Source organism: Camarhynchus parvulus, chromosome 18 (assembly GCF_901933205.1).
Source record: "Camarhynchus parvulus chromosome 18, STF_HiC, whole genome shotgun sequence".
NCBI lineage: Eukaryota > Metazoa > Chordata > Aves > Passeriformes > Thraupidae > Camarhynchus > Camarhynchus parvulus.
In genome coordinates, this window is record NC_044588.1 from 4,626,843 (window position 1) to 4,687,790 (window position 60,948).

At 53.9% G+C, this 60,948-nt stretch overlaps 1 long non-coding RNA gene across 1 annotated transcript; it reads right to left on the bottom strand.

The window, feature by feature from the left end:
• Positions 1 to 17,919: 17,919 nt before the first annotated feature.
• LOC115911401 lies at positions 17,920 to 56,121 on the bottom strand. Its single transcript, XR_004061258.1, has 3 exons — positions 55,974 to 56,121; positions 48,473 to 48,881; positions 17,920 to 18,927 (listed from the first exon to the last, which is right to left on the bottom strand). It is a non-coding gene; the product is annotated as an uncharacterized LOC115911401 (long non-coding RNA).
• Between the last annotated feature and the right edge of the window lie 4,827 nt (positions 56,122 to 60,948).

Here is a 60,948-nt window from a genome sequence, read left to right on the forward strand (position 1 = left end):
CAGAGCAGCAGCCAAAGCTCCAGGCAGGAACTGGGAGCTGGGACAAAGGCACTGGTGCTGCTGGTGCAGCCCCACATTTTGTGTGTGCAGCCCTGCCTGGCTTTTTCCAGCTCTCCCCAGCCCAGAAAACCCCTGAGCTTCAGAAACCAAAGGGAAAACCTTGGGAATACATCCAGGATCCAGCATTGGGAATATATCCAGGATCCAGCATTTGGGAAAACCTCCCTGTAAAACTCCCAGACAGAATCCAGGGCCCTCAAGGGCAGGAACAAGGCTGCTCAAATTTGGGGGTTTTTTAATCCCTCCAAGTGGCTATGGGGAAAATTTCCCTTATTTTAGAAGGCCTAAGGCTTCTCCATCCAGGATCCAGCATTTGGGAAAACCCCCCTGTAAAAACTCCCAGACAGAATCCAGAGGCCTCAAGGCCAGGCACCAAGCTGCTTAAATTTGGGGGTTTTTTTTATCCCTCCAAGTTTGTATCCCTCCAAGAGAAAATATCCCTTATTTTAGAAGGCCACTAGGATCCAGCATTTGGGAATACATCCAGGATCCAGCATTTAGGAAAATCTCCTTGTAAAACTCCCAGACAGAATCCAGATGCCTCAAGGGCGGGCACTGGGATGCTCAATTTTGGGGGTTTTTATCCCTCCAAGTGTTGGCTTTTGGGGAAAATTTCCCTTATTTTAGAAGGCCCGAAGCTCCAGGCATGGTGTGGGCAGCTCTGAGTGGATGTACACAAGCAATGAAGGAGAGGAGTTCCCAAAAGTGCACCAAAACCAGCTCCAAGCTGGAGCCAGGCCCGGGCAGGAGGCCTCAGGGCACAGGCCTGGTTATTTATTCCAGAATTTGCCTTTTCCCAGGTGACATTTTGCAGGTTGGGCAGGCCCAGCTCCCTGGGAAGATACACAGGGATGGGATGGGATGAAACAAGAAGAAAGGAAATCATCTTTTTTTCCCCCATGGGAGACTCCTCCCAGGAAGATGGGATGGGATGGGATGGGATGGGATGGGATGGGATGGGATGGGATGGGATGGGACGGGATGGGATGGGACGGGATGAAACAAGGAGAAAGGAAATAATAATTTTCTCCATGAGAGACTGCTCCACTCAGCAAAAATGACCCCAACCTCCCTCTTTTTGTGCAGCCACAGCCTGGGGGATGTTGCTCCTTTTGTCCTGTGTCACATCCCCCATGAGCAGGGACACCTTCCACCACCCCAGCTCGCTCCAAGCCTCATCTTGAAAAGCCCCTTTAAAAACGGGTCTTTCGAGGGGATTTTTAAAACCTACTCTTGATGGGGCTTTGCTCTTTCAAAGCCTCGCTGAACATCCAGAAATCCTCCTCAAAAATGAGGATCCGAGCAGAGAAATAAGCCAGGGAGTGTCACAGCTGCCTGGGAGGGAAATGTCACCTCCTGCAGCTCCTGCTGCTCCCTCGGGAGCCCGAGGAGAGCTGGCAGCTCTCAAATCAAGGAAACGTGGAGATGGGACAAAGCAGTGCTGCCAGGAAGGTGCAGGACACCTGCAGCTGGCACTGGGGACACTGTGTCCAGGGTGTCCCCAGGGTGTCCCCCCAGGCAGGACACGGCTCCTGAAAACCCCCGGAGCTGGAAGGAGTTAAACTCCTCATTTCTGAGGGATTTCTCCCTAATCTGCGCACATGGCCCGAGGGATCAGGGCTGTGGGTGGTGGTGCAAGCCTGTGGCAGCGCTCAGGCCCTGGGCCCAGCACCTGACTGCTCTGCAAACCCTCTTAGCCCAGCACTTTTCAAATTTAATTAAGAGGCTCCTCTGAAGGGCTTAAAGCTGCTGCTGTGCCAGCCCCAAAGCGCTCCCAGGAGCCTGACAAGGGCAGCAGGGAGCAGGGACACTCAATTTGCAGAGTTTGACCCAAATCACAAAGCCAAAAGCGCTCCCAGGAGCCTGACAAGGGCAGGAGGGAGCAGGGACACTCAATTTGCAGAGTTTGACCCAAATCACAAAGCCAAAAGCGCTCCCAGGAGCCTGACAAGGGCAGGAGGGAGCAGGGACACTCAATTTGCAGAGTTTCACCCAAATCACAAAGCCACAGCAGGAAGAGGAGGTGGGGGAAATAAAATTTAAAAAAAATTAAAAACCAAACCCTGAAGGTGATGCTGAGAGCCCGGGGTCAGATTCTTTTCTGCAGAGGTAATGGGGGAAGAGGGAGGAAATTCAGGTTAATAAAAAACGGGCTCTGGTGGTTAAAGTTTGCCAGCCCCGAGGATGTGCTCAGCCTGAGCCGTGGGGCTCCCAGGGCAGGGCTGGCACTGCCAGGGCACAGGGCAGCCCTGCAGGAGGCAAATCTGCTGGAAATCCCCGTCCCTCCTCACCTCCTCAGCCATCCTGGGAAAAATCACAGCAGCAGCATGCCCTGGGTTAACTGTGTAATACTTAATACAAGAATTATACAGTTATAAATCAAGTATTATGCAGTTATACATATGTGTATATATATAAAAATACAAGTATAATATATAAAAATACTATTCTATAGTTATGTATATATATATATATATAAAAATACAAGTATAATACATAAAAATACAAATATTATATAGTTATGCATATATATATAAAAAATACAACTATAGTACTTATATACATATATATAAATACATATATATACATAGAGAAATACAAATATAATCGATAGAAATACAAGTATTATATCTTTATAGATATAGTTACAAATATAAATATATAAAAATACGATTATAATATATAGAAATATAAGTATTACATGGTTATAAATCAAGTATTATATAGCTATATATATATATACACAAGTATAATACATATATATACATATAGAAATACAAGTATAATATATAAAAAGACAAGTATTATATAGTTATAAATATATATAAAAATCCAAGTATAATATACAAAATATAAGTATTATAAATATATATATTTAAAAATAGAAGTATAATACATATATATATAAATATATATATAAAAACATATATATACATACATAAATACAAATATATAGAAATTTAAGTATTATATCTTTATAGTTATAAATATATAAAAATACAAGTATAATATATAGAAATATAGGTATTGTATGGTTATAAATCAAGTATTATATAGTTATATATATATTTATACACAAGTATAATATACAAGTATAATACATATATATACATATAGAAATACAAGTATAATATATAAAAAGACAAGTATTATATAGTTATAAATATACATAAAAATCCAAGTATAATATACAAAATATAAGTATTATAAATATATATATTTAAAAATAGAAGTATAATACATATATATATAAATATATATATAAAACATATATATACATACATAAATACAAATATATAGAAATTTAAGTATTATATCTTTATAGTTATAAATATATAAAAATACAAGTATAATATATAGAAATATAGGTATTGTATGGTTATAAATCAAGTATTATATAGTTATATATATATTTATACACAAGTATAATATACAAGTATAATACATATATATACATATAAAATACAAATATAATATATAAAAAGACAAGTATTATATAGTTATAAATATATATAAAAACAAGTATAATATACAAAATATAATATTATAAATATATATATTTAAAAATAGAAGTATAATACATATATATAAATATATATATAAAAACATATATATACATACATAAATACAAATATATAGAAATTTAAGTATTATATCTTTATAGTTATAAATATATAAAAATACAAGTATAATATATAGAAATATAAGTATTACATGGTTATAAATCAAGTATTACATAGTTATATATATACACACACAAATATAATACATATATATACATATAGAAATACAAGTATAATATATAGAAATACAAGTGTAATATATAGAAATACAAGTATTATTAATCCAGGGAAGTTTTGCATCACTTCCCCAGATTTCTCCCCATTCCAAACCACGACCCAGCACTATTCTCCTATTTCTCCAGGAGAATTTCTCCCAGGAAAACCAGCTCGATGCGGGCAGGGAGCCCGGTTTGGCAGTGTAAAGGTGAGAAGCTCCAAGCACCACCCAGGAGGAAGATCCCAGCTAGCCCAAACAGCCTCTCCCTTCCCAAAATTAGCTCCAGACCAAGCTCCCACCTGGAAGTTCTGCCAGGAGCTGCAAACTCAATTACCTGCATGACAGCACCTCCATGCCCTGACTTGAAATTTGAAGTTTGGGGTTGAGGAGTTTGGGTTCCCGCCCCCCCATTTTTGGCTTCTTGGCAAAGTTCCCCCAAGCAGGAAATTCGGAAGAGAAACAGTCTCAGTGTCAATAGTGCCCCGAGCTTATTTACCCAGGGCTATTTGCACGAGATAATCGCTCACAAGTGTCTCACCTCCTCCACTCCAAGTGATGTCATGGAAGTGGCATCCAGGGCAGGAGCCAAAGTGAACCAACGTAACCCAGGCCCAGCAGGAAACGGCTCAGGAGCCTCTCCACGTGCAGGGAATGGAGCTCCCCTTCTCCCCAGGGCTGGCCAGGACATGGAACCTGCTCCCCTTCACGTGGAATAGAATTTCCTTTCCCCAGAACTCCCCTTCACAAGGAATCTGCTCCCCTTTTCCTTTGGGACTGTCCAGGAATGGAATCTGCTCCCCTGGGACTGTCCAGGACATGGAATCTGCTCCAGCTTTCCTTTAGGACTGTCCAAGACATAGAACCTGCTCCCCTTTTCCTTTAGGACTGTCCAGGACATGAAATCTGTTCCCCTTTTCCCCAGGGCTGTCCAGGACATGGAATCTGCTCCAGCTTTCCTTTAGGACTGTCCAGGACATGAAATCTGTTCCCCTTTTCCCCAGGGCTGTCCAGGACTTGGAATCAGCTCCCCTTCACGTGGAATAGAATTTCCTTTCCCCAGAACTCCCCTTCACAAGGAATCTGCTCCCCTTTTCCTTTGGACTGTCCAGGAATGGAATCTGCTCCCCTGGGACTGTCCAGGACATGGAATCTGCTCCAGCTTTCCTTTAGGACTGTCCAAGACATAGAACCTGCTCCCCTTTTCCTTTGGGACTGTCCAGGACATGAAATCTGTTCCCCTTTTCCCCAGGGCTGTCCAGGACATGGAGTCAGATCCCCAGGGCTGTCCAGGACTTGGAATCAGCTCCCCTTCACCTGGAATAGAATTTCCTTTCCCTAGAACTCCCCTTCACAAGGAATCTGCTCCCCTTTTTCCCCAGGGCTGTCCAGGACTTGGAATCTGCTCCCCTTCACCTGGCATAGAAGTTCCTTACCCCCAGAACTCCCCTCCACATGGAATCTTCTCCCCTTTTCCTTTGGGACTGTCCAAGACATGGAATCAACTCCCCTTTTCTTTTAGGACTGCCCAGGACGTGGAACCTGCTCCCCTTTTCCCCTGGGACTGTCCAGGACATGGAATCTTCTCCCCTTTTCCCATGGACTGTTCAGGATGTGGAATCTGCTCCCCTACACCTGGAATAGAAATTCCTTTCCCCCAGAACTCCCCTCCACATGGAATCAGCTTCCTTTTTCCTTTGGGACTGTCCAGGACATGTAATCTGCTCCCCTTCACCTGGAATAGAAATTCCTTTCCCACAGAACTCCCCTCCACATGGAATCAGCTCCCCTTTTCCTTTGGGACTGTCCAGTACATGGAATCTGCTCCCCTACACCTGGAATAGAAATTCCTTTCCCACAGAACTCCCCTTCACAAGGAATCTGCTCCCCTTTTCCTTTGGGATTGCCCAGGACACAGAATCTGCTCCCCTTTTCCTTTGGGATTGCCCAGGACATGGAATCTGCTCCCCCTTTCCCCTGGCACCCACAGCAGCAGAGCACTGCTTTGTACATAGCTGAACACAGCTTTTGTAGGAGAAAAAAAAAAAAAACAAATTTATAAAAAAAAAACATTAAAACTTTGTATCATTTCCAACAAGCACAGCCAGCAGGGTCCTGCTTGGAGGGGACTCCTGCACCTGGGTGGATTTCCAGAGCTCATTAGAACAAGAACGAGTGGGAAGCTGACGTTCCCTGCAGCTCCTTTCAGCTCTCCGTGTTCCCAAAAGCTCAGGGACCACAGGGACAGCCCTGCTTGGCAGCCCTCAAAAAGAACCCTCTTGCCATTTTATCCCATTCTTTAAACAACTAAAAGCCAAGAGGGAGGTGGAGCCCGGGGGGGTATCAGACGATTAAATATCCCCAGCAGCCCAGAGAGAGAAGAGCACAGGAACAAAGGGGTGGAGAGGGGAAAAAAAAAATCTGCTTTTTATTATTAAACTATTCTCTCAAATTTCTAATAAGCAGGTTGAAGTTTAAATTACCAGATCTCTGACAAAGTCAGGATCCAAACAGCTCAGGAGCCCGCAGATAACAATCGCCTTTCCCCAGATCGCTTTCAAGGCCCTGTCTGCCGAGACAAAGCTCCCATTCAGAGGGGCACAGGCACCTCGGGGCTTCGGTTTCCCGCAGCCCTGGAGCCCCAAAGGCTCGGCCAGGGACAGAGGCAGGTCCTGCACCTGCAGCAGGACGGCACAGAAAGCACCAGGAATGCTGGAAAACCCAGGAGCCACGGCAGCTTCAAATCTGCCCGATTTGGGGGGAAAAACGAGGGAATGAGGAGCCCCGGGTGCTCACAGAGCTGCCGCGCACTTTGGGTGCTGGGGAGGGTAAGGCAGAGCCAGAGGATGTGCTGCAGCTTGTCCCGGGTGGGATTAAAGCTGGAAACGTTCCTGGCCTGGGAATGTGGCAGGAAGGATGTACCGAATCCCTGAGCATCCAAGTTCTGAGGGAATGGGAGGAAAAGAGACATTTGATAGTGGATCAGGAAGGTGAGACCGGCCTGGGAGAAGGGGCAGGTGATAAGCACAGAGCACCTGGGCAAAGAGCAGTGAAATCTCCACTCCCAGCACCACAAACACGTCCAGATCCCAAATGCATGGAAGGATCTGCAGCTCCCACAGCTTCCAACTCCCGCGCCACACTTCCTCTGGTGTGGTACAAGAATGTGCGGCACAAGCTACAAGAACGTAACATTTGGCTGATGATTTATGATCATGGTTTGGATTTTTGGTTGGTTTTTTTTTTTTTTTTTTGGGGGGTTAATTCTATGTTTGTTTGGGGGTGGTTATGGAGGGATGATGACAGTTGGCACGGGGTGACACAGACACAGACACCCAGCCCCACTTCCAGCTGGGGCTTTGCATGTGCCAAACCCATCTGCAGCTCAAACCCACGGGTTGTGTCACCCCCGAGGTGCCACCAGCTGCTGGGCAGGGCTGTGCCCCAGCTCCCCTCACCCTGCGCCCCCTGAAGCACCAGCAGCGGCGCTAATTGGGGTTAATTAAGCAGGAGCCAGCTGGGGGACCCTGGCTCATGCCTCGGGATCAGCTGGCAAACAGCATCCCCATTCCTCAGCACGGGAATTGAGCATTCTCCAGGAAATGCCGTCCCTTGCACCTCCCCTCGCCCCCGGGCTGCTCCTTCCTGAGTGCTGAGGATAATCTGCTTCCCCTGGCTGCTCCCCCTGCTCGGCTTTGGGGCCGATAATTCCGATAATTCCGGCTGGAAAGGCTCCACATTCCCGTGCTGCCCTCCCTTCGCTCTGCCCCTGAAGCAGGAGGAACCTGGGGCAGGTGAGTTCCCCAGGGACAGCCAAAACCTGCAGGAATTCCCCTCATCCTTCCCGGGAATGTTTAGTCCCACCTGCCCGGCAGCTCAGAAAGGTGCCAGAGAGGTGAAGGACAAGAACAAACCAACATCCCCTAAACCCTCTTCTCCTCTGGGGCCTGGAATTGAGGCTGAATTCCCTCCCCCACGTAGAGCCCAGCACTGCTCAGCCTCAGGGTGCTGTGCCCCACCTCCTCTGCTTCAGTATGCACCAAAACTCCCAAAAAAGAGGGGAAATGCTCTGAAGCAGCATTTGGGATTTGGGACAGCTTCCCCAGGTTCAAGCAGTGCCCGGCACCTTTCCCCCTGCCCACCCCAGTCGTGGCTGAGAGCGGCTCCAGAACCAGCCTGGGAAGGCAGAGGAAGGAGATTTAATTCCTGCTCTGCCAACAACCCATAGATCACCCTGGAAAAACTCCCCCCACACCTTCCCAGCCCGGCCCGCCGTCACAATTCCTCTAATTAATTCAGGAGAAAATTAATTACGGCGGGATTTGCGGCAGCACAGCATCTAATGACCGACTCCTGCGCTCCAAAGCAGATCATCCCAGCTCCCGTCTGCGCTGCCAAACCCAGCCCTGCCTCCTCCCCCTTCCCAGCCCAGCACAAAGCCCTGCTCTAAATTAGGCAGGGAAAGAGTGGCTTGGCAAAAACGAGGCCGAGCACCGAGGTCAGGCCCTGAAAAACAACGGCGGTGCCTAAAGAAACGCCGGCCTTAATCCCGTCATGCTTCCGCCAAAGATTCCCCTTTTCAAGGGTTTTCTTCCTGGTAAACAAAGTCCTCTCCACTGGGCTGTGAATTTTAGGACATGGTTGCTTGGTAATGCCAGGCTGCGAAGCAGGAGGTTCGTGCTGCAGAGGATGGCTCGGGGTTCAGGGAGGAAATTCAAAAGGAGTTGGAATCTCAGGGGTGGCAGAGCTGATCTGCACCACAGTTACTCCAAACTGAACCCAAGTTCTGCTCCTGGTAATTTGGATTTTTGTGAAGACGCTCTCCCCATCCCTGCCCTGCAGCTGGCTCTGCCCATCTCCCCTTTGCTCCTGAGGAAATTCCCAAAACTTTGTGATGCTGAGTGCCCAAAATCCAAGATTCATCTCTCCCACCAAAGCCCTGGCACTGCCCCAGGGCCCTGCCCTGCATCTGCTCCCCCTCACCCAGGGGCTGGAGGTGTCACCGCCCTGTCCCTGGGGTCACTGCACCATGTCAGCTCCCTCCACACCCACACGGGCACCCGCATCCCCCAGTGCCATCCCCGTGTCCCTGAGCACCCCCCCAGTGCCATCCCAGTGTCCCTGGGCACCCCCAGTGCCACCCCAGTGTCCCTGAGCACCCCCAGTGCCATCCCCGTGTCCCTGAGCACCCCCAGTGCCACCCCAATGTCCCTGAACACCCCCCAGTGCCACCCCAGTGTCCCTGAGCATCCCCCAGTGCCACCCCAGTGTCCCTGAGCACCCCCCAGTGCCATCCCAGTGGGATGAAGGGGTCACTGAGGGCACTGCACCAACAGGAACAGAACTTTGGGAATACTGAAGCCATCCCAGTGTCCCTGAGCATCTCTCAGTGCCACCCCAGTGTCCCTGAGCATCCCCCAATGCCATCCCCAGCAGGGTGAGGGAGTCACTGAGGGCACTGCACCCACTAGAGCAGAACTTTGGGAATGCTAGAGCAATCCCAGTGTCCCTGAGCACCCCCAGTGCCATCCCTGTGTCCCTGAGCATCCCCCAGCTCCTGTCCTGGCAGGAGCAGCCCAGCCCGGGCACAGGGCTGGCACAGCCTCCACTCCCAAACCCCAATCCCCCATTGATTCAAAGGCAGCTCCGTGCCCAAATCCAGCTGGCCCCAACTCCAGAGCATCCCCCGGGTCTGAGCGGCTCCTGGAGCCCCCAGCCCCGCAAACAGCACCCTGAGCACCCTGAGCACCCTGGCAGGAGCAGCCCAGCCCGGGCACAGGGCTGGCACAGCCTCCACTCCCAAACCCCAATCCCCCACTGATTCAAAGGCAGCTCCGTGCCCAAATCCAGCTGGCCCCAACTCCAGAGCATCCCCCGGGTCTGAGCGGCTCCTGGAGCTGCCACATCTGCTCCCAGCACCCTGGGCACCCTGAGCACCCAGCTCCTGTCCTGGCAGGAGCAGCCCAGCCCGGGCACAGGGCTGGCACAGCCTGCAGCTGCCCCGGGGAGCCTTTTGGGGTTTGTTGAGCTCCCGGCTGGCCCTGGCAGCCCCGCTCGCTGTTATATAACGGGTGAGCAGCGCCAGCGCCCGAGCGGCACTGCCAGCAGCCAGCCTGGGGAGGGCACAGAGCTCAGCTCCAGGGCAGCCCCCGCAGCAGCAAAATTACATTTTCAGCCCTAATTTATCCCCTGCTCGTGGCACGGGTGAAATCTGAGGAGATCAAAGCGGGCTCGCGCTTCTTGCAGCCTCTGAAAGCTCCAGTAAATTTCTGATGGAGTGACTTTGCCCACGGTGGGGAGACACCCAGCTGGGGCAGAGGGGTTCAGGGCATCCTGCTCCCACCTCCCCTCCTCCCTCAAATCCATTTTTCCCAGATTTCTGCCGGAGGGAGCAGAACCAGGAGTGGGAGCCCCGAGCAGAGCTCAGGAAATTTGCATTTTATCGATATTCCCACTCCAGGGAAACCGGCCAAGGAAACTGCACAAAGTTCCAGAAAGGGCCAGGGGATGTTACAAAGTTACCTTTAAAGTTGCTTGGAATTTTGGGCGGTGGGGGTGTTTTTCATTAAAAACAAAAAGAAAAAAACCAAACCCAAAGCAAACTTAACTTGTGCACAACTCAGCTCTTCACCCAAACAATTTCTAAGCCTGGATTTGAATAAAAGCCTGATAAGATTTATAGGGAAAACAGAAGGGATTATAGCAGGACAAGCCTCTCTCCCCTGAGAAAACGAGGGCTGAGGGTGCTCCCACAGCCTCCAGGCAGCCCTGTCCTGCTCCAAAAGCAGGGAGTGAACCCCAACACGGCAGTGGGGAGCCCCGAACGCGGCAGGGAGAAGATCAAACCCCAGCTGTGCCTCCTGCAGCCCCTCCAGCACCCCCCAGCTCCCCTGGCTGTTTGTTTTCCCAATTTCTCCGCAGCAAACCAGGCCAGTTGGAAAGAAAAGGAGCGAAAAAAACAGAGAGGAGGGGCAGGGGGGGAGGGAAGGAGGGCGAATTAACTCTTTGCCACCGCGCTGTCCATCTCCAGCAGGTTTTAATCCTGCCACAGCAAGGTCAGAGTTGAAGCCTGGGCTAAAGGGCTTTGTTTTGTCCTTGGGAATCGCGTGTGACCAGCGGCAGGCCGGGGCCGCGGGCTGGAGGAGGCAGAGCCGCAGCCCCTGCTCCGAGCACCAGCTGCTTGCACCTCCCACATCTCCAGCACCTCCTCACCCTTGAAAAACTGCGGCGTTTTCGCTAAACTGTTTCTTTTGTTGCGTTTGAAAGTTTCTTTTCAGCTTTCTCCTTCGGCGGCCGGGGATTTCAGAAGCGTTATTTGGGGGCTGGGGAGAGATTAAACCGCGCTGGAGGAGCTGAACGCGGCTCGTTTGACTCCCAAAGGAGGCTGAGCTGGAAAAGGCTCCCCCCGAGCTGCTGGGGGCCTCAGGAGGAGGCCAGAGGAGGAGGAGGAGGCCAGAGGAGCCTCTCCCACCCCGAATTCCATCAGGATAAGCCCGAATTCCAGCAGGATCAGCCCCGAGTGCCGTCACCGATGGCACAGCAGCGGATCCCCGCCGGTCCCACGCTCCCCGCGGGCACAGCGCGCATCCCGTTCCCATGGCAACGCTGCATCCCGCCGGGATGGGAGGGATGGCGTCATCGGCCCGGCAGCCAATGGGAAGCCGCCGAGGTGATGTCATGGCCGCGCCCCGCCCGGCGGGAGCGACCCCCGGGCCCCGCTGGGGTGGCACCGACCGGGGACAGCGACACCGGCGACACCCCAGGGACAAATCCACCCGGCCCGCCGCGACTCTGCACCCGCAGCGCTTCGGCCCTTCCAGATTTTTTGGCCAAATTTTTGTTTTTTCCTTTTCCCCCGAGCTCGGCCAGAGGTTGCGAGCGCCCCAGGCTGGGCCCTGCCCGAGGCGATGCTCAGGGACAGGCCGGGAGCTGGAGCTGAACAGGAGCAGGGAGAGGCTCGGTGGCACCAGGAGGGACATGAAGGTCCCCTCGGGGCCCCGCAGGGAGGAGAGAACGGGAAAACGAGCAGGGACACTGCCAGGGAGCGATGGGAGCACACTGGGGAGGGGCTCAGCAGGGCCAGGAGGGTTTGGGATGGCACAGTGGGTGACAGCAATGTCCCCTCTCTGCTCCAGTGTCCCCTCTTTGCTCCAGCGTCTCCTCTCTGCTCCAGTGCACAGCTGGATGACAGCAGTGTCCCCTCTCCGCTCCCCTGCCTGCCGAGGACACGGGTGACTCCAAGGCTCCACCGGGCTCCCCATTAACTCTGCCTCCTAAACGCCTCTCCGGGGAGGGCCCCGTGCCCCTCTGCAGCCCCCGGGTGGCCGTGGCGCGGTGCCAGCAGCGCTGTCACCGCTGTCCTTGCCCGGCTCACCTGCCCCAACGCCCCGCGCCGCTCCCGCCCCGCGCTGTTGCCAAAACTGCGGCTCGGCCGCTCCCAAAGGAGAGAGCAGCAAAACCCGGCCGGGCACACGGTGGGGATGGTGGCACCCGGCCCCTTCAGCCACCCCGGGGCACAGAAAGGTGGCACTGCCGTGTTGGGGGTCACTGCCTGCCCTCGGAGCTGCCTGGAGGCTGTGGGAGCACCCTCAGCCCTCGTTTTGTCAGGGGAGAGAGGCTTGTCCTGCTATAATCCCTTCTGTTTTCCCTATAAATCTTATCAGGCTTTTATTCAAATCCGGGTTTAGGAACGGTTTGGGTGAAGAGGAAGGGGCTCAGAGCCCAGCTCAGCCCCAGGAAGCGCCGCTAATCAGAGAATCGGCAGCGCAGGAATTTTATCACCTGGGGACAGCTCCGGGCACGTTTCTCCTCGTCGGCCCCGGTTTGATAAACACCGGCCCGGGCGGCACGGCACCGGCACGGCACGGCACGGGCGGCTCCGCTCGGCTCCGGGGCACCGAGGGGGGGACTGGATGCTGGGCTGTGTCCACCTGGCTGAGCCTGAGCAGAGCCTGAGCCGAGCCAGAGCTTGAGACTGAACCTGAGCAGAGCCTGAGCCAAGCCAGAGCTTGAGACTGAGCCTGAGCCTGAGCCAAGCCAGAGCTTGAGACTGAACCTGAGCAGAGCCTGAGCCTGAGCCAAGCCAGAGCTTGAGACTGAGCCTGAGCCAAGCCAGAGCTTGAGACTGAGCCTGAGCCTGAGCCAAGCCAGAGCTTGAGACTGAACCTGAGCCTGAGCCAAGCCAGAGCTTGAGACTGAGCCTGAGCCTGAGCCAAGCCAGAGCTTGAGACTGAGCCTGAGCCTGAGCACAGCCTGAGCCAAGCCAGAGCTTGAGACTGAGCCTGAGCCTGAGGGGAACCCCAGCACCCCGGGCCCTGGAGCTCAGCCGTGGTTCCCCAACCCTCGGGGAGGAGAGGCAGCTCCTCTCCCAGCCATGAGTCACCTCCTGCCGGCATCGATGATCAGGAATTCCTAAAAATAACCCCAGATAAGGATCTCGGGCTCAGGTGCTGGCTCTGGGAGGCAGAGCCAGGGCTGAGCTCCAGAACATCACCCCACGTTTGACTCAGGGCTTGGGCATGGCATGGCAGCCCCAGACACCCCCGGCACGGGGATTTCCTGCACGGGAGCTGGGGGAAGAACAAAATAATCCCAAAAAATGAATAATCCCAAAAAGAAGAACAAAATAATCCCAAAAACCAAATAATCCCAAGAGGAAGAACAAAATAATCCAAAAAAAATATAATCCCCAAAACCAAATAATCCCAAAAAGAAGAAAATAATCCCAAAAACCAAATAATCCCAAGAAGAAGAAAATAATCCCAAAAAACCAAATAATCCCAAGAAGAACAAAATAATCCAAAAACCAAAATAATCCTAAAAAGAAGAAGGAAATAATCCAAAGAAGAACAAAATAATCCCAAGTAGAAGAACAAAAAATAAGAGGAAGAACAAAATAATCCCAGTAAAAGAAGCAAAATATTCCCAAGAAGAAGAACAAAAAATAAGAGGAAGAACAAAATAATCCCCAGAAGAAGAACATAATAATTCCAAAACCAAAATAATCCCAAGAAGAAGAACAAAATAATCCAAAAAACAAAATAATCCCAAAAAAGAAGAACAAAAAAAGAAGAGAAAGAACAAAATAATCCCAAAAACAAAATAATCCCAAAAGAAGAACACAAAATAAAAGGAGGAACAAAATAATCCCAAGAAAAATAACAAAATAATCCAAAGAACAAAATAATCCCAAAAGAGAAGAGGAAGGACAAAATAATCCCAAGAAGAAGAACAGGACGCAACCAGGGAGGCACCAGAGCCTCACCCGAGGGCAAACAGGAGCTGGGGGAGCTGGGATTGGCCCAGGAGCTCCCTGGCTGTGCCATCCTCAGCTTCACCCACGGGCAAATAAATCCCTGCTGCTCATCTGGGGCTCCCCTTCCACCTCTCTGTGGTGCCAGGGGCCGTTCCCCACCAAGTGAAAACAATTCCACGTGCTGGCAAAACAGTTCTCCAAATCACATTCCAAAGCAGCAAAACACGGAGAAGCTGAAGGAGAAAAGATCCTGGCAAAAGGATTTTTCATAAAATGTGTCTGTGACAGAGCAGGAAGAGGTTTCTCCACCAGGATCCACACGAGAGGCACGAGGTCCTGCGATGGGTTGGGTTGAGTTGGGTGAGCCTCAAGCTCAGCTGCTCCCACAGTCAGGGACATTTCCACTTCTCCCAGGCTGCTCCAAGCCCATCCAACCCCAAACACGCCAGGGATCCCAAACACATCCAACCCCCAAACACTCCAGGGATCCCAACCCCAAACACGCCAGGGATCCAACCCCAAACACTCCAGTGGTCCAACCCCATCCAACCCCAAACACTCCAGGGATCCAAACCCATCCAACCCCAAACACTCCAGGGATCCCAAGCCCATCCAACCCCAAACACTCCAGGGATCCCAAGCCCATCCAACCCCAAACACTCCCAGGGGCAGGGACATTTCCACTTCTCCCCGGCTGCTCCAAGCCCATCCAGGCATGGCCATTCCCACCAAACCCTCCCTTTGTCCAGATCCCAGCACCTCCAGTGGGAAAAGCAGAGCCTTCCCAAAAACTCGGGGGTGTTTTTTTTAGAGCTGAGGACCCCCAGGCCTCTCCTTTTCCCTTTCCCTGGCTGGGGAGTGCCCGCGCCTGGCACTGCCCTAAACCCAGGGCAGATTAATCCCCCCAGGCCGTGTCACCGTGATTAAATCAGATTCACTGCCCCCCTCCCCTGCTCCCTGCCCTGTCCCGACAGGAATTCTACCGGCTGGGCAAGGGGAAGGGCTCTTCTGGTCACCGAGAGGAGGAAAATCAGGAAATGTTTCATTCTCCATTTGGAATAATCCTCCCCATGAGCCAAAAACCCTCGGCTGGGTTTTGGATACCCCCTGAGCATCCCTGGGGCTCCTTTGGGTGATCTCTGATCCAAACCCCTGGGAATCACCACCCTCGCCTGGGGCTCTGCTTAATTAGCAGGCACTAATTACCATTTGAATCCCCGCTGGCATGTATTTTTAGCCCAAACCGAGGAGATCCGTTTGGGTTTCTCGGGCCGTTCTTTCAGCACCTGAGCCCAAAGCCACAACCCCATCCCCGCCGCAATAACCACGGCAGAACATTCCTGCACTTCCCACGCCCACATCATCCCCGGCAGGGGCAGCCAGCGCCTCCCAATTACAGCAATTAACATCACGGGTGTTAATAAACCAGCCCGGGTTTCCTAACAGGAAAACCTGCAGGGGCTTGTCGGAGGAACGAGGCGATTTCGGGAATAATTGGAATTACGGGATGACACCGTGGGGTCTCTCCAGAGGTTTTGGAAGCACGTCCTGCTGTGGGGAGAGCACGAGTGTCCTGCCCATCCCTAAAGCTCCTGCAGAGCCTGGAACCAGGAAGGTGAAGCTGCATTTCCACGCAGGAAGGTGAAGCTGCATTTCCATGCAGGAAGGTGAAGCTGCATTTCCATGCAGGAAGGTGAAGCTGCATTTCCATGCAGGAAGGTGATAGCTGCATTTCCATGCAGGAAGGTGATAGCTGCATTTCCATGGAATGATCCAAGGAGATTTCTGTGTCTGCACCCCCCAGGATTTACGGGCCACCCATTCCCTGCAGGAATGCACTCCAGGAGGAGCGCAGGGAGACAGGAAAATTGAATATTTCCTCCTCCTGGGCCCAAGAGCAGCTCCTCACCCTCTCCTTCCAGCCTGGGAAGGTTTATCCCACTTTATGGGGTTTTTTTTTTAAGGCTCCAAGCCCTGCCCTGCCTCCCCTCTTTCCCAACACCTCGGTGCCTGTTTTCCTTTTCCAAGCACCGGAGAAAACGCTCGGGAGCAAGACCAGACACAGAGAGAGGAAGCAGCAGCTTCCTTCCCCATCCAAACCAATTATCCCAGAGTTACACAAGGCACCATCCCCACCCCAAACTTTGGGATTGGGATCCTCCACCTTCCCCGGGGCAGCCTGGAAATGCCCATCCCAAAGGAGTTTTCCTGCAGCCACCACTGCAAATTCCCCAGGTGGGATTCCCTGTAAATCCCCCGGAGCCCAGGCATTTACATCCCATTTTATATGGAAAACACTAAAAACGGGATCACACCTTTTAAAACAGATATTTCCACCTCGCTGAAGCCCAGGCCCTGCCTCTGCCATCGGGCCTCGGATTTTAATTGAAAAAACGTGATTTAGGTTAATTGGCTGCAGATGAGTTACAGGGGAACATTTGATGCAGATTTGCAGATTTATGGCAGCAGGGACTCGACCATCCCAGGTTTTGCATTCCCCTCACAGCCCCAGTGCCAGAACAGCTCAGCTGGCCAAAAAAAAAGAAAAAAAAAAGTAATTAGTGTTTAATTTCTTAACAATTTTTTTTTACCTTCCTTTTAATTGCTCCACATAAAACTGTCCTAGAATTTTACAGCCTGGCCCAGTCCCCATTGCTGGTTTTAATTAGGCTGAGGCAGGGCTGGCACTTCATTTGGAGAGGGGGAGGACATCAGACCAGGCCTGGGGAAGGTTTGGCCTTCCAAGCACCCAGAAAACATCAGCAGGGAGCAGGAGCAGGGCTCCCAGAGCCGGGGTGTCCCTCTGTCCTTCTGTCCCATCCTGCTCATGGTTCCATGGAATCTCTGGTGGAAGGGAGCAGAGCTCTCTGCCAGCAGAATTTCCTCTCCTTGAGGGCGACCAAAGCACATTTTAGAGGGAAAATGAGCTTAGCTCAGAGCAGCTTCGGGGTAATTCCCATTCCTGGGGGATTGGGGCTCCCAGCACTTCCTCAGAGAGGAGCTCTGGCATCCTACAGAGATCCCAAACCTCTCCCAGCCCGGAGGAGCAGCCAAGGAATTCCCTGCAGGACACCAGAATTCCAGCCCAGCAAGGGTTAATGTTTGCATTTGGGAAAGCAAACCCATAAATCCACAGATTCCCCCTGCAGGACACCAGAATTCCTGCCCAGCAAGGGTTAATGTTTGCATTTGGGGAAGCAAACCCATAAATCCACGGATTCCCCCTGCAGGACACCAGAATTCCAGCCCAGCAAGGGTTAATGTTTGCATTTGGGAAAGCAAACCCATAAATCCACGGATTCCCCCTGCAGGACACCAGAATTCCAGCCCAGCAAGGGTTAATGTTTGCATTTGGGGAAGCAAACCCATAAATCCACGGATTCCCCCTGCAGCCAGGCCGGGTTTCCTTCCCGCTGCTCACCCAGGAAGGTCCCACCCTTCCCAGGCCGTGTTTGCTGGGGGATCCAAAGGGGAATATTCCTTAGGAACGCCAAAAATGCCAAATCCCACATCCCTGGGTCTGTCCCTGTGCCCACCCGTGGATCCATGCAGGATTCTGTGTAGGGAAAGGATGGCACAGGGGGAGCAGGACCTTGGTTTAAAGGACAAGGTGGGGATCAGCCAGAGCTTGGACTCAACCTTGGAAACTTTTCCCAACCTAAATAATCCTGGAAGAAGCTTCCAGTCACCGTGGCTGCTCCCAAATCATCATTCTGAACCCATCCTCATCAGGCCACTGCGCTTTTCTTATGACAGGACCTCTTTTTTTGGTTAAACAATGTTCAAAATCCTAAAAAAATAATGATCATAAATGGATATTTCCGCTACCTAAACATCCCTCTCACGTTCTGTTCCCCCAGGGCACCTTCTGGTGCTCACAGGGTGGGAGGGAACAGGATCCAGGCACAATTAACAACGGGATTTTAGGGGAAATAATTTGCATTTCAGTGGCTTTTGGAGCAGGAGGGATGGCAGTGGTGGTTAAAGGCTGGAAAGGGCAGAGGGAAAGGACAGGGGAGAACTTTCCTGCAAAATGAAGGTGCTTGTTCATTTGAGTTTGTCATTCTCAAGGTTTCCTGGAGAACCCAAAGCATCCCCAAAACCCCCTGGAAACGTGGGAAAACAGCATCCAGCACTCACAGAGCCCATGGGGTTTATTAAATGCAGTTTAATTGTCTCTGAGGGTGACACTCCTTCCCCTCACTGTGACATTCCCCATGCTGGGTTTGGCTTCCCCCAATTCCTGCCCTGGGATCCTCTGGGATGCTCCAGCTGTGGCACCAGGACCCTCCTGAGCCCCCCCAGCCCAGGATGAGCTCTGCCAGCCTGGAACCCCAGCACCAGCTCAGCTCCCAAAGGCTCCAGTCCCCACCAGGGGATCCACTGCAGCTCCAGCATCCTCAGGAAACACCCAAACCCCCCAAAACCAGCAAAAACAAAGACCAAAAATATCCACTGGAAAGCAGGCGAGTGCTTGGTCCTTGCCAGAGCAAAGCACTGAGCTCTTCACCATCCGTCCACGGCCAGGATCCACAGGGAAATTCCCAAATTCCCAAAGCCCGGCAGAAATTGCTCCTGAGCGCTGTCAGTCCCACGGGGAGGAGCTCAGCTCCTGCAGGGATGTGCAGCCCAGCACTGTCTGTCCTGGCTGTCCCTCTGTCCTTCTGCTCCAGCTGCAGTGTCCATGCTGGCCTCAGGAGCTGCTCCTGGCTGTCCTGGCTGTCCCTCTGTCCTTCTGCTCCAGCTGCAGTCTGTCCTGGCCTCAGGAGCTGCTCCTGGCTGTCCTTCTGTCCTTCTGTCCCTCTGTCCCTCACCCCGAGCCTCCAGCAGGGACCCTGCGAAGGAAAAGCAGCGTTAATGGAAGGGCCGGGCTGGGCTGGAGCAGGGGCCGATCCTCCCCCAGCACCAGTTCCGGGGTTAGCAGCGATGTGGGAAGGAGCAGCAGCCCCAAACCTTCTCCTCCTTTCCCCCGACCTCTCCTGTGCACTCCCAGAGCTGCTGGGGAGCTGAGAGTGCAAATCCTCCTGCCTGCCCCGAGCTCCTCCTGCCTGCCCTGAGCCTCTCCTGGCAGCCCTGAGCTTCTCCTGCCAGCCCTGAGCATCCCTGAGCTTCTCCTGCCTGCCCCGAGCTCCTCCTGCCTGCCCTGAGCTTCTCCTGCCTGCCCTGAGCATCCCTGAGCTTCTCCTGCCTGCCCTGAGCTTCCCTGAGCTCCTCCTGCCAGCCCTGAGCTTCTCCTGCCAGCCCTGAGCATCCCTGAGCTTCTCCTGCCTGCCCCGAGCTCCTCCTGCCCCCTGGGCACCCTGGAGCTCTGCAGGGCACTGACCCCAAACTCCCAGGGGATGGGCATCACTGCCCAGTGGGATCTGGGATGGGCAGGGAGCTCAAACATGGGTGGTGACACCCCAGAGGCACCCAGTGCCCCCTAAGAAGGTCCAGAGGCACCCAGTGAGCATCAACCCTGAACCCCCAGGCTCTGGGGACCTGAGCACAGCGGGATGTGGGACAGGCAGAGACACTGGTGACACCCCAGGGGCACCTCGTGAGCATCATTGGGTTTGCAGGGCACCAACCCCAAACCCCCAGGCTCTGTGCACAGCGGGATGTGGGACAGGCGGGGGCACCCCAGAGGCATCCAGTGCCCCCTAAGAAGGTCCAGAGGGACCTCATGAGCATCACTGGGGTTTGAAGGATACCAACCCCAATCTTCCAGGCTCTGGGGACCTGTGCACAGCGGGATGTGGGACAGGCAGGGACACTGGTGACACCCCAGGGGCACCCAGTGCCCGAGGAGAACATGCAGAGGGTCCAACCCCTGGGCTGGAAGCTCACACGGCCTCAGGGGGTTCAGGGTGGGTGCAGGGTGGGTGCAGGTTTGTGCCCCCAGCCCAGCCCAGCCCAGCGCAGGGAGTGCCCGGGCACAGCCGCGTTTGAAGGCGCCGCGGCCGGGAGCGATCAGAGGCCGCGGGGCGATAGCGCAGCCCCGGGGCTGCTCTGATCTCCTGATCTCTTATCTCGGGCTCCAGCGCGGGCAACACCCGCACTTCAAAGCGCTTCCTGCCCAGCCCAGCCCGGAGGGGCCCTCGGGCAGCTCGGGATGCGGCCGGGGCTCGGGGAGAGAGGCACGGGAGCGATGTCCCCTGTCTGTCCTGTCCGTCCTGCGGACATCACAGCACTGGACACACCAGGAGCAATGTCCCCTGTCTGTCCTGGGGACACCACAGTCTGTCCTGGGGACACACCAGGAGCAATGTCCCCTCCCTGTCCCCTGCCCGTCCTGGGGACATCACAGCCCTGGACACACCAGCCGTGATGTCCCCTGCCCATCCTGGGGACACCAGCACATCCTGAGTGTGTGAATGCAGTTCAGTGCCCAGTTGAACCCACAGGACAGAGCCCTCTGCTCTCCCCCAGGGAAAACCCACCCAGCCCCCCCTGCCCTACAAACCCCCCCAAACCAGGCAGATTCCAGGCGCAGTTTTCTCCATTTTCCTCCCCCATTCCCCAGGAGGGCCCATCTGCTCCGCTGAGCCCCAGCAGCACAGCCAGGCCACACTGAGAGCCACCAGCAGCTCCTGGCCACCAGCCCCGGGGTTTTGGTCCTTTCCAGGAGCCCCCAAACTCCCAGGAGAGCAGGGATGGAACAAGAGCTCAGCAGCATCCCACAGGGGAGAGGATCCACCCCGAGCCAACAGAGCAGGTGCTGGGTCTGCAGCAGATGGGATTTGCCTCCTGCCCATTTTGGGATGGGATTTGGGATGGGATCTGCCTCCTGCCCTCCCCTGTTCTCCGGGGGCAGAGCAAAGAGCAGGAATAAAACGGGAATTTTGGCTGTGGAGGGTGGGAGCATCCACAGAGAGAGTATGAACTGTGTGGGCAGCAAAGCCAAACAGGAAAAGGATCCAAGAGGCAGGAACAGGATTCTGGCAGCTCCCAGCTCCCTGCTGCTCCCTCAGACCCCTGGCCCTGCTCAGACATGTCCCAATTCCGCTTTCACTGCTGCAATTCTTCCATCCAAAGGGCTGGATTGACAAAAATGCAGCTGGAGAGCCACAGCCCCACTGCAGGAGCTGCTCCCAGCAGAGCTGCCTCAGCACCCCGGCCCTGCACCCACACCCAGGCTGGGCTCAGCCTGGCCCCCAAAAATGGGAGAAGGGAACTCCTGGCATGGCTGTGTCCAACCCTCTCTCCCTGTTTCCATCCCTATTTTCACCCCCTTCTCCCTGTTTCCATCTTTCTCTTCCTGTGTCCGCCCCTCTCTCTCTATTTCCATCTCTCTCTCCCTATTTCCATCTTTCTCTCCCTGCATCCATTCCTCTCTCCCTGTGTCCGCCCCTCTCTCTCTATTTCCATCTCTCTCTCTATTTCCATCTCTCTCCCTATTTCCATCCCTCTCTCCCTACTTCCATCCACCTTTCCCTATTTCCATCCCCCTCTCTCCCTATTTCCACCCCTCTCTCCCCATTTCCACCCCTCTCTCCCCATTTCCATCCCTCTCTCCCTGTTTCCACCTCTCTCTCCCTACTTCCATCCACCTTTCCCTATTTCCACCCCTCTCTCCCCATTCCCACCCCTCTCCCCGTATTCCCACCCCTCTCTCCCTCTGTCCATCCCTCCCTCAGCGTCCCACATGTCCCATCTCACAAGGGGACCCTCGCAGCTCCTTCCTCCCTGCTCCCCCACGGGCAGAGCCCCCCAGGCTGGGTCACCTCACACCCCCAACCCGCCCAGGAGGTGACCTGGGCTGGGAATTTGGGATCCTGGGGAAGAAATCCTCTCCAAGCTGCCTCCTCCACCACCAGCACTGCGGGATGCGGAGTCATGGAATGGTTTGGGGGGGGAAAAGGGACTTTAAAATTCCCCCAGTGGCACCTCCTGCCACATCCCACTGTCCCAGGCTGCTCCAAGCTCCCTTGAGACCCCCAGGGATGGATGGAGCAGCTTCTCTGTGGGTTCCTCAGGGCTGTGCCAGGCCTGCAGCAGCGCAGGAGGATCTGAAGCAGCCCAGAAGGAGCAGCCAGGCTCGGGGAGCTCCTCAGCACAGCCAGAGCAGCGCCAGCCCCATTCGCAGAGGGATTAAACCCAAAGGCAGAGGTGCGGTCACAGCTCGGGGCGGGAGCAGAGCTCGGCTCCCGGGTGGGAAGGTGTCAATGAGTAACCCTGACCCAGACAGCGCCTGAGTCACCCGGAGCCGCCTCTGACTCACGGACACGGGAGCGCGGGAGGATGCTCAGTGCTGGGGGGCAGGATGGATGAGAACTCCCAAACTCTGCCTCTCGAACCCCAAAATATCCCTCCCAAACGCTGCCTCTTTAACCCCAAAATATCCCTCCTAACCCCAAAATATCCCTCCCAAACTCTGCCTCTTTAACCCCAAAATATCCCTCCTAACCCCAAAATATCCCCCCCAAACTCTGCCTCTTGAACCCCAAAATATCCCTCCCAAACGCTGCCTCTTGAACCCCAAAATATCCCTCCTAACCCCAAAATATCCCTCCCAAACGCTGCCTCTTGAACCCCAAAATATCCCTCCTAACCCCAAAATATCCTCCCCAAACTCTGCCTCTTGAACCCCAAAATATCCCTCCCAAACGCTGCCTCTTGAACCCCAAAATATCCCCCCCAAACTCCGCTTCTTTAACCCCAAAATATCCCTCCCAAACTCCGCTTCTTTAACCCCAAAATATCCCCCCAAACCCTGCCTCTTTGACCCCAAAATATCCCTCCTAACCCCAAAATATCCCCCCCAAACTCTGCCTCTAACCCCAAAATATCTTTGGAATGTGGCTGGAGATTGTTTATCCAACATGTGAATTGTTTTAACTTAATGACCAATCAGGGCCAAGCTGTGTCAGGACTCTGGAAGGAGTCACGAATTTTTCATTATTATCTTTTTAGCCTTCTGTCTGTATCCTTTCTGTATTCTTCAGTGCAGTTTAGTACAGCATTCTTTAATATAATGTAAATATTAAATTATAATAAATAAATACCAAATTATAATAAATACTAAATTATAATAAATACTAAATTATAATAAATAATTAATAAATAACAATAAAATATTATTTATTATATAAAACAAATAATTATAATAAATAATTCTATTAATAAATGAATATATTAATAAATCAATATAGTAATATATATTATATCAATAATAAACTCTACTATTTAGTAATAATTATTAATAATAATTAATCAATATATTATAAATGAATATATTAATAAATGATTATAACAATTATAATAAATAAAAATATTAGTTAATTATTATTTATTATTTTATATAACAAAAAAATACATAATAAATTATATTATAATGTAATATATAATATATAATATAGTATAATAAAATAATAAATTATTATTTATTACTTATTATGTCCTTCTAAGAGCATGGAGTCAGATTCATCATTTCTCCCTCCTGCCATGGGGGACCCCAAAAATACGACAGAGAAAACACCCCGTGGGTGAGTCCTGGCTCATTCCCAGAGGATGCACCCAGAGCATGGCAGCGCCCGCTCCCAGCTCCATCCGCAGCTCCCTCCCCAAATTCCAGCCCTGGCCAAGCCCCCAAACCCGAGCACAGGTGGAAGGCTAAAAATGGAACCCCTCACCTTCCCCCCAGGCACAGCCTGAGGACTTTCTCACTGACACACGGCAACCTGTTCTGCCTCCTGCTCTTTGCAGCAATCTCCCCTCCCTCCCTCGCCTCAGGAGGGGCCACCCTGGCCCTGCAGAGCCCCAGAGCTGTCACAGGGCCAGCAATGAGCAAAGTCCCATTCCCCTTCATTTCTGACAAGGGTGACAAGCACAGCTGACATCAGCCCAGGCCAGCCCGCGCTGCCCCAGGTCTCAGGAAGGTTCTGGCACCTGCAGACAGTTCTGGGTCATTTATTCAAATGTCCCCACAGTGACAAAGCCCTGCCAGGCTGAGGGATGGGCCTGACCCTGCAGGGACATTCCCTGAGCAGCAGTTTTGCTGATTTCCCAGCATTTTCCTGCTGGAGCCCCTGGGCAGGCTGGAGCTGGGCAGCTCCCCTTGGTTTCTGCCAGCAGCTCCTGTGGATCCCTGGATGTTCCAAAGGAGCTGGAGGGCTCTGCTCCTCCTCACCAACAGGAGATCTCCATGGGCTGCAGGGGATGGCTCAGGTTGGAGCTTTTCTATTTTTCAGGTTCTGTGCTGCTTCAGTGTGTGGCTCTGGGCTCACATCAGGGGATGCTGAGCTCTGTGCACAGAGCAGGGAGACAAAACAATTCCTGCTCCAGCTGGGCACCAAGGACAAATGATCCAAATCTCAGCCCAGGAGCACAAACACCGTGGGCTGGAGAGAGAAAAACAAGCAGGGTGGGACTGGATGGGCTAAAGCTGGAATGGGACAATGAACTGCAAGGTGCAAATGGAGCAGAGCTGATCCCAGGGAGAGACCCCGTGCCCGGCCCTGCATTTTGGGGCCATTTTGGTTCATCTTGGGTGCAGCCCTGGCTGGGCTCTGGTGCTGCCCAAGGTGGATCCATGGAGGAGATGCTTTGGATAAATCCCTGCTTTATTCTGTAACTCTGCCCAGCCTCTGCTCCAGCTCAGCCTTCCCATTTCATCCCAGGGATGCTCTGAGGTACCTCCCGCACCCACAGAGGTGAGCAGGGGCTGGATCCCCAGGATAAAAGGGATTTCAGGGGGTCCCCTCCTCATTCCCACTCCTGTCTCCCATTCCAGGGCACAATGAACTCCTCCCAGGGTGGGCAGAGCTGCAAACCCCCCGTGTTTGCCCCCATGGGTTTGGCTGTGCCTCCCACAGGATCCCACCCCAGGCACCAGCCCTGCTCCCCACGGCCTGGGGGTGCCCCAGATCCACACACCTGGGGCCAGGTGATCCCTGGAAAGCTTTGGGTCAGCGAGTGACACCAAACAAGGGTGTCCTGGCCCATCCCCACCCCTGTCCTTGGAGCTGGGAGGGAGGGAAGGAGGAAAACCCATCCGGTGATTTCGCAGCTCTGAGCTGATTTCCAGCCCGGGGATTACCCATTTAAGCAGAGGTTTTTCCTGTGCTGACCCTAAGCTGATTAATCCTCTGTGCCCTCCTCTTCTCCGTTCCTCCTTTCCATGGAAAACGAAGGAATGCAATCCCTGGAATGAGGCGAGGCAGAGCTGGATGCAGCGTGAGCAGGGGATCCTGCCTCCCTGCAGAGCTCCCAAGCACCCCAATCTTCATCTCCTTATCACAAAGGATCTGATATCCCCGAGGGAAGGGAGAAATCCCCCTGCCCACCACCCCAGCAGGTCATGGTGGGGCCCAGCAGCGCCAATTCCCTCCCAGTGCAATGGGAATTATTGGTCATGGAGGTGCTGCTGGCACGGTGAGCAGGGGGATTAATTAATTAATTAATTAATTAATTATTAACAACTCGACAATTAATTAATAAATAATTGGCTAATTATTAATAATTAAATAATTGTTAATAATTATTAATTATTATTAATAAACAATAATAATTAATCACCAATTAACTAATAATAATTCACCAATAAATAGATTAATTAATTAATCAGCTGCTGCAGCCACTCCCTGCTCCTGCTGCTCCCCCGGCACTTTGTTCTCCCCCTTTATTTTTGTTCTGGGCGGGACAAAAATAAATTGAAATAAATAAAATAGATTTAAATAATTATTCACAAATTAATAATTAATTAATAAAATTAATTAATAATAATTCACAGTTTAATTAATTATCAATAATTCACCGATTAATTAACAAGTCACAAATTAATTAATTAATAATAATTCACCAATTAATTAATTAATCAGCTGCTGCAGCCACTCCCTGCTCCTGCTGCTCCCCTGGCACATTGTTCTCCCCCTTTATTTTTGTTGTGGGCGGGACAAAAATAAATTGAAATAAATAAAATACAATTGAAATCAATTGAAATCAATTGAGATCGATTGCCCTGGCACGGAGCAGGAGCAGGGTGGTTATCCCAGATCCAAGGAACAACACCCCCCTGTCCCAAACTGCTCTGGGAGCCAGGGAATTCTGCATTCCGGGATAACAGGAGCCCCAAAGCCAAGCTGCTTCTTGCAGCTGGAGCCTCGGGAGCCCCAAATCCAGGCAGGAAGCTGGAGAGGACGGAGGGGACGTTTGTGGTGCTGGAACATCTGCTCTGCAACACCCAGGAGCCCCTTCTGGCCTAAAGCCTCGGGGCTGGAGCACGGCGCGTCTGAGAGATGCTGCAGCTGCTGGAAGGGCCTGGCTGAGCTCCTGGCATCCCACAGATCCCGAAAATGCCAGGAATCGCAAGAAATCAGCCCAGGGTGCCATCCCAGGCACAGCCAGGTCCTGTTTGCCGGGAAGAGCAGGGAGAGCCGCAATCCTGCCTGGGAATTGCCCAGAGCCGGCTGTGCGCCCGGGGGGCAGCAGGAACACGGGGCTCACACCCAGCCCCGCGTCCAGGGAGCCTCACCGCGGCAAAAACACCTGCCAGCCCTGCCGGAGCCCCTGAGCTGCTGCTGCCAGCAGGAGCTGCCGCCCTGCAGGCAGGGCAAGGGCAGGAACCTCGCTGCCACGAGGCACAAATCACCCAGAGGTGTCACTGGCCCTGTCCCTCAGGCTGAGGGAGTTCACCAGGGATGGATCTGCAGATCCAGGCCCTTTCCCTCCCCTCCTCACACGGATTTTAACATTTCCTGCCAAGCAGTTGTGCAGATGTTGGGTTCCTGGCAGGGACCTTGTGTGCGCTCCCTGAGGAGCTCAGGAAAAGCCTTGGGAGTGCAGGGACACGTCCCTGTGCCCACACCCATGGGGACAATTCCCTGTGCCCACTGACCCACGGGGACACGTCCCTGTGCCCACAGTGACCCATAGGGACACTTCCCTGTGCCCACAGTGACCCATGGGGACACTTCCCTGTGCCCACAGTGATCCATGGGGACAATTCCCTGTGCCCACTGACCCATAGGGACACTTCCCTGTGCCCACAGTGACCCATAGGGACACTTCCCTGTGCCCACAGTGACCCATGGGACAATTCCCTGTGCCCACAGATCCATGGGGACACTCCCTGGCCCCCAATGACCCATGGGGACATTCCGTCCACAGTACCCATGGGGACACGTTGTCCCACAGATCCATGGGGACACTTCCCTGTGCCCACAGTGACCCATGGGGACAATTCCCCGTGCCCACAGATCCATGGGGACACTTCCCTGTGCCCACACTGATCATGGGGACAATTCCCTGTGCCCACAGTGACCCATGGGGACACGTCCCTGTGCCCACTGACCCATGGGGACACTGTGAGCACAGTGACTGAGGAGACACTGGGGGGACATTGAGAGGACCCTGAGGGGACACTGGGGGACACTGGAGGGACATTGGGAGGACATTGAGAGGACACTGAGAGGAAACTTGAGGGGACACTGGGAGGACACTGAGGGGACCCTGAGAGGACACTGGGGGGACACTGGGGGGACACTGGGGGGACACTGAGGGGACACTGGGGGGACACTTTTCCTGCTGGGCCTCCCCCCCTGAGCCCAGCGTACCCAGGGGGAGTTCCTGTGCCTACAAGGGTTAAATCCCTGCCCTGTGTTCGCTCTCCTGGCTGCCTGGGTGCTTGAGGAGCTGTCAGCACCTCAGCTTTGGATTTATTTGGGCATTAAAAAGGGCCCGGGGCGGGCGGATGCAAACACTCGCTGGAAAATGTGCCTGCAGCACAACCCCAGCCCCTGCACACAGGCCAGCCTTTAATAAGGGCATTTAATTAAAGTCATATAACTTGGTTTTTAGTATTATTATTATTATTATTATTGAAAAAGGAGGGGAGGGATAATAAAATAAATAAAGAAGTGGGGCCTGCTGAGCTGCAAGCAAAGGTTGGGACACAAAGAGGGGGTTTGGAGTGGGGGCTTAATGGAAAAGTCATCAACAGTGTGTTGTGTTGCTCCTTATTTCCCAGCCTTGCGTGGGCTTGGGCAGAGAATTTGAAGGGATTCCTCAATTTCCAGGCTGCCTTTTCCCCCCTCTCCCCATCCTCTTCCCCGCTGCTGAAATTTTGCAGAATGATGAATTTTTCCAAACCCCGTTGCCAAAGGCCGCTGCTGTTGGATGGGGCTGCTGTCGCTCTCTGTGCTTGTTTAACCTTTCCCTCCTTTCCCTTCCTTGGATCTGGGGCATGCTGGAGCCCCCAGGTTTGGTGTGAGCCCCTCGAGGGCTGCACTGTGGGGCCGAGAGGGGAGCAGGACGAGCTTTGGGAAGGGGCTGTGGGGTGGGTGAGGTTTTGGGATCCTTTATCCGTGTGCTGAGCCCTGCTGGGCCCGGGGGAGCAGCCACGAGGTCCTGGTGGCCACCTTGAGGTGCTGCTCATCCCTGGGGCCCTGCCTTGCCCTCGATCAAGCGTTTAAACCAGGTTTAATTCTCCTGAGCCCTTTCCCGAGGGGTTTTTTCTTGGATTACCCACAGTGCTGAACATGGGATGGATTTCACCCCTGCAGGTGATGCTGCGGCTCTGGCTCATCCCTGCTCCTGTGGGCCAGGAGCAAATTCACTGGAAAGCAAAAGTGCAGGAATTGGGGACGCCATGGATGGGAGGATTTGTTCTGCCTCACGCCAGGGTATCGTTCCCGTGCTCCCATTCCTTGCTGGGATCACTGTGGGCACAGGGAGGGCAGGACAGCCCTGGAATGGAATCCCAAGAGCAGCTGTGGCTGTCCCCAGATCCCTGGAAGTGTCCCAGGCAGGGACAGGCGGGATCTTGGGGAGCAATTCCCACCTGGGAGGGTGAAACAGAATCCCAAGAGCAGCTCGGGCTGTCCCTGAAGTGTCCCAGGCCAGGCTGGGGCAGTGGGAGGGTCCCTGCCCATGGCAGGGGGATGGATCCACGGCCTGGATGGGATTTCAGGTCCTTTCCAAGCCAAGCCATCCCATACCTCTGTGATAGCAGGAGAGCTCTGCCCGTCCCAGCTGGAGTGCCAGGCTGGAGAGGTGCCAAGGGATGGGAAACATGCTCTCCTCCCCAAGGGCTGGGGTTCTGGGGTGCCAGGCTGGGCCTGACTCCACAACACCCCCACATCCCCGGGATTTGCATCCCTGTTTCCAAAACCCAGCCTGGGGTTTGCAAATTGGCACTGGGGGAGCAAAGACGGAGCAGATAATGAACCCCAAACTCCCAACAGACCCAGGAGGGAAGCAGAGGAAGCAAAGCTGCGAAGTGCGGCTTTTTCCCTGGGCAAATCGTGGCGCTCCCCTTCTCCAGCGCTGGACAGGAGTTTCACCCCAGCTGCCACACTTGGAAACAGCAACTCTGAATTCCAAACGTGTCCAATTCCCAGCTCCCAGCGCAATTAACAGCCGCTAATTAACTCCGTGTGCTCAGGGCCTGCCAAAGCCAGGCTGGGCTCCTCGGAGCTGCCAAGAGCAGCAGCTCCCAAAGCCTGGACGCAGGAAACTCCTCCCGGGGATCCCAGGGTGCTGCAGCCCCTCCCTGGCCAAAAAGCAGGAGATTCCAGCAGCCCCAGCTCCTGGGTGAGGGATTGTCTGGGAAAAGAGGAAGGAGGGATGGGATGGGATGGGATGGGATGGGATGGGATGGGATGGGATGGGATGGGATTGGGATGGGATTGGGATGGGATGGGATGGGATTGGGATGGGATTGGGATGATGGGGATAGGATTGGGATGGGATGGGATGATTGGGATTGGGATGATGGGGATGGGATCCATGGGATGGGATGATGGGATTGGGATCCATGAGATGAGATCCATGGGATGGGATCCATGGATGATGGGATGGGATTATGGGATTGGGATGATGGGATTGGGATGATGGGATTGGGATGATTGGGATGGGATTAGGATGATGGGATTGGGATCCATGAGATGAGATCCATGGGATGGGATCCATGGGATGGGATCCGTGAGATCCATGGGATGGGATCGTGGGATCCATTGGATGATGAGGGATGGGATCCATGGGATTGGGATGATTGGGATTGGGATGATGGGATGTAGGATGGGAAGGGATGGGATGGCACTGCTTCCCCTCCTGCAGCACACACAGATCCCTGGGAGCCAGGGAGCCTCAGCCCCTGCTCCAAAGGGAAAAGCTGGGATCCTTTGGGATGTCCTGCAGAGCACCAAGAGCTGGGTGCACCTCGTGAGCCCCTTCCAACCGCCATCCAAATATTCTGGGATGCTCTGGCACCTCCCGTCCCAGCCACAAGTGGAAACCAGCGGGATCCTCCATCCTGCCAGCAACAACGCTCCGCACTGCCACTTTTAAGGACTCTTTTGGGAATTTGCAGCAGCCCAGCCCTCAGTGGGTCACTGGGGCAGCGCGTGGCAGGGCTGGGCTCCAGCAGGAACCTCCTCCCTTGTCTGGAAAAATTACAGCCCCGGCCGCTGCTCCCACATCTGACAAGACGCCGCATGCTCGGCTAATCCTGCTGGAGATTAACTCTGCCCTTGGAATTCCTGCCTCTGCAGCAGGCAACCCGCAGAGCTGCTGCTGGGGGGGCTCCTCCCTGCTCGAGAGCACTTTCTGCAGGCTGGCTGGGAAGGGCTGGCCCAGGGTGGATCTGGGGTCACTTCTCCTCCGGGAGCCCTCAGGGTGTCCCTTGTCCCGTCTGCCACCCCAAAGGTGCGGCCTGATTGTGGGGAGAGGAAAGGAGAAGATTTGGGATGGATTTGCTGCCAACAGATCCTCACCCAAATCTGCTCCTCCTCCTCTTCTGGCTCAGGAGCCCCCAAAGTGCCACATTTCACCCCAAAACAGCTGAGATCCAACAGGGGATCCAACAGGGGCAGGAAAGGGATCAGCTGCTCCAAGGAATCCCAAAAGCTCGAGGCCTTCAGGAACAATCCAACCTCAACCAAGACTTAAGAGAGGAAATCATTCCAAAAACATGAGGACAGGATTTTTTTATGGAAGCCCCAGCCTGGTGCCGTGCAGATCCCAATCCCACGCCCACCCCACAGGCAATGAGTGACTCCAGCAGCACTGGGGCAGCTTGTGGGAAACTCAGGAAAGGATTCCCTGAACAGAGCCAACACAACTCCTACTGTACGCTGAGAAAAAGGCAAAAAAATGGGAAAAAAAAGAAGAAAAAAAAAATGTATCAAGTGCCTGGAGCTGTCAGAAAGATTTCTGCAGCTCTGGCAAGACAGACACAACTAATTTAGCACAGCCTGGCTGAGGAATATTAAGGAATATTAAGCTGTCAGTCTGGATGATAGGAATTTAATCACTGGGAGCAGATCAAAGCTCAGCAGCACCATCAGTGTGGGCTGGACACGCAGGGATCAGAGTGGGATGGGCAGGAAAAGCCTGTCCTGCAGGGACAGCCCCCTCTGGGATGTCACCACCACAGGGACTGTCACCTTGGGGTGCTGCATCCCTTAGGGAATGCCATGGAGAGGGAGGATGAGGCCCTGGATCCCACAGAAATCCCTCCCTGAGCGTGGCGAGGCTGGCACAGCTGGGACTGGGCTGATCCCAACTTCCATCCCCCTCTGCAGGAGGAGCAGCTCAGCCTCCCCCTGGGATCCCCCAGATCCAACAACGGCACCACAGAGCCAACAATGTCCCTGTGTGCCACCTCCCTGCCTGTCCCTGTGTGCCACCTCCCTGCCTGTCCCCCTGTGCCACCTCCCTCTCTGTCCCTCTGTGCCACCTCCCTCTGTGTCCCTGCGTGCCACCTCCCTCGCAGGCAGAGGAAGGGGAACAGCAGCTGGGGAGGGAAAATCCCCAAAATTCCCAACCAGACCCCAAACCTGGGATGTTCCAGCCTACAGCTGCCCCAGTCATTTTTCCTGGGGGCAGGAAACAGAATTCCCAAAATTCTCAACCAGACCCCAAACCTTTGGCTGCCCCCCTCATTTTTCCTGGGTTTTTTTGGGGGGGCAGGAAACAGAATTCCCATAAATTTTTCCCACATCTGCACCTGGGAAAACCCAGAGGTCACTCGTGGGGGGACAAACCCCTCTGGCTGGCACTGGGTCAGCCCAACCCATCCTGGTGCAGACAATTCCTGGGAGCCTCAGCCCCTGCTCCAGAGGGAAAAGCTGTGATCCTGCTACAGGATTTGTGAATGCTGTAGGATTTGTGAATGCTGTAGGATTTGTGAATGCTGTAGGATTTGTGAATGCTGTAGGATTTGTGAATGTTGTAGGATTTGTGAATGCTGTAGGATTTGTGAATGTTGTAGGATTTGTGAATGCTGTAGGATTTGTGAATGCTGTAGGATTTGTGAATGTTGTAGGATTTGTGAATGCTGTAGGATTTGTGAATGCTGTAGGATTTGTGAATGCTGTAGGATTTGTGAATGCTGTAGGATTTGTGAATGCTGTAGGATTTGTATCTTGGACTAGACTGGTTAGAGACAATTGGAATATTCAACACAGAGGAAAATTTATGGTATTGTAACAGGAACCTTGCTCCTTACCCTCTTATCCTCTCATCCTCTTTCCCACTCTCTTTACTGCCCTGAGCTGTGTTTGGCAGCTCCCAGCAGGTCCCTGCACTTGGCCCTTTGCAACAAATCCCAAATTTCACAGCCTGGCTTCAGAGATCTATCTCCAACCATCCCGACCATCCTACCCCCGCCAATCCTACCCCAGCCCAGCCTCCAGCAGCTCAGAGCCCCCATCCTGCTCCCCAATTAAGCCCTGCCTGGTTACATAACCCTAATTAGCAGGGCTCCACTTGCAGCAGGGCCACTGGCTCTGCTAATCCAGGATTTGTCCCCCAGGAGGTGACGGGAGCTGGCAGTGCCAGCCAGGCTGCTCACGTGGGCCAGCACAGCACGGGGAGCTGGGCAGAAAAACTCCCAAAAGCTGGGGAGGAAGGTGAGGATTAGGGGAGGAAGGTCAGCCCCAGACAGGTTGGACTGCTGCAAAAAAACTCCCAAAAATTGGGGAGGAAGGTGAGGATTAGAGGAGGAAGGTCAGCCCCAGACAGGCTGGACTGCTGAATAAAAAAACCAAAAAAAAAACAAAAAACAAAATCTGGGGAGGAAGGTGAAGATTAGGGGAGGATGGAATGCTGCAAAAAAATCTCCCAAAAACTGGGGAGGAAGGTGAGGGTTAGGGGAGGAAGGTCAGCCCCAGACAGGTTGAACTGATGAAAAACCAAAAGAAAAAAAAAGAGGGCTAGGGAAGGATGGAAGCGTAAAAAAACAAAATCTGGGGGGAAGGAAGGGAGGAAGATTAGCCCCAGGCAGGATAGACTGCTGCAAAAAAACTCCCAAAAAATTGGGGAGGAAGGTGAGGATTGAGGAGGAAGGTCAGCCCCAGACAGGTTGAAATGCTGCAAAAATCTTCCCAAAAAAGCTGGGGAGGAACGTGAGGGAGGATGGATTGCTGCAAAAACCTCCCAAAAATTGGGGAGGAAGGTGAGGATTGGAGGAGGAAGGTCAGCTCCAGACAGGTTGAACTGATGCAAAAAAAAACCCAAAATCTGGGGAGGAAGGTGAGGGTCAGGGGAGGAAGGTCAGCCCCAGACAGGTTGAACTGATGCAAAAAGCCTCCCAAAACTGGGGAGGAAGGTGAGGGCTAGGGGAGGATGGAATGCTGTAAAAAAAACTCCCCAAAATTGGGGAGGAAGGTGAGGATTAGGGGAGGAAGGTCAGCCCCAGACAGGTTAGACTGCTGCAAAAAAACTCCCAAAAAATTGGGGAGGAAGGTGAGGATTGGAGGAGGAAGGTCAGCCCCAGACAGGTTGGACTGCTGCAAAAATCTTCCCAAAAATTGGGGAGGAACGTGAGGATTAGAGGAGGATGGATTGCTGCAAAAAACCTCCCAAAAATTGGGGAGGAAGGTGAGGATCAGGGGAGGAAGGTCAGCCCCAGACAGGTTGAACTGATGCAAAAAACCTCCCAAAAACTGGGGAGGAAGGTCAGGATTGGGCTGGAGCAAAGCTGGATCATTCCAAGCTGACCCAGCTCCAACTTTTGGAGTTTTTTGGGGCGGGGGAGAGGCTGCAGGCGCCCTGCTGGAGCCCAGAATGTGCATCCCCAGAAGTTCCTTCCCGAGGAGTCTGGAGCCAGGGAGGCTCCTGTGCTGCCAAGCTGAGCAGAAGCAGCTCTGGGTTAAGCTCATCTTAATTAGGGATCTCCAGGCTAACCCCACAGCAACTGCAGGATGGCACCAGCTCGTGGTAATTGGATCACTCCAGCTTTGAAAATCAGGATTATTCCAAGTGAAATGAATCCCCAGATCTGACCACAGAGAAAATTCAGATTATATTCCTTTTTTTTTTTTGGTTTTTTCTTTCCTTCCTGCCTTTCCAGACTTCGGGGCCGTGTTATCTAACTCCATTTACAAACAGAAAAGCTGCAAAAGTTGCTCAATAAAACAGAAAAACGAGGTTGCAGAGCCCTCGGCCGACAGCAGATCTCAAATTTTAAGCAAAACCATCACTCCAGAGCCAGGGGAGCTCCCAGCTCCGGCTGTTTTCACCAAGGGAGCAGAGCAGGGCCCAGCTGGGATGGATTTCATGGGTTTTCCTGCTCGCACTCCAAGTTTATTCCCTGCATTGTGGGGAGGTGAGGCCAGGACAGCCCCCAGAGCTCCGGCAGCAGCGTTTCCCTGCAGCAATCTGGATTTATAACACGTTGGTGGCAGCTCGGAGAAAGGCAGGCACTGGGTTCCTCATCCCTGAAATTAAAGGGGACCCAGAAAAACCAAAATTTGGGAGTTTCGTCCCTCCTGAGCTTCGCACAGACCACGTGGCTGCTGCCTTGCCAAAGGCAGATTTCACACACAGCGTGGGATTGAGTCGTTATTTAAGGCTGACACATCCCAGAGCATCCCAAAAATCCTCTGGGATGATGGAATTTCCCCTCCTGGAGCTCAGAACTGCAGGAATTCCAGGACAATTCCGGCCCTCACTCAGAGCTGGGTCCTTAGGGCTGCTCCAGCCTCCAGGGCGATGCTCCCTGGAGCAGCTCTGGGGCACAGGGAAGGGACCCACCCCAGCCTCCACCTTCCCTCAGGTGAGTCCTTATCAAACAGCCCCACCCCCGCTCCAGGTGAGCCCTTATCAGCCCCGCGGCACCACAAAGGGCCATAAAGGGCCGGGAGGTGACAGCTGTGCTCCAGGTGTGCCCCAGGTGGGGCAGGGCCCTTTCATCTCACCCCGAACCAGGAAAAACCCAGCAGGATGGGCTGGGGGAGAGCTTGGGAATTTGTTATTGCCAGGAAAAACCCAGCAGGATGGGCCTGGGGCTTGGGGAGAGCTTGGGAATTTGTTATTCCCAAAAACCCAGCTGGATGGGCTTGGGGAGAACTTGGGAATTTGTTATTCCCAAAAACCCAGCAGGATGGGTTTGGGGAGAGCTTGGGAATTTGTTATTCCCAGGAAAATCCAGCAGGATGGGCTTGGGGCTTGGGAATTTGTTATTCCCTGAAAAAAGCCAGCTGGATGGGCTTGGGGAGAACTTGGCAATTTGTTATTCCCAAAAAAACCCAGCAGGATGGGCTTGGGAATTTGTTATTCCCTGAAAAAAGCCCAGCTGGATGGGTTTGGGGAGAGCTTGGGAATTTGTTATTCCCAGAAAAAGCCCAGCAGGATGGGCCTGGGCCTTGGGAATTTGTTATTCCCAAAAACCCAGCAGGATGGGCCTGGGGCGAGCTCGGGAATTTGTTATTGCCTGGCATGCACGCATTGGGAGCAGCAGCAGGAGCTGGGCTGTGCTGGCACCGCCCCAGCCTGAGGGATTTAGGGGGGACATTCAGCAAGGAGAGGGAAGGGTGGGGCTGTGGGGACAGCAAAATCCGGGGAAAACAGCAAGTGGGAACTGCATTTGGGACCAGAGCTCTCCTGTGGCCAAACTGCCTGAGGGCACAGCACAGCGGGACTCTAACCACAGTGGGGTTTTAACAACAGTGGGATCCCAACCACACTGGGATCCCAACCACACTGGGATCCCAACCACACTGGGATCCTAACCACACTGGGATTTCAGCACCAGCAGGGTTTTAATTTTAACCCCAGTGGGATTCTAACCACAGTGGGAATTTCTATTTTTTCTATTTCTAATTTAACCCCAGTGGGATTTCTATTTCAATCCCAATGGGATTTTAACCCCAGTGGGATTTCAATTTTAACCCCAGTGGGATTTTGATTTTAACCTCAGTGGGATTCTAACACTGGGATTTTAACCACACTGGGATTTTAACCCCAGCAGGATTTTAATTTTAACCCTGGGGGATTTTAACCACACTGGGATTTTAACAACAGTGAGATTTTAATTTTAACCCCAGTGGGATTTTAATTTTAACCCCAGTGGGATTTCTATTTCAATCCAAATGGGATTTTAACCCCAGTGGGATTTTGATTTTAACCCCAGGGGGATTCTAACAGTGGGATTTTAACCACACTGGGAATTTAACCCCAGTGGGATTTTAATTTTAACCCCACTGGGATTTTACCCACACTGGGATTTTAACAACAGTGGGGATTTAACCACACTGGGATTTCTATTTCAACCCCAGTGGGATTTTAACCCTAGTGGGATTTCAACACCAGTGGGATTTTAGTTTTAACCCCAGTGGGATTTTAACCACACTGGGATTTCAACCACACTGGGATTTTAACTTCAACCCCAGTGGGATTTTGATTTTAACCCCAGTGGGATTTTGATTTTAACCCCAGTGGGATTCTAACACTGGGATTTTAACCACACTGGGAATTTAACCCCAGTGGGATTTTAACAACAGTGGGACTTAAACCACAGCGGGATTTTAATTTTAACCCTAGGGGGATTTTAACCACACCGGGATTTTAACCCCAGCAGGATTTTAACAGTGGGATTTTAATTGTAACCCTACTGGGATTTTAACCACACTAGGTACTGGGATTTTAACCCCATTACACAGGATTAAAAAAGGGAACCTTTCAACCCCAGTGGGAATTTTAACCCCAGTGGAATTCTAACCCCAGCCAGGCACATGCCAAGGGCAGAGGTGGCTCCTCCTTTCTCCCTTTCCAGCTCCAGGTGCCAGCCGTGCCCATGGGAAGAGCAGTGCCAGCCCTGCCAGATGTCACCCCAGGGCTGGGGACCTGTCCTGCCCGGGCAGGGGCTGGCCCTGGCCTTGGGCTGGCAGCAAACACCTCCTTATCTGCCGTCCCTTATCTCCTGGGCAAACAGCGGGGTCGCTCCGTGCCCTGCCCGGACAATGTTTCATTACCCCGGTGTTTAATTACCCCGGTGTTTAATTACCCCGATCCTCCTCGTGGGAAGGGGCACCGGGGGGCGGGGTGGGAACTGCAGGGGAATTCCACAACGGGAGATGAAACGGAGCTGGAAAAGCAACGGGTAAACAGCCAGGGAATGTCCCTGCTCAGCCTGCAGGATGGGCTCACAACCATTCCCAAATCCCAGCCAGGGAATGTCCCACTGCGATCTCCTCATTCCCAAATTCCAGCCAGGAAATGTCCCTGCTCATCCTGATAGAAGGGCTCACACCATTCCCAAATTCCAGCCAGGAATGTCCCACTGGGATCTGCTCAGCTCCCTGCAGGACAGGCTCACACCATTCCCAAATTCCAGCCTGGAAATGTCCCAGTGGGATCTGTTCAGTTCCCTGCAGGAAGGGCTCACACAGATCCCAAATTCCAGCCAGGGAATGTCCCACTGGGATCTGCTCATTCCCAAATTCCAGCCAGGGAATGTCCCAGGATCTGCTCAGCCTGAGGGAAGGGCTCACACCAGATCCCAAATTACAGCCAGGGAATGTCCCACTGGGATCTGCTCAATTGCCTGCAGGACAGGCTCACACCATTCCCAAATTCCAGCCGGGAATGTCCCACTGCGATCTCCTCATTCCCAAATTCCAGCCGGGAATGTCCCAGCCTGCAGGAAGGGCTCACACCACATCCCAAACACCACAAGCCCCAATCCCAGGATGTTCCCCCCGCGATGTGTGAGGAGTTCCCTTCTCCCAGCTGCAGCAGGGGCTGCTCTCCCAGCAGCTCCATCCCAGCGCATTCCCAGGGCTCATCCAGAGCCAGGAACGCGGGGGAAGGGCAGGGAGCGCATCAGGGAAGGTGTTAAAGAGCCGCGAGTTGTTTACAACCCCGATTAGCCCTTAATCCTCTCTGAGCGCCGCTTTACGAGCCCGGCCTCCCGCGGAGCTGCAAAACACCTGGGCAAGGAACCCCGGAGCACAAAAACCTCATCCTCACCTGGGCAAGGAACCCCGGAGCACAAAAACCTCCTCCTCACCTGCGCAAGGAACCCCGGAGCACAAAAATCCCCCATCCTCATCTGCCCAAAAAACCCTGGAGCACAAAAATCCCCCATTCACACCTGGGCAAGGAACCCTGGAGCACAAAAACCTCATCCTCACCTGGGCAAGGAACCCTGGAGTACCAAATTCCCCATCCTCACCTGCCCAAAAAACCCTGGAGCACAAAAAACCTCATCCTCATCTGCCCAAGGAAATTTAGAGCAAAAAATCCCCCCCATTCTCACCTGGGCAAGGAACCCTGGAGCACAAAAACCTCTGTCCTCACCTGCCCAAAAAACCCTGGAGCACAAAAATCTGTTCTCACCTGGGGAAGGAACTCTAGACCACAAAATCCCCCCGTCCTCACCTGGGCAAGGAACCCTGGAGCACCAAAATCCCGTGTGCTCACCTGGGCAAGGAACCCCGGAGCACAAAAACCTCATCCTCACCTGGGCAAGGAACTCTAGAGCACAAAATCCACCCGTCCTCACCTGGGCAAGGAACCCTGGAGCACAAAAATCCCCCATCCTCATCTGCCCAAAAAACCCTGGAGCACAAAAAATTCCCATCTTCACCTGGGCAAGGAACCCCGGAGCACAAAAAACCTCATCCTCACCTGCCCAAAAAACCCTGGAGCACAAAAAACTCCCATCTTCACCTGCCCAAGGAACCCTGGAGAACAAAATCCCACATCCTCACCTGGGCAAGGAAGCCTGGAGCCCAAAAATCCCCCATTCACACCTGGGTAAGGAACACTGAAGCACAAAAATCTTTGTCCTCACCTGCCCAAAAAACCCTGGAGCACAAAATCCCACATCCTCACCTGGGCAAGGAACCCTGGGCAGTTTGAACACCGAGCAGATGTGGAAAACACAATCCAACACTCCTGCCAGGGAAAAGGGGCATTTTCACAAGGAAAAGGGACATTTCCCCCCAGGGAAAAGGGCATTATCCACAGGGAAAAGGGGCATTTCCCCCCAGGGAAAAGGGGCATTTATTTTCCCAGGGAATGCAAAAGCAGCACCCACAAAACTCCAACCTGCAGAGAAGAGCTGAGCAGCAGCTCCAAGAGAACAAGAAGTGCCTCCCCTGTGCAGGTGTCCCCCCAAAATCCCCCAAACCCAGAGCTGCTCCTTCCCCTCCCAGATGCGTCCCCACCCAGAGGAAGCTGCTCTCCACCTGCCCGTGGATTTGCCTGAACTTTGTTTTCCAAGATTTGCTTATCACCCCATCCCAGATCTCTCCCACCCACGGGGGGAAAACATCAGGAAAATTAGGAAAAAATAAGGTGGGAATGACTCAAAGGAAAACTCCAAGAGGAAGGACTTCGACTTTCTATTTTAAAATTTTAAAGTTACTTAAATTTTTTTCAAGTTTAAGTTAGTTAATTTTGAAGTTATTTAATTTTAAAATTTTAAGGGATTTCCAACCACTGTGGTTTTCTCCTGGAGAGTTGGGATGCACTGGATGTGACAGATCCTGACTCGAATATTCCATCCCAGCCAGGAATTTCACACAGGGGCTCCCGAGGAATTCAAGGACTTGCAACTCCCATTCTCCTTAAGCAGGAGGAAATCCCAACCCTAATCCCTGTGTGCCTGCTGTAAAAATGGGATAATCTCTCTTATCCCAAAGGAATATCAGCCTGGAGCTGCTCAGAGCCTGGAGGCAGCTGGGCATGGAATTTCTGCCCAAACTCAGCTCCTTTTCCTTGGGATCCCTCTCCCCACAGCTCAGCTCAGCCATTCCCAGAGCCAAGGATCCAAACCCGTCAGATCCCACCATTCCCACTTTGGATTGGTTATTTCACCCCTCACAGGCTCAGTTTTTCCCCTGGATCAAGGAATAGGACACAACCACTCCTCCACCTGCCTGGCCACAGGGCTTTCCAGCCCCAGGGGATTCCAAAATCCTTGGAAAAGAGGCAGGAAAAGCGTGAGAACAGCCAGAGCCCCCGTGGTTGTTCATGGGAGGATGAAGAAATCGAGGCTGAGTCACGGAGCCAGAGCTCAGCATTCCCGGGAGAGCAGCAGATCCCAACAAACTGAGAGGATTCCAGAGCTGGTCCCACAACAGCGTCCCAAGGTCCCAGTGCCAGGGATTCAGCAGGGCAGGAGCAGCTGGGAGGGGATTTGGGGCCATCGCTTGCAGGGGAGGTGGGAAAAACACTCCACATGCTCCCAGAACTTCCCAGAGGAGCATTCCCAACCACCCCAGGTGAGCTCTTTCATCCCACAGGTGCCATCCTGCATAAAAAGGGGAAGAGCTGGGGTTATCCTGGGAAAAAGAGGAGGGAAGAGCTGGGGTTATGCCTGCAAAAAGAGGAAGGAAAAGCTGGGATCATCCTGGGAAAAAGAGGAAAGGAAAGCTGGAGTTATCTGTGCAAAAAGAGGAGGGAAGAGCTGGGGTTATCCCATCAAAAATAGGAGGGAAAATCTGGGCTCATCCTGGGAAAAAGAGGAAGGAAAAGCTGGGATCATCCTGGCAAAAAGAGGAGGGAAAACTGGGGTTATTCTGGCAAAAAAAAAAGGAGGGAAAAGCTGGCCTCATCCTGGGAAAAAGAGGAAAGGAAAGCTGGGGTTATCTGTGCAAAAAGAGGAGGGAAGAGCTGGGGTTATCCTGGCAAAAAGAAGAAGGAAAAGCTGGGATCATCTCAGCAAAAAGAGGAGGGAAGAGCTGGAGTTATCTGTGCAAAAAGAGGAGGGAAAAGCTGGGCTCATCCTGGGAAAAAGACAAGGGAAAAGCTGGGGGTTGTCTCAGCAAAAAGAAGAGGAAAAAGTTGGGATCATCTCTGCAAAAAGAGGAAAAAGTTGGGATCATCTCTGCAAAAAGAGGGAAAAGCTGGGGTTATCCATGCCAGCAGAGTGTGACCCCACAATTCCCCCACCCTCTAAACCCCCTGCCCCTGCCCTCTCCCCCTCCCCATCCCGGGATATTCCTTATCCCGATTCCCTAATCTGCAGCACATGATGTGAGAGCAGAGCTCAGCCCACAGAGGCAGCCGGGAGCCCTGGGGGATGTGGGAGAGCACCTCCCTGGCTCCTGCAGGGGCTGGGGACAGCAGGATGAGGGCAGCAGCTCCCGGGAAGGATGTTGGAGGTGGGAAAAACAAGTGGTGCTTCCCCAGGGACTCGGCTGAGTCGCGGTCCCACGGTGGAGCCAAGGGACTCCCAGGATTCCATCTCTCCACAGATTTCATGGAGACGGAAGGAGGAGATCTCCCTGAGCGGGGCAAATCCCGTCCCACAGCCATCCCCTGCACCCTTTGTGGCTTTAGGGCATTCCCAAATCCGATCCTGCCCTTTCCTCAGGAGGAGGAGATCTCCCTGTGTGGGACAAATTCTATCTCAGAGCCATCCCCTGCACCCTTTATCAGTTTAAAGCATTCCCAAATCTGATCCTGCTCTTTCCTCAGAAGGAGATCTCCCTGAGCGGCGCAAATTCTGTCTCTCACCCATCCCTGCACCCTTTATCACTTCAGAGCATTCCCAAATCTGATCTTGCCCTTTCCTCAGGAGGGGGAGATCTCCCTGTGTGGGACAAATTCCATCCCAGATCCATCCCCTGCACCCTTTATCACTTTAGGGCATTCCCAAATCTGATCCTGCCCTTTCCCCAGAAGGAGATCTCCCTGTGAGGTACAAAGAGCCATCCCCTGCATACTTTTTTTCCTTAAATCTTATCCTGCCTTTTCCCAGAAAGCATTCCGGGGGGCAAATTCTGTTCTCACCCACCCTGCCTTTTCCCCAGCACCATATCTGATCCTGCCCTTTCCTCAGAAGCAGGAGATCCTGTGTGGGGCAAATTCTATCTCACACCCATCCCCTGCACCCTTTATCGCTTCAGAGCATTCCCATATCTGATCCTGCCCTTTCCTCAGAAGGAGGAGATCCTGTGTGGGAAAAATTCTGTCTCTCACCCATCCCTGCACCCTTTATTCCTTTAGGGCATTCCCAGCTCTGATCCTGCCCTTTCCTCAGAAGGAGATCTCCCTGTGAGGGACAAAGAGCCATCCCCTACACACTTTAACACTTCAGAGCATTCCCAAATCTGATCCTGCCCTTTCCCCACGAAAAAGAGAATCCCTCTGCAGCCAGGCCAGGCCAGGCTCCTTCCCAAGGGCAGGGAAAAGCCTGGAAAGCAAAGGAGCTGCAGCAGAGCAGGGCAGGGAAAGCCTGGAGAGCCTTTGGGGCAGCTCCTGCAAGGGCAGCAAAGCCTCCAAGGGAAAAGCAGGAGTTTTTCACAGGACCAGGGAATGGTTTGGCTTGGAGGGGACCTTAAGGATCACCCAGTTCCAACCCCTGCCACCAGCAGCCCAGGAGGGAGGACTGGAAACAAAGCAAGAGGGAGAGAGAGGGAGAAGGTGAAGGGGATGGACAGGAGGGGATGGAAGCACAGGGAAGGATTTGCTCAGAGCCTGCTCCCGAACGCTGCAGCCCGTGTGCCAGGCACTCCCGAATACTAATCAGAGCTGAAAAAACATCAAACAATTAGGAAGGAAAGTCTGCTGGCAGGGTTTCTCCTGGAGACGTCGGGCTGGTTTTGTTTATGAGCGGGAGGAAGTGGGAACCGCTCCTGTTTGTTCTGCGGGAGAAAAGAGAGAGCTCCAGTGTTTTAATTTCTCTGCTGAAAACCCTGGAGATTTGGCCTGAAACGGAGCAGAGAGGCTGATCCAGATTCACCCGCAGCCTTTTGTTACAAGAAAATATTCGAGTCGGGTTTTTTTTCCCTCCCTCCCCTTCTGCGTGGGCAAAGAAAGGGGCAGTGGATACAAAGCCGGCATTTTTTGTTCCCAGAAAATATCAATGAAAAGAGCATTCCAGAGACCAAGGGCACAGCACAGCTCCCAGGGCACTGGAGGTGTCCTGGCTGAGCCCAGGAAAGGCAAAAATATCACCCCAAAAACTCCTTTTTGTTAGAAAGGCAGGTGAGCAACACTTGGGAAGCCTAAATTAAGTTTTTAACCAGGAGCTGGGACAGTTCCTTAAGTTTTCAACCAGGTTTTTGCCTCTCAGGGACACACACGAGGCTGGGAGGGGATGAGGCCGCATAAACTTCATTTGCTCAGAGGTGCAACTTGCAGCTCCTCAGATGCAAAATCCCTGGATCGACGTTTTCCTTTGGTTTTCACACGGGAGGGCCTGAAGCAGCGCCTCAGAAAATGAAATAAATCGGGTTTAGTGCGGGCTGTAACAGCAGGAGGAGCTGGGGAAGGAGCTGGGACAGTTCCTGGGTGAGGAAAAGCAGATCCCGGGACAAATCCCAGCATCCCAGGGCCAGAGGGGACTCCTGGAGTGCACAGCAGTGTGAGAACTGAGCTCAGGCCGTCCCCAAGGCTCTCAGGGCCCTTTCAAAGCTCTTTTTCCCCCACAGGGAGCAGCCTGGGGATGGACAAAATGTGCCATTCCCGGCTGAAAACTTCCCAAAAACCCGGCTTTTCACAGCAAACCCCAAATGCCTTCACCATGGAAACCCAGCCCGGGGCTGGTATCGCCGCTGGAATTCGCCCTTGGCTGCAGCTCGGGAGGAGCCCGGACAGGGAAACCTTTGAGCTCGGCAAGTGCCAGCCCAGGAGCCTGGGACTGCTCGGGAAGAGCTTCCAGAGCAGCCCCAGACATGGAATTATCCCGCAGTAATTCAGTAATTCACCCCCTCCAGACTCGGGGTTATCCCACAGTAATTCACCCCTCCCAAACACGGGGTTATCCGCCAGTAATCCACCCCTTCCAGACACGGGGTTATCCCACAATAACTCAGTAATTCACCCCCTCCAGACTCGGGGTTATCCCACAGTAATTCACCCCTTCTAGACTCGGGGTTATCCCTCAGTAATTCAGTAATTCAACCCCTCTCAGATTCAGGGTTATCCCCCAGTAATTCACCCCTCCCAAACTCGGGGTTATCCCTCAGTAATTCACCCCCTCCAAACACGCGATTATCCCGCAGTAATCCACCCCTTCCAGACTCAGGGTTATCCCGCAGTAATCCACCCCTTCCAAACACGGGGTTATCCTCCAGTAATTCACCCCTTCCCGTGTGCAAGCAGAGCCAGCCCCAGCTCCCAATCCCAATCCCTCTTCTCCCCGGGGAGCTGGGGAAGGGAGAGGCAGAGCAGGAGCTTTCCAAGCTTTTCTCAGGGAGAAAGGAGCACACTGAGCCATCCCACGAGGAGCTGGGAATGCTGGAGCCGTGCCAAGCAAACCCCTCCAGTGTCCTCCTCCACGCTCCCCAAATCCCACATTCCTGGATCAGCAGCATTCCAGATAAAGCTCAACAGCTTTCCCAAATGCCACGGGTCTTTGGCTAAAGGCAGATCTGTAAAATTCACATTTGTCACCTCAGATCCGCTCCCTCCTCATCCTCATCCCTCAGTTCTGGGGAGCCAAGAACCCCAATGGGCTTTTCCAGAATCCTGGAATACCCAGAGCTGGAAGCCACCCACAAGGAGCAAGTCCAGATCGGGAATAACTGCTGGGGTTTGGGGCATCCATGGGCATCCCGGGAGGTTGGGAATTGCCCTTCCCGGGGAGCAGCAGCCTCGGGAACCCGTGGTGCAGGAGCGGGGAATGGATACAGAGCCGGGAGCTGGGGATGGATGCGGGGGATGGGGGCAGTGCCAGGAGCGGGAATGCCGCAGATCGGGAATGCCGCGGAGCTCCGCTGCCATCCAGCGGCCGCGGGACGCGGCTCCAGCAGCGCTGGAAGCCGCCGTCATCTCCCGGGTGATTTCTGGCACAGCCAACACCCCCTGGATGGGTTTTCACCAATATCCCACCTCGTCTGGAGCAGCCGTGCGGTGTTTAACTGCTGCTCCCAAAGATATTGGTAGTTCCATGGGTTTTTTACACCTTTTTGCAGGGCTGGAGCACCTCTGCTCCAGAGCCAGGATGGGAAAGGTGGCAATGTTCAGCCTCCGGGGAAAATTTAAAACCTCTTGCAGTGCCTGAAGAAGCTCCAGAGGAGCTGATGAGGGGATTTGGACAAGGAACGGAGTGACAGGACACAGGGAATGACTTCCCTACTGCCAAAGGGCATGGATAGATGGGACACAGGGAAGGAATTCTTGGCTGCCCCATCCCTGGAAGTGTCCAAAGCCAAGTTGGACAGGGCTTGGAGCAGCCTGGGATGGTGGAAGGTGTCCCTCTCATGGTAGGGGTGGCACTGGATGGGATTTAAGGTCCTTCCCAACCCATCAATCCCAACCCATCCTATCCCATCCCATCAATCCCATCCCATCCCATCAATCCCATCCCATCCCAGAGAATCCCAGCGAACCCCGCGCGCCCCCTGCGGGCCCCGCCGGGCACTGCAGGCGCTGCCGCTGCTGCCGCCAGGGGTCAGCGCGAGCCCGGGAGAGAAACCCCGATCCCGCTGGAATCCCCCTGGAACCCCGCTGGGATCGACCCCACACTTCCCATCCAGGATGTGCCCCAAAGCCCCCACCGGCATCCGGCATCCCGCACCTGGGATGTGCTCCCGACCCCCGGCGGATCCGTACAAAATCCCTTCCAAAGGGAACCTGTTACCCTGGGGACATGGGTCAGATCCATGGGAATCCTTTCCAAATGGAACCTGTGGCACTGGGGACATGGGTCAGATCCATAGGAAATCCCTCAGGGAACCTGCAGCACTGGGGACATGGATCAGATCCATGGACATCCTTTCCAAATGGAACCTGTGGCACTGGGGACATGGATCAGATCCATGGAAATCTTTTCCAAACGGAACCTGTGGCACTGGGGACATGGGTCAGATCCATAGGAAATCCCTCAGGGAACCTGCAGCACTGGGGACATGGGTCAGACCCGTAGGAAATCCCTCCCAAAGGGAACAACCTGTGGGACATGGATCGATGGTGGATCCTTGGCTGAACTCCCTGACCTTTGAGGGCTTTTCCAGCTGGATGATTCTGTGATTCCATGGGATGCCACAGGGGCTGAGCAGGGTCAGGGAGTCCCTAAAACTGTCTGCACCTGGGTTTCCCGCATCCAAAACCTCACCTGCCCCCAGGCCTGGGCTTCCCTGGAGCATCCCTCAGGGACAGATCCTGCGCTGGGATGCCCGGGACACCAACCTGTACTGAGTAATTGATGGGGACAAAGTGCTGGGACAAGGAAGATTTCACAGCCAGGGCCTGAAAAGGGAATGCTGAAGATCCTGATAAAGATCTGGCCTGCAGCTCCAGGTGAGCAGCTCTGCAGCTGGATCCATCCTTCCTGCAGGGCACCAAGGCCAGCTGGGACAGGAACCTGTGCTAAGGAAGGTGTCCCTTATCTTTGGTACAAGATAAAGTTTAAGATTCCAAATCTGAACCATTTCATGAAGAAGTGCAGCACCACAGCAGGACTCAGCCACAAGCAGCAATATCTGAACTACGGACAAAGAAACCACAGGACATCCCTCAGAAAAAAAGGGAAAAATGCAAAAAAAAACCCCAAAACAAATCCCAACATCCACCTCACAGAGAAGCCAGGGACAGCTGGGCTGTTTTACACCAGGGCAGTGACACAATCTCTGCCTAACTGAGCCCAAAGAGCTCAGCTGGGAAACGTGGAACTACAGCGAGACCATGGGCACAAATCTCATCCTCCTCCTCCTCCTCCTGCCTGTGTTCAGAGCCAGGGACAGCACAGGGAGACTCCTGCTGAAAGGGATGAGGTCAAAAGGGCTTGGTACCTTCATGGGATCATTGGGAAAACCACAGCCCACGGGATCAAAGGAAAACCACAACCCATGGGATCACCAGGGAAAAACCACAACCCATGGGATCATCATGGGAAGAGCCACAATCCACGGGATCACCAGGGAAAAACCAAACCCATGGGATCATCATGGGAGAGCCACAACCCGTGGGATCATCAAAGGAAAACCACGATCCGTGGGATCACTAGGGAAAAAACAAAATCCATGGGAGCGTCACGGGAAAACCACAATCCATGGGATCACCAGGGAAAAACCACAATCCATGGGATCATCAGGGCAGAGCCACAACCCCTGGGATCATCAGGAGAAAACCACAGCCCATGGGATCACCAGGAGAAAACCACAACCTCTGGGATCATCACGGGAGAACCACAATCCCAAGGGACTGGGGAGAGCCTGAGCAGCACCAGCACCACTCAGAAAGCGACTTTGAGGAAACACAGCCCCAGCTGTGCTCAAACAGATGCTGCAGTGCTTGAAGGCTGAAATCAAGAGCTGCCGCAGCCACTCAGAGCTCCACGTTTGCATTTTCTCTCTCTGGGAAGAGCAGACACCAGACCCTCCTGGGTTTGTGGCCAACAGCAGCTCATTCCTGACCCAAGAAATCCCATCCCACCAACAGCAGCTCATTCCTGATCCAAGAAATCCCATCCCACCAACAGCAGCTCATTCCCCTCCCAAGAAATCCCATCCCACCAACAGCAGCTCATTCCCCTCCCAAGAAATCCCATCCCACCAACAGCAGCTCATTCCCCACCCAAGAAATCCCATTCCACCAACAGCAGCTCATTCCCCTCCCAAGAAATGCCATCCCACCCTCCCTCTCCCAGGACAAACACCCTCAGTCCCCCAGCTGTCCCCAGCAGCTCCTCAGGCACCTGTCCCATGTCACACCCAGATGACAACACCGGCACAAGCCCCCTCGAAATCCAAAGCCTGGCATCATTTCCTAGCAGGAAAATGGATTTTCCATGCCAAGGAGGTTCACAGCAGCCTCCTCCCAATGGGAGCCTTCCAGCTCCTCCCCTGGAGCCACCAGGAGCCCCTCAGGACATTGTCACACGCTGTCCCCAGTGACCCTGCCAAGGGTCCCCCGCAGCCACCACTGGCTTGGGAGAGTGGAAATCCACCAGGATTCCCCTGCTGAGGGAAAGAAAGCAAAACCTCCTGGGAAGCTGCAGCCTTTAACCTTTTATCCATTTCTCAGCAATAAAACTCCAGGAAGAGAATTTCTATTGGGGATTTCAAGCTGGAATGGCACTAAAAAAGTCATGTATTGATTAAAGCAGCCAGCCAGCTGTCAGAACAAACCTGCCTGCTCCCTCATTTCCTCCCAGCAGCTCCCAGGTTTGGGCATTTTTTTCCTCAAGACAGGGAAAACATTATTTTCCAAGAAGTCCAACAGGAAGGTGCTTTCAAGAAAAAATTTAAAAAGGAAAAATCCATGTTCTTGACTCACATCAGAGCAGCAGGATTTGTCCTCCAGCAGTGCATGGAATCCTTCCTCCCGCAGAGCCAGGATGCTCAGAGTAGCCCAGAAAAAGAGGGAATTGTAGCCTCAGGCTGCAGGTGCTGCTTTTCCCCATCTGTCCCTCGGGAGATTCCCTGTGCCAGAGCCAGTCCCAGCAGGAGATGCCAGAAGCAGTAAATCCACGGGATTTGGGAGGAGCAGGAACGGCCCTGCCATTCCCGCTGCTGACAGAAGGGAGCATCCAACGCCCGGGCGAGGCTCGGAGGAACCATCCAGGGACAATCCTGCCTCGGGAGGGGACGGGTGCCACTCCTGCCCTGCGTCCCCACCGCCAGCACGAGGGGGTTCCAGCAGCTCCTGCGGCCCATGGGAGCTGTCCCTGCAGGGATCCCAGAACCTGCGGAGAAACAAAGGTCAGGGTGAGGGACAGGGACAGGTCACTGCAGCACAGCCTCGTGTCCTTGCTCCGCTCGGGGCACCTGAGCACATCCCACAGAGCAGGGCTGCAAGAGACGCCCAAATTCAGCGCCCAGGTGGTGCCAAACTCCAGGAGCCAGCTGGATTTCCCTGCTGCTGCTGCTGCTGGGCACGCTGGTGGCCCCAAGGGAGCACTGGCCACCTCCTCACCCAGGACTGGTCCCACTGGCTCCTGGCACATGGGATTCCTGTTTGGATCCACCATAGCCCGGGGTTGATTCCTGTTTGGGAAATGAGCCTGGGATTGATTCCTGTTTGGATCCACAAGAGCCTGGGATTGATTCCTGCTTGGGAAATGAGCCTGGGATTGATTCCTGTTTGGATCCACAAGAGCCTGGGATTGATTCCTGTCTGAATCCACAAGAGCCTGTGATTGATTCCTCTTTGGATCCACAAGAGCCTGGGATTGATTCCTCTTTGGATCCACAAGAGCCCGGGATTGATTTCTGTTTGGATCCACAAGAGCCCGGGATTGATTCCTGTTTGGATCCACCATAGCCCGGGATTGATTCCTGTTTGGATCCACCATAGCCCGGGGTTGATTCCTGTCTGAATCCACAAGAGCCTGCGATTGATTCTTCTTTGGATCCACAAGAGCCTGGGACTGGTTCTTGTTTGGATCCACAAGAGCCCAGGGCTGATTCCTGATTTGGAAAAGAGCCTGGGATTGATTCCTGTTTGGATCCACAGCAAACCCCCAGAGGTGACAATTCCCAAGCTGAATTCCCGCGGGGAACAGGAGCTGAGCCCTCCGAGGGTCTGGGCAGGGCTGTCCCTTCTCTCTGGTGACAACCCCAGCACAGCAGCAGCTCCTCCCCAAACTGGGAGCAGGGACAGGGGACAGCCAGCAGGTTTTTGGGGGGGAGGTTTGGAGTCCTTGCCATGTACCAGATCCCCCCGGGGACAGGGGACAGCCACCAGATTTTTGGGGGGTTTTGGAGTCCTTGCCATGTACCAGATCCTCCTGGGGACAGCCACCAGATTTTGGGGGGGGTTTGGAGTCCTTGCCATGTACCATGTCCCTCCAGGGACAGCCAGCAGGTTTTTGGGGAGTTTGGAATCCTTGCCGTGTGCCAGATCCCCCCAGGGACAGCCAGCAGGGGCAGGGGACAGCCAGCAGGTTTTTGGGGGGTTTGGAGTCCTTGCCATGTGCCAGATCCCCCCAGGGACAGCCAGCAGGGGCAGGGGACAGCCAGCAGGTTTTTGGGGGGGTCCGGAGCCCCCCAGAGCCCCTCACGTGGCCACCCGGGCTCGCAGCAGCCCCGCTCGGGCTCGTTAGGGCGCCGCTGCCGCCGGCACAAAGTCCGTATTTGTTTCCCCGCAGGGGTGGAAAGAAAGGGGGTTTTGTGTTTTCTTCCTCTGCTCTTTGCAGGCTGCGGGGAGTTTATTTGACACTCCAGCACTCTTTGTGAGCTGAGTGCCCCGGGATAAATGCTACCCTTAAGAGTTACTTGGCGTTAGACAGAGGGACCCTCTTCAGAGGAGAATGGGGGCTTGTTGGGATGGGGTGGGAGGGGGCACGGGGAGGGGGGCTCGAGGAGAGCCCTCATAGAAGGGTCTCTGTCCTGGCCTCACAATGGAGTGAATTCTTCGAGATACCGGGAGCTGAAAGGAAGGAAGGAACTTTCCTGCTTCTAAAAAGGATTTTCGGGAACAATTGAAGAAGCCATAAAAAGGGGAGCATTATTCCCCATCCAGGCCGCTGGGCTGGGAAGCTTCTCCCTCCCCCTCCGGGCCCTGGGCTGGGCACATCGCACAGATCCCTCTGGGACAAGCACAGGGCTGGCACGAGGGTCACGGGCACGTTGTGGAGGGGACTGCCAGCAGGAGATGTCCTGCTCCTTATCCTCCCTCCCGCAGCCAAGCGCCACTTCCACGAGCCACCTTGTCCTGCCTCCAGGTCCTTCTGCCTCTGCAGGGAAAAGGGATTGTCCCAGGAACAGGGATTAAACACCCACAGATTAAATCCCCACCATCCTGCCCGGGCTGCAGGAACCGCTGTCCCCAGGGATCCCTGCAGCCAGAGGGTGACATTTCCATGGGAAACAGCCGGAGAGGGCCCTGCCAGGCACTCCGGAGAGTTTCCTGCACACCTTCAGCCCACACAGCCCAGGAAGAGGAGCTCAGCTCCACCTGGGGAGCTTCACCTCCAGCCTGGCACCACCACAGATCCCAACCCCTTTGGGGCGATGGATTCACCTCCCACTCCCTCCCAGTGGCCACTGGTGGCCGGGTCCCCCCCAAGCCCAGCCAAGCAGGACCCTCCTGCCCCCACCCACCCCAGAGCAGCATCTCCAGCTCCTCCTCAGAACCCCAGAGGATCCCTCATTCCCTCATTCCCTCCAGTTGCTCAGGAAATGCTGGAACAAGAACCAAACCAAGCCCAAGGAAGAGCTGGCTGTGAGGAAACCTCCTGGAGCTCATCCCACGCTTCCCCCAGCAGGGAAGGGAGCTGCTCTCCGGGCTCTGGAATTGCAGGGAAGCTCCTGTCAGCTGGAATTCCTGCAGCGCCAGCCTCGGGGACAGGCACCTGCCTCTTGGTGTCACCGGCAGCCCAGGTGCCAGCGCTGGCAGCAGCTCCTGCCCCTCCAGGGCCACCTTCCCTGGCGCTGGGGCAGTGCCAGCCCTGGGTTTGTCTGCTGGGAACGAGGATGGGCAGGGGCAGCAGCACAGGAACCCCCTGAGCTGCCACCCCACGGCTCCTAAAGCGCCCCTGGCTGCACCTCAGAATTCACAGAATCACTGGGCTGGAAGAGACCTGGAGATCATCGAGTCCAACCCAGCCCCAGCCCCTCACCCAAACCCCGGCCCCCAGAGCCACATCCAGGCTTTGTTAAACACACCCAGGGATGGGGACTCCACCACCTCCCCAGGCTGCTCCAGAACTTTATCACCTTTCTGTAAAAAACTTATTCCTATTATCCAAACCTCCTGCCTGCCAATGGGACCCTGCACCCTAAAACTATCTTTTCTCCTACAAACTTAGGAAAAACTTCCAAAACCCCTCATTGCTTTGGCCTGAGAGCACAGTGTGAAGGAGCAGCAGCAGGAGCTGAAGCAGCTCCAGTGACAGCAGTGATGCCACAGCCACCCCAGATTGGGGACAAGGTGACACCGGGGTCGCAGAGCTGCTTCTCCACCTGACCCTGAGTAGGACCCAGGGAGATCCAGGAGCCCAACAGGATCCAGGAGCTCAGGTCCAGGAGATCCAAGAGATCCAGGAGCCCAGGTCCAGGGGACCCAGGGAGATCCAGGAGCCCAACAGGATCCAGGAGACCCAGGAGCTCAGGTCCAGGAGATCCAGGAGTCCAGCAGGATCCAGGAGACCCAGGAGCTCGGGTCCAGGAGATCCAAGAGATCCAGGAGCCCAGCAAGATCCAGGGATGTCCAGGAGATCCAGCAGGATCCAGAAGCCAAGATCCAGGAGATCCAGGAGATCCAGGAGCCCAAGTCCAGGAGACCCTGGGAGATCCAGGAGCCCAGATCCAGAAGATCCAGGAGCTCAGCAGGATCCAGAGAACTCCAGGAGCCCAGGCCCAGCAGGATCCAGGAGCCAGGATCCAAAAGATCCAGGAGCCCAGATCCAGAAGATCCAGGAGCTCCAGGAGCCCAGGGCAGACCCTCCGAGCCAGCCTGAAGCTCCTGCAGGGCACAAAACCCCTCTGGCCCCGCTGATCCAGGCTGCCTTAGGCTGAGCTTTACCCAGCAGAGCCCTCGGGAGCTTTTCCTGCACCTCTGATCCCCAGCCAGGGAATAAAAGCAGGAATAAAACCCGAGGAATCAGCTTTAGGAACAACCCAAGCAGGCGACATTTGCTCCCCATACAAAACCCATTCCGAGATTGATTTTTTTTTTTTAACTCAGGAAAGCTGCACAACCACCCAGGGATCAAACACATTTATTTAAAGGCTTAGGTTTTAGCCCTCAAAAAAAAAAAAATCTGCGGCTTGGCAGGAGGAGCGGCCAATTGAACGGGAATAAAAATGTTCCTTTCTGAGGACACGGCAGCAGCGCGGCCCGGGCGAGGCCTTCGCGCCTCGTCAGCCCCGCCGGAGATCGCACCCAGGAGAGGCCCGAGGTGACAACGAGCCCCCTGCCAGGCCAGCAAAGCTCTTCCTGCAATTCCTGTGCTGCCAAAGAGGAGGGAAAACCCCAAAAAAAACGGGGAAAAAGGGAAGCCTTGGAGCGCTAAAATTAAACCGGGAGCAGGACAGAGGTGCAGAGTCCCCAGGGAGTCGTGAGGGGACAAACCCTAATCCTGCGCTGAGAGACTCCCTCAGAAAGGAGCAGCATTTATTAAATAATAAAAGTCTTTCCACGCCGTGTTTACACCAACACGGGGCACTTTTTTGCCTTCTCATTTCTGTTTTAAACCCATCTTTGGTGGTGGAAGCAGCCCGGCTGAACAAGGCCAGGCTTTGTAAAGCGGCTCCAGCTCCGGGCACTGGCAGAGCCCTGGGCTCTCCTTGGCCTCTCTTTTGTTGCTTTTATTTTCTGTTCAAAGTTCAAACAACCCCCAAACCCCCCAGGAAGTTGCATTGTGCTCCCGGCATGACCCCCCTGCTGTCTGCGGGGCGGGTGTGGCCCTAAACTTTTGATCTCCGAAAATTTAAGGATCATTTCCTTATCCAGGAGAATTCCCAGATGGAGGAGCTTGAGTCCAAAACTGTCCAGATCCCAGCCAGCTGCTGCTAAAAACCACCAGGGAGAAGGGATGCTGCTGGATTGAACAGATTTAAAACCAGGCAGGAGGGGAATGGAAAAAGTTCAGCCTTGGAAGAGCCAGGTCAGAGCTGGAGGCTTCCAGATGTCACAGGCAGAATGATCCTAAAAAATCAGGTTCCAACATTCCCCAAGCCCTCTCTGCACCTGTAACCCTGAGCCCTGCTCAGCCGGGTGCAGGTGAAGTGGCACCTGAGCTTAGAGACCCCAAATCCTCCCAAAATCCCAAAATTTAACTCTGAGCTGTCCCCCAAACACTGCAGGTGACACCGCTCTGCTTGTGTGACCACCCGCTGTCCCAGGCTCTGGGGACATTCCTCATTTTCCAGCCCTTCAGATCTGAACGCACCTCCCCCAGGACACTCCTCATTTTCCAGGATATTCCTCGTTTTCCAGGATATTCCTCATTTTCCAGCCCTTCAGGGCTGAACCCACCTTCCCCAGCAGGTCCCAGCCATTCCAGAGGGATCTGGAGGATCCCTCAGCCAAGGGGAGCAGCCCCAGTTCAGCGCCTCCAAACCAGGTCCTGCCAACACCCCAGAGAGTGGGATGAGCCTGTTTGGGATCTTTTCCCTGTCTCAGCAGGCAGGAGGCTCCTGCTGGACTCCACAGTTCTGAATTCCTGGCTCAGCAGAGTGAGCAGGGACACTCCTGCTCCTAAATCCCTTGGGCAGGAGAAGCACCTGCAGCTCCTGAGACCGGCCAGAGCAGAGCACCTGAGCCTGCTCTCCCTGCCCAGGTCAGCCTCCCCAAAATCCCTTTTTCCTCAGGAGACATCTCAGCCTTCCCAAAATCCCTTTTTCCTCAGGACACACCTCAGCCCTCCCCAAAATCCCTCCTGCCTCAGAAGACACCACAGCTGTCACCACTCCTTCCCACGGGAGGATTTTGCCTCCTCCTGACCCCACAAGAAACAGGATTTGGGGTTCATTTCACACAGCTGGGAGCCTCTTCCCAAAGGACTGATTTTCACACAGCCAGAGTGACCCCACTGCCACATCAAATGGAGCTTGAGGGGTGCCATATCTCCCAAACCTTTGCTTTGGGACACCTGAACATGGAAAGCACCTGGTAAGCCTAAAAAACCCCAAATCTTGATAGAGCTGGTTTTGCAAGAAAGCCTTAGGAGATGAGAGCACAAAGTGATTGTCTCCATATCCGAGCCCCAACTCCCCTCACACGGCAGATCCCACACCTGGGGTGATGCCTTCAATTTCAGCTTTCATATTTGAAGGGTTGAGGCGAACCAGGAAGATTTCTCCCCCTCGGCTCTACGGGAAATGAGAAATTCGACGTCCTGAAAGCATCACCTGCCTGCCAGCAGAGAGGGCCGCTGTCCTTGGGAGCCCTGCTCCAGTTTCCCAGCTGGGATCTCCCCCCACAACGCCGGGCAAAGCCCAACGCAGCCTCTTCCCAAAGCCTGAGTCACCAACGCTCTGCCCCCACTTCCCTGCCGCGGCTGCGCCCGTGATTATACAAAGATGTCTCAATTAGCAAGAGCTGAGCAACTCCCGCAGCCTCCAAAGCCTTCCGAGGAAATTCCGAGCAACACCAACAATGTCCGGCCAATAAAACCTCCTCTTGTTGCTATCGGAGTAACCTCAAACATCCTTTCCTCTTCCAAAGCAGCAGCCCCGGCTCTCCGGAGGGATCCCGGGCTGCAGCTGCCCTGGACACTCCATGGAGCGGAGCAGACAGCGCTCATTTCTGTCTGTGCCGTCGGCTGCAGGTCTAGACTGGTGTGGTCTTTTTGTTGTAGCCAGCAAAAGAAGGGAGTCATTTTTTTTTTTTTTTTTTGGTCCAGGATTCACACAAAAGCGCTCTTGTGCATCCCGGACCCCGCGATGGGGCTGGGACAGCCCGGCGGGGAAGGGACGGGCTCCGAGGGGCTGCGGGCACTGCCCAAAGCCCCGCCCGAGCACCTGCCCCGCGGCGAGACTTTGGGGGAAAGGATTCCCACGGCAGGGAAGGGAAAAATCCTAAAATAAAACAAAAAAAAAAAAAAAAAAAAAAAAAAAAAAAACAACGCAAACGGCGAAGGAAAACAGCGGCCACACGCTTTTCCTTGGAGAGAAGGGGAAAACTCCAGCAGGAGCATCCCGGGCTGGAGCCCCGAGCCCCGGGCAGGGGAAGGGACACAAAGGGGATGGCGCAGGGGGAGACGCGCCAGCGGGTGCGGGTACCGAGGGGACCCGCAGTGCCCGGCACAGCCCCCGGTACCGGGCAGCGAGTGCGGGGCGCAGGAGCCCCGTGCTGAGCCCCGCACCCCCGAGCCGAGCAGGGCACCCACCTCCGCCTCCCGAAGCCTCCCAGAGCGGCATCCTCCTCATCCTCCTTCCGCAGAGCCTCAGCCCGCTCCGGGGATCCGGGGATCGCCCTGCTCCCAGCGGGAATATCGCCGGGATGAGCAGCGAGAGCGAGGGCGCCGCAGCCAAGGATGCTCCGACTGCGGCTGCCGGGCCATTCCCCCTTTTATAGCCCCGCGGGGAGGGCGGGCGGGCGGCGCGGCTTCACGGGACTTGTAGTTCCTCCCTCCGGCCTAGAGCCGCCTCCCTCTGCCGTTCTGTCCCACCCTCCGTCCTTCTGTCCGTCCATCCGTCAGTGGGGAGGGGAGGGCGCGGGCGGCTCGGGAGGAACCGAGGGTCAGGGCGGTTCCGCTCCTCACCGGGACCCCGCCGCTCTCCAGGACCCAGGGGAGGGAAGAGCCGATGGTTTTGCCTGGAAAAGTCCGGTTTTCCACGGGATTCCGGGAGCCGCATCCCTGGCACCGCCAGCCCGACGCCACAGCGGCCCTAAAGTGAATGAGTAACCCCAAAACCCCGGCACGACCAGCGAGCGCTTCAATCGTGCCGGGTATGGGTTATTGTTTTGTTTAATTATTCTCCCAATTATTAATTTCACTTAATTATTAACCCATCCGAGGGATGAATGAGCAATTAACCGTGCTGTTGGCTTCGGGGCTCATTTAAAGCCCGTTCTCCCCAGCCCTGGGTGCTGGCAGAGCCGTGTCCCGCAGGTTCCCTCTGCCCTCTGAACCCCACGTGCTGTGGGCACAGCAGGCACGAGGAGGGGGTGGCACCGTGCCCGGTGTCCCCTCCAGGAGCTGTGACAGAGGGGAGGGTGCAGAAGGTGCTGCTCAAGGGGATGATCCTGCACAAACCCGCTCCAGGTGGGAAATGTCCCACCCCAGCAGGGACAGGGACACGGATCCAACCCCTTCCCACCTGCACCAGGCTGGGGTTTACCATCCCAGAATTGCTGCTGAAGCAAAACCACTGAAGTTTTTTAGGACAAGGGAGGCTGAGGGAGCAAGAGGGAGAGAGGAGGGGAAGGAAAAAAATCAAAAAAATCCCTCCTGGCAGCTTTTCAGGGCCCGAAGCCGGAGTGGAAATGCTTCCCTGCCCGTAATTGCTTCGAGAGCAGATGAATTTCTTGAAGAAACCGCAGCTGAAACGCTGCACAAATCACATTGTTGTGCTTGTGTTGGCTGCCTGCTGAAGGAGGGAAAAGGTCATGGTTTAGGGGATATTAAAAAGGGGGAAAAGCCATATTTTAGCGCTGTGCAGGAGGGGGCTGAGCTGCGTTCTCATAGCCACGGTCTGGAAATTCAAACCTGTTTGGCAAGAGGCGGAACGGGGCTCACAGAGAGGAAAGAGCTGGGAAAAGGCTCCAAGGGATGGAATTTATCCTGCCCTTGGATCCCTGGAAGTGTCCAAGGCTGGGCTGGATGAGGCTTGGAGCAGCCTGGGACAGTGGGAAGTGTCACTGATCCAGCACCGCCTGAGCTGGGTGTCCAGAGGGCTCCTGTGGGCTCACAGAGCCGTGGGATTGGATGTCTGGCATTTCCGAAGGCAAATTTCCCTTTTTGGAATTGAATTCTGAAGTTTTACTCCCTTTTTTAATGGCATTTCCTTCAGAGCCACAAGCCCACAGGACACAGAGCTGTCAGACATCATCTCCCAAAAAATCCCTGGCGCCAAAATGGCTCTGCCACAGCTCTGATGGTGTAAGGGACCAGAACAGCCCCTGAGTGCTGCTCAGGCCCCTCTGCGCTGCCCAGAGACCCCAAAGGGAGCAGGAATCCCCACGGAAAGCTGCAGGGCTCGTTCCCAGAGGAGCCTGACGCCGATTTCTGGGATGCTCCCAGCCCTGGCTGTGCCACCGCGATGCGGAACGGGACCCAGCTCCAGGTGGGGCAGCATTCCCTCTCGGGTCGGCTGTCTGTTCTCTGCTCTAAGTCGGGTGGTCTTGGAGTGACCCCGCGCTCTGAAGAATGAGACAGGACTCTTCCATGTTCGGTCTTCGGGTTGTTCATTATTTCTTATCTATAAAGTTTTCTCCCTGCCGAGCAGAGGTCTGTTCAGCAAGGCAGCCACGAGCACTCTGACCGCCGCCGCGGCGGTGTCGTCTTTTTTATACTGCGAACTACCTACATCATATTTACTTTTAATTTCTAATACTTATCACCTATGTTAGACAGTGCACTTCTACTCTAAACCAATCCCCACGTGCCAACATCACAGCAGAAAATGGAGAACAAGAAGAAGAAAGAAGAAGGACGAGACACGCCCTGTTCCCTCCATCTTGTCTCCATAACCCCTATACCAAAAATCTCAAAATCTCCATTTTCACCCCGTGTGCACCCTGTAAATACATCATTCAAACTCGCATAACTTTCAAATCTCCATACCGATTTGGCAATTCACTAGAATGATCAAAGTCAAGCCACCAGGTATTCCGAGCACCGTGCCAAGATCTCCGAACCCCCCGAGGGGGTCTGCAGCGACTCTAGACATCCAGAGTGCTGAGTTCTCACAATTCCCGGCCCTGCAAACACCGCTGGCATTGTGGGAAGTGCCAGCCGTGCCCCTTCGCGGCTCCTTGGAGAGCTCAGCATTCCTGCCCCGCATTCCTGAGCCACGGGGAAAAGCCCTGGAATGCTGCGGCGGGGCGGGGTGGGCAGGGGAGGAGCAGCATCGCCCGGGTGGGGGTGGGAGGATGGCAGCCAGATGTTCCCAAGGCCTGGAAAATCCACTGGGAGCAGCTGGAATCATCCTTCATCCCCCGCAGGGATCTGCAGCTCCATGGTGGCGTGGGGAGCACAGAATCGCAGGATTATCCAGGCTGGGAAAAAACCTCCGAGATCATCGAGTGCACCCTGCAAACATCAAATCCAGCGTGGGAATGTGGCCCCTGGATCCGCTGGATCTGAGCTCCGGGGAGCTTTGAAGGGAGGAAATCCTCAGTGCAAGGGCCAGGGAAAGGGGAAAGGGTTCTGCTGGGAAGGAAAGAGGATTTTGATGGAAAGTGAAGAGAGTTTTGATGGAAAGGGAAGACGATTTTCCTGGAAAAAGGGTTTTCCTGGGAAGGGAAGAGGATTTTGATGAAAAGGGAAGAGGATTTTCCCAGAAAAAAAGGGTTTCTTTGGAAGGGAAGAGGGTTTTAGTGGAAAAGGAGGAGGGTTTTCGTGGAAAAAATATTTTCCTGGGAAGGGAAGAGGGTTTTGATGGAAAAGGAGGAGGATTTTCCTGGAAAAAGGATTTTCCTGGGAAGGGAAGAGAGTTTTCCTAGGAAGGGAAGAGGGTTTTGAAGGAAAGGGAGCAGGGTTTTCCTGGAAAAAGGATTTTCCTGAGAAGGGAAGAGGGTTTTGATGGAAAAGGAGGAAGGTTTTCCTGGAAAAAATATTTTCCTGGGAAGGGAAGAGGGTTTTGATGGAAAGGGAAGAGGGTTTTCCTGGAAAAAGGGTTTTCCTGGGAAGGGAAGAGGATTTTGATGGAAAGGGAAGAGGGTTTTCCTGGACAAAGGGTTTTTCTGGTTTTCCTGGGAAGAGAAGTCTTGTTCCTCACTCCAGGCACGGTTTTAGGCCTCCCAAGGAGACCACCAGGAGGATGGGCTGGCTCTTCTCCAGCAGAATATTCCCAAGATATGGAATTCCCCATGGCCAGGAACTGCCAAGGAGGAAGGACTGGGTTGTTGACTCCTCCAGGAAAACAGGGAAAAGCAACAGGAGCTCTGCCCTGGGAAGGGCGAGCCAGGAAAACTCTTAATTCTGTCAAAGTGTGTTGGTCCCAACACTCAGTGGAGCAGTTTGGGGTCACAGCCCCAGCTCGTGTTGCTTTTCCCACCCCAGCTTGGGAATGGCACATCCATAAATCCACACCGCGGAATTTGCTGGGGTTTTTTCCCAGAGAAACAAGAAAATCAAGTGTTTAGTGATGGGCAGCGCTGGGAAAATGCAGAGACGGGGAAGGGGGAGCTGGGAATGAGTTCCCACAGGATGGCTGCTCCCTGTTCCCAGGGCCTGGCCAGCACAGTAACCTCTGCAAGTCCTCTGACCTTCAAATACCCTCCCCAGCGCAGTTAAATCCATATAAATATATGGAAATATGGGAACAAAAAGCTTTTTCTTTCCAGTGCTGAGAGTGCCAAGTGCTGCAGGAGCCAATAAAGAGCTGCTGCTCCAGGGAGCTGTGGCAGGTAAAACACAAACAGCCCCCATCTTCCCCCAAAGCTGCAGCCAATCCCCAAATTAAAAAAGAAAAATAAAACTCAACCCAAGCCCCAAAGCTGAGGTTTGTAAAAGAGCAGGAAAATGTGGTTTTAGCTCTTGCCTGGTGCTGGATCCCAGCCTGGGAAGGAGCACTGGGAATCCTCAGAGGGAGCTGGAGCAGGGATGGCGAGCCCTTGGGGACACTCCTGTCCCCTGCACACCCTGCTGTGCTCTGGGGACAAAGGGACACGGAGCAGTCCCAGCTTGGGATTGTCCCGGGAACACGGGGAGGACCCGCTGCCACCGCCAGCCCCTCAGAGCCTGAGCAGAGCGCGTGAGGTGGGAGAACAGGGACAGGAAACAGCCCCGAGCTGTGCCAGGGGGGCTCAGGGTGAAATCCCTGCCCTGCAGGAGCCACCAGGCACTGCAAGGGGCTGCCCAGGGCACTGGGGAGTCCCTGTCCCTCAGAAAGGAGCACACGTGGCTCTTCTCCACCACGTCTGGTTTGTTTGGACTGAGGTTGGACTTGATGCTCCTGGAGTTCTTTCCCAACCTTTTTACGGAGCCACAGAGAGAGGGAGAGTTGTCCCAAGCAGGAGCAGTCTGGTACCTGGAATTCTCTGCCGGCTCCCAAGATCCCAGCCAGGCTCCAGGAGCTTCCCAGCAGCCCGGGGAGGAGCACAAGGGCAGGGCTGAGCTGTGTTTGTGTCACTGTTTGCTCAGTGACACGGGCACAGAGGTTTAAATGCCACGGCCAAGGTCACACGGGACACTG